At 42.2% G+C, this 72089-nt stretch overlaps 1 protein-coding gene across 1 annotated transcript; it reads left to right on the top strand.

The window, feature by feature from the left end:
• Positions 1-19215: 19215 nt before the first annotated feature.
• On the top strand, positions 19216-52063 carry LOC135888777 (protein associated with UVRAG as autophagy enhancer-like). Its single transcript, XM_065416563.1, has 15 exons — positions 19216-19313; positions 20938-21058; positions 28344-29033; positions 38429-38514; positions 41316-41523; positions 42537-42641; positions 44849-44891; positions 45141-45272; positions 45689-45835; positions 46644-46708; positions 47787-48025; positions 49004-49065; positions 50684-50837; positions 50959-51049; positions 51563-52063. Exons 1-15 carry the CDS (start codon positions 19242-19244, stop codon positions 51670-51672), a joined length of 2325 nt encoding a protein of 774 aa, XP_065272635.1. The 5' UTR covers positions 19216-19241; the 3' UTR covers positions 51673-52063.
• Positions 52064-72089: the final 20026 nt, after the last annotated feature.

Raw genomic sequence — 72089 nt, 5'->3', positions numbered from 1 at the left:
GCAAGGTTACAGACTGTGACACGAAGGGTTGAATTGTCACTGTAGCCTCAGGGTTGATGAGTTTGGGGTCCACTAGGGATTGGTGGATAGTTGACACTTGTGCCCCAGTGTCCCTCCAAGCGATAACCTTCTTTCCGCCCACTCTCAAGGTTTCCCTTCGCTCCGAGGGTATGAGAGAGGCATCTGGGTCTGGGGATCTTTGGTGTGATTGGGGTGTAATGAACTGTAATTGGTTGGGGTTCTTGGGGCAGTGAGCCTTTATATGCCCCAGTTCATTACATTTAAAACATCGCCCTGCTAAGGTATCACCGGGGCGATGTTGGTTGATGGAGACTGGTGTGGTGGGGTGAGAAGGCGTCTGGGGTTTCCCTTGGGATGTGGGTGGGGCCTTGGGTTGTCCCCGGTGATAAGGTTTTGTTTTGGCTTGCCCCTTCTGATATTCGCTCCAACTGCTACTAGCTTTTTTCTTTTCTGTCACCTCCACCCATTTGGCTCCAATCTCCCCCGCCTCGGTTACAGTTTTGGGCTTCCCATCTAGGATGTACCTTTCTATTTCCTCAGGAACACCCTCTAAAAACTGCTCCATTTGCAGTAGGAAGGGCAACTCTTCCGTAGATTTAACATTTGCTCCTGATATCCAGGCATCCCAATTTTTCCCAATGTGGTAGGCATGTCGGGTAAATGACACATCAGGTTTCCACCTTAGGGCTCTGAACCGCCGACGGGCATGCTCAGGTGTTAGCCCCATTCTGATTCTGGCCTTGTTTTTAAAAAGTTCATAACTGTTCATGTGTTCCTTAGGCATTTCAGCCGCCACCTCTGCTAAGGGTCCACTGAGCTGCGGCCTCAGCTCTACCATGTACTGGGTTGGAGGGATGTTGTATCCAAGGCAGGCCCTTTCAAAATTTTCTAAGAAGGCCTCAGTATCATCGCCTGCCTTGTAGGTAGGGAATTTCCTGGGATGGGAAGTGGTACCTGGAGAGGAGTTGTTAGGATGGTCTGATGCACCCTGCCTAGTCCTTGCTGCTTCCAGTTCCATCTCTTTTTCTTTCAGCTCCATCTCTCTTTTATGGGCCTCCTGTTTGGCTTTTTCTTCTCTTTCATGGGCCTCCTGTTTGGCTTTTTCCAGCTCCATTTCTCTCTTGTGGGCCTCCTCTTTGGCTTTCTCTTCTCTGTCTCTCAGCTCCATCTCTCTCTTGTGGGCCCCCTCTTTGGCTTTCTCTTCTCTGTCTCTCAGCTCTATCTCTTTTTATTTCAGCTCCATAGCTCTCTTGTGGGCCTCCTCTTTTTCTTCTTTGGTAGTCATTTTCCTGGTTTTCTTGTGCTGGGTCACACCCCTCTGCAGTTGACTGAAACTGGGATGTACTTAGCTCAGGCTCCTGCTGAGTGCTGCTGAGTTAACAGAGAATTTCTAACTAGCTACTTCTGAGGATGTAAAAAAGAAAAAAAACACAATTCAGCTTGTAAATTATCTTTACCAGTTCAAAGTTTGTTTGCTTATTTGAACACTTCTCTTAACAAAGCCCCTTGTTAAAAAAAACTTAACACCTCTGCCTTCAGGCAAGGAGAGAAAAGATATGCATCTACCTTCAGCTCTGCTTTCCAAGCAGCTAGAAGGGGAAAAATATCTCTTACTGGCTTTTGGGTTTAAAACGATCTCCACCGCTGTGCCACCATGTCAAGGCTGTATCCCCACTTTGAACTTTAGGGTACAAATGTAGGGGCCTGCATGAAAACTTCTAAGCTTATCTACCAGCTTAGCTCTGGTCCGCTGCCACCATCTCAAGAATTCCCTCCCTGGGAAGCCTTGAGAAACCTTTCACCAATTCCCTGGTGAATACAGATCCAAACTCCTTGGATCTTAAACAAGGAGAAATTGACCCTTCCCCCCTCCTTCCTTTCACCAACTCCTGGTGAATACAGATCCAAACCCCTTTTGGATCTTAAAACAAGGAGAAATCAATCAGGTTCTTAAAAAGAAGGCTTTTAATTAAAGAAAAAGGTAAAAATCATCTCTGTAAAATCAGTATGGAAAATAACTTTACAGGGTAATCAAACTTAAAGAGCTCAGAGGAACCCCCTCTGTCTTAGGTTCAAAGTATAGCAAACAAAGATAAGCACTCTAGTAAAAGGTACATTTACAAGTTGAGAAAACAAAGTAAATCTAAGACGCCTTGCCTGGCTTTTACTTACAATTTTGAAATAAGAGAGACTTGTTTAGAAAGATGGGGAGAACCTGGATTGATGTCTGGTCCCTCTCAGTCCCAAGAGCGAACCACCCCTTAAAACAAAGAGCACACACAAAAGCCTTCCCCCCCCCCCCCCCCAGATTTGAAAGTATCTTGTCCCCTTATTGGTCCTCTGGGTCAGGTGTCAGCCAGGTTACCCGAGCTTCTTAACCCTTTACAGGTAAAAGGATTTTGGAGTCTCTGACCAGGAGGGATTTTAGTACTGTACACAGGAGAGCTGTTACCCTTCCCTTTATAGTTATGACACACCTCTTCCCCAAAAGTTATGCCAACAGAAGTGTTCTTCTATCAGCACAGCTGTGCTGGCATAGCTAAATTGGCTAGGGGATGTAGTTTTTACATACCTCTGGCTGACATATCTATGGCAAAAACACTTTGTAGTGTAGACCTTGTCTGAGATGTTAAGGTTTTGATTGTCAGTTTTTCTATCCCGGTGTTGGTCATAAGAAGGAAGGAGGGAGGCAAACTCACCTTTCTCCACTTCATTCTGGGGCCAGTGCTGCTCCTCACAGCAGTTAGAGTGTTAGGCCTGCTTTACTATGGGCCATGGCCTCAAAGGAAATAAAATAGCAATCTGACCACACCCCCTCTCCTGGTCCCTCTCTGCCCCAATCCATCTGTATGCTCAGGGTTAGGATGTGTACACTGGTGGGGGTCCTGGGAGAGCACTCTGGAGTCTGTTTCCTGTTCATTTATATCACCAGAGCAGCATAAAAGGGCCTTAATTCTTGGCTCTTAAGAATCTGGATTTCTTGTACCTTTACCGTTATTATATGATCACCCTGCCCCTTCTTTCTACTTTATCCTCTCTCTCTCTCTCTTTCTCTCTCATAATTCTCCAACCCCCAAATAGCTATGCGAGTCTTGTTTTTAGGTGGTTGTATTTTTTAAAGCGTGCATACAGAATTTTTTATGTTCTGTAATAGGGCCGTTGATTAATCGCAGTTAACTCATGCGATTAACTCAAAAAAATTAACTGCAATTAATCGCATTGTTAAACAATAGAATACCCATGTAAATGTATCAAATATTTTTGGATGTTTTTCTACATTTTCAAATATATTGATTTCTATTACAACACAGAATGCAAAGTGTACAGTGCTCACTCTATATTATTATTTTTTATTACAAATATTTGCACTGTAAAAATGAATAACAAAATAAATAGTATATTTCAATTCACCTCATGCAAGTACTGTAGTGCAATCTCTTTATCGTGAAAGTGTAACTTACAAATGTAAATTTTTTTGTTACCTAACTGCACTCAAAAACAAAACAATGTAAAACTTTAGAGCATACAAGTCCACTCAGTCCTACTTCTTGTTCAGCCAATTGCTAAGACGAACAAGTTTGTTTACATTGACGGGAGATACTGCTGACTGCTTCTTATTTACAATGTCACCTGAAAGTGAGAACAGGCGTTCACATGGCACTTTCATAGCTGGCATTGCAAGATATTTACGTGCCAGATACGCTAAACATTCATATGCCCCTTCATGCTTCGGCCACCATTCCAGAGGACATGTTTCCATGCTGAAGATGCTCATTAAAAAAATAATGCATTAATTAAATTTGCGACTGATATCCTTGGGGGAGAATTGTATGTCTCCTGTTCTGTTTTACCCCCATTCTGCCATATATTTCATGTTATAGCAGTCTTGGATGATGGCCCAGAACATGTTCGTTTTAAGAACACTTTCACAGCAGATTTGACAAAACGCAAAGAAGGTACCAATGTGAGATTTCTAAGGATAGATACAGCACTCGACCCAAGGTTTAAGAATCTGGAGTGCCTTCCAAATTCTGAGAGGGACGAGGTGTGGAGCATGCTTTCAGATGTCTTAAAAGAGCAACACTCTGATGCTGAAACTACAGAACCTGAACCACCAAAAAAGAAAATCAACCGTCTGCTGGTGGCATCTGACTCAGATGATGAAAATGAACATGCCTCGGTCCGCTCTGCTTTGGATCGTTATCGAGCAGAACCCGTCATCAGCATGGACGCATGTATTCTGGAATGGTGGTTGAAGCATGAAGGGACATATGAATCTTTAGCGCATCTGGCACATAAATATCTTGCGACTCCAGCTACAACAGTGCCATGCGAATGCCTGTTCTCACTTTCAGGTGACATTGTAAACAAGATGTGGGCAGCATTATCTCCTGCAAATTGTAACCAAACTTGTTTGTCTGAGCAATTGGCTGAAGTAGGACTGAGTGGACTTGTAGGTTCTAAAGTTTTACAATTGTTTTATTTTTGAATGCAGTTATTTTTTGTACATGATTCTACATATGTAAGTTCAACTTTCATTATAAAGAGATTGCACTAGAGTACTTGTATTAGGTGAAGTGAAATATACTATTTCTTTTGTTTTTTACAGTGAAAATATTTGTAATAAATATAAAGTGAGCACTGTACGCTTTGTACTCTGTGTTGTAATTGAAAACAATATATCTGAAAATGTAGAAAACATCCAAAATATTTAAATAAATGGTATTCTATTATTGTTTCACAGTGCAATTAATCACAATTAATTTTTTTAATCACTTGACAGCCCTATTCTGTAGCAATGCAACAGGATAGAAACAAAAGTTGTTTACATTTACAGGTACACATGTGCATTACAGACTTTTCAAAGACCACTATGATCTCTGCCTCAGAAGCTGTATCTATGCAGATTGGACACTGGATGGGGTGGGCCAGTACTCTGAGGTGGCACTGAGCATTCTTTCTCTCAGGTGCTTGGCTGGCTGGTTTTTGCTCACATGCTAAGGGTCTGATTGCCAGGAATTTTCCCCCAGATGAGATTGGGAGGGGTGCTGACTTCCTCTGCAGCATGGAGTCCTGGGATTATCTGGGTGTATCTCACTTAATCAGTTTCCTGCCACTGTAGGGCCCTTGGACATGGGTGCACTTCATTCCCTTCTATTCTCTGCCTGTGGCACATAATAATTTAGTCTCCTATGGGCTGTAATATTTTGGTTGTTGAGTTTAGTGTGTGGGTGCTGGGTGGGGTTGGTGCCTGTGATCAGGAGGTCAGACTAAATGATCTGGTGGTCCCTTCTGGCCTTAAACTCAATGACTCTGAGAATTTACAATCATGTTTTCTCAGCTGCTTCTGATATTCAAATTGTGGCCTCAAGGCTTATTCTTCCTCCATTATGCCAAGTATTCCCATCATCCCTGTAATGGATCATACATGAAAACCTCAGCAACCACCACGAGTGAAAAGCAGTAAACTCTTCTAACCACTCTCCCCACATACTTCTAGTACCAGATGTTCACCCCTATTAGGCTCTACTCTGTCCTTCCTTTGCACTGTTAATTCCATTGGCTCGAAAACCACCTAGATACAAACTTAACCCTGCCTTGTAGTGACACCCCCCAACACTGTAATGTCTCTTTAAAATTAATTTAATCTAATCAGGGAATCACAGAAACTAATATGCATTAATCATCTTTCTATGTTCTTGCATGGTGTTACTACAGGGCAAAGTTAAAATTGTTTGGGTACTTTAACTGTGCATTCCCATATATTAACAGGTTTGGATTTCTTCAAAGGTCAACCTTGTCTCTGAATCTCCTGGACTTGCTTGGTTTGGGGGTAACTATAACATTCCTGTAATTCCTTTTTTTTTTTTTTAACCCTTACATTGACAATATGTACTTTCAATCTTCAACTCCATTTTCATGTAGTTTTTATCTGGGAATTGAGAAAGTGTGATAATATCGCCACAGTTAAAGTTGAGGATGCGTTTATTCTGGCCTCCACTTTCACTTCCTTCTAATTTAACAGCAGCAGCAGCAAAAAGCACCTTTTAGACAGTTTCTCCCGTAAACTTAGCCCAAGCATGTTATTTATAAAGTTAAAAAAAAATCCTATAAGCTCTTTTATTTTTTAAAGTTATGTGTTGAAAAAGCCTTATCTATTCCTCTTTTTAAAGAACAAAGTAGTTTCTCCACACACATGAGCACAGCTTGATATAATCGCTACACATTTAGCATATACCTAGTCTGCAGTGAGGGCCAGTGCCTTGAACACATTGGAAGAAATGTATTTAATAAATTAGAGATAAATGTCTGACTCCTGTTCCTGCCTACAAACCCTTCTCAGGCACACCTACACTGAGAAGCTCTGTCACCCTGACTCTTTCATTTGCTGAAGATGTCCAGATGCCGCAACTTGCTTGGTTATAGTTGAACTTCTACATTTCAAAAGACCCATTTCCCAGCTCCAGTTACAAGCCTTAACCTCTTCCTGGATAGCAGAACTTTCTATCCAAGGCATTTCTAATGCACCCATGTCCACTACACAACTCTTCCCCAAGCTTTCTTACACTTTTCTTGAAAAGGCTCCTGGAGCAGGTTTCCTCTGACACATTTTTGGAGCACAAGCCAGACAACTTGAACTTGTATGGCTGGGGGACTGATCTTGGTCATCCACTTCACAAACATGGGTTTATTTCCCTCTGTTGTTCAATGAAGAATGGGACTTACTTATTCTTCATTTGCCTAGTTGTCCACCACACCTATCAATGCCATCAGCAGAAAGGCCTTAACTGGGTCACTAGAGGATGGTTGTGAAAGGGGTGCTGCTGAAGGCACAGAAGGTTAGGGAAGGAGCATGAAATAGGAGATGGAAAGATTTTTGAAAAATGAAGCAAGATGAATCACAAATAGCTACAAATTTGTGATTTTATCAGTTGTGCAGTATGACTCAGACATGATTTGTTTTTCAAAGATGCTTTGTGACAAACATCCTACACTACTTAGAACACACTAACCTCTTTTTAAAAGAGAGTAGTGTAAGATGCACTGAAGTGCTCTGAAAGTCTTTAAAATGCCACTACCCTTCTTCAGCTCTGTTTTGCTCTTTGATATACTGATATTTTGCAATTATATAATCCAAAATATCAGAGGACTTTTCAAGAACGAATTGAGCCTCAGTATGCCTGTAAGGTAGGGCAATATGATTATTTTACAGGCATAAGTACTGAAGAACAGAAATATTAACTGACTTGCCCAAGGTCACACAGAAAGTCTGGCCGAACCAGAAATAGACCTATATGCCCTTCTGTCTTCGTTCATATTTATTTGCCACTCATAATCATGAATGGATTTTATCCTCACAACGCCCCTGTGAGGTAGGGAAATATTACCTCAGTTCTTCAGCCGGGGAACTGAAGCACAAGGTACATTAAATAACTTGGCCAACGGTCACACAGGAAGTCTGCAACCAAACTAGGGATTGAACCAAGGTCTCCAGAATTCCAGCCCACTTCATCTTCCTGAATGACTCCCAATGCTGAAAGCCCAAATTTTTAGCCACAGCTCAGCTTTGGCCTTCTGTTTACTGCTCCCAATTATTCCTCTATAATTTACACTGCCTTCTGTGTCCTCTCTGGTGCTTGAGTTGCTAGTAGTTTCCTTCCTTTTTTGTATATACATTATCACTTTACATACTATCAACAAGTTTTTAAAACCATGACTTCGGCTCTGTTTTTCTTGGCTTTATTTTTAGCACTGACTGAGACTATCAGAATTGCAGTTTGTTAATTTTAGTGCCACTTTAATAAAGCTGATTCTGAGAGCTGACTAGCAGATGTTTGCTCTTAGACTTATAGACTTTAAGGTCAGAAGGGACCATTATGATCTTCTAGTCTGACCTCCTGCACAACACAGGCCACAGAATCTCACCCACCCACTCCTGTAACAAACCCCTGACCTATGTCTGAGCTATTGAAGTCCTCAACTTATGGTTTAAAGACTTCAAGGTGCAGAGAATCCTTCAGCAAGTGGCCCGTGCCCCACGCTGCAGAGGAAGGTGAAAACCCCCCAGGGCCTCTTCCAATCTGCCCTGGAGGAAAATTCCTTCCCGACCTCAAATATGGTGATCAGCTAAATCCTGAGCATGTGGGCAAGACTCACCAGCCAGACACCTAGAAAAGAATTCTCTGTAGTAACTCAGATCCCACCCCATCTAACATCCCATCACAGGCCATTGGGCATATTTACCACTAATAGTCAAAGATCAATTAATTGCCAAAATTAGGCTATCCCATCATACCATCCCTTCCATAAACTTATCAAGCTTAGTCTTGAAGCCAGATATGTCTTTTGCCCCCACTGCTCCCCTTGGAAGGCTGTTACAGAACTTCACTCCTCTGATGGTTAGAAACCTTTGTCTAATTTCAAGTCTAAACTTCTTGATGGCCAGTTTATATCCATTTGTTCTTGGGTCCACATTGGTACTGAGCTTAAATAATTCCTCTCCCTCCCTGGTATTTATCCCTCTGATATATTTATAGAGAGCAATCATATCTCCCCCCTGCCTTCTTTTGGTTAGGCTAAACAAGCCGAGCTCTTTGAGTCTCCTTTCATAAGACAGGTTTTCCATTCCTCGGATCATCCTAGTAGCCCTTCTCTGTACCTGTTCCAGTTTGAATTCATCCTTCTTAAACATGGGAGACCAGAACTGCACACAATATTCCAGATGAGGTCTCACCAGTGCCTTGCACAACGGTACTAACACCTCCTTATCTCTACTGGAAATACCTCGCCTGATGCATCCCAAGACCGCATTAGCTTTTTTCACAGCCATATCACATTGGCGGTTCATAGTCGTCCTGTGATCAACCAATACTCCGAGGTCCTTCTTCTCCTCTGTTACTTCCAAGTGATGCGTCCCCAGTTTATAGCAAAAATTCTTGTTATTAATCCCTAAATGCATGACCTTGCACTTTTCACTATTAAATTTCATCCTATTACTATTATTCCAGTTTACAAGATCATTCAGATCTTCCTGTAGGTTATCCTGGTCCCTCTCTGTATTAGCAATACCTCCCAGCTTCGTGTCATCCGCAAACTTTATTAGCACATTTCCACTTTTTGTGCCGAGGTCAGTAATAAAAAGATTAAATAAGATTGGTCCCAAAACTGATCCCTGAGGAACTCCACTAGTAACCTCCTTCCAGCCTGACAGGGCACCTTTCAGTATGACCCGTTGTAGTCTCCCCCTTAACCAGTTCCGTATCCACCTTTCAATTTTCATATTGGTCCCCATCTTTTCCAGTTTAGCTAATAATTCCCTATGTGGAACCGTATTAAATGCCTTACTGAAATCAAGGTAAATTACTCTTTCCCAAAGCCTCCATGCAGTATTAATGGATCTTTATATATTAGCAGATGTCATAGGGTTCTTGGATACAGATCAACCAGTACACCGCTGCATGTATTTTAATAAGGTGATCTTTTGACTAGATGTTTGAGTAACCACACTTATTATGACAGGTTTCAGAGTAGCAGCCGTGTTAGTCTGTATCCGCAAAAATAACAGGAGTACATTAAAGGTGCCACAAGTACTCCTGTTATTTTCACACTTATTATGTAGCAGGCAAACGATCTTCAGAATAAATTCTTTTTTAAAAAATTTCACTTCAAAGGGATAACATTGGGCTATTACTATTATTTATATTGTGGAAACACCAAAAGACCCTTATTAAAATCAGGGCCCCATTGTACCAGCTACTGTACATACATACATTTGTGTATACAATAAAACCAATAATTGGAGAGTATAACATCATATGGCCATTACACAAAGAAAACTGAAATGTAGTATTAAAAACATGAAGGAGTCTGGTGGCACCTTAAAGGCTAACAGATTTATTTGGGCATAAGCTTTCGTGGGTAAAAACCTCACTTCTTTGGATGCATATATTGTCTCATACTATAGAATTAGAATTTATAATCTAGGTGAGGTTTTTACCCACGAAAGCTTATGCCCAAATAAATCTGTTAGTCTTTAAGGTGCCACCAGACTCCTTGTTGTTTTTGTAGATACAGACTAACATGGCTACCCACTGATATTAAAAACATGAATCTCTATAGGCTTAATTATTATTTATTTCCACTAATGGCTATGTGGTAAGCGCTAGCCAATGAGAAATGAGGCAAGATCCCCTGTTGGTCCTGTGTACTATACATTAGGAGACACCTAAAACCAGGGTGGATAAAAATCCATGATTTAAAAAAAATGGATTTTTTTGATAAAATGCTTTTTGAGGAAAAACCTATCTAAAGATAGTTTTAATTAAGATACATTATAGCTCAAAGATATCTCATCATGGAATAGGGATTATAAATTCTAATTCTATAGTATGAGACAATATATTCATGTAATGTTTAAGAAAAGTTTTGTAAATAAATTCCAATAGTTCATGGATTAGGGACCCAATCTTAAGGGGTTCCAAGGGCTTCTGTATAGGTTATTTAGGTTAATCGTTCTATCTACCCAATGGGACTCAGTGCTCAGTCTAGAAGATACCATCAGAGATGCTTAGTTTTGCAGTTCTCAAACTGTGGATTTGTGTCTCCAGAGATAACATGCTTGTTAACAGCAAAAATGTTTTCAAATAAATAAAAGTGAGAAATAACAGACCTCAACCCTATTGTCCCTCTGCAAATTTGTGTACAGAGTCAATCCCTTACGTCTCTCTAAAAGTGTAAAGTTTCAAAAAAGTTCAATGAATAGAAGATTGTTGGAGGCTGAATAGCTCTGGACAAGGAGAAGAAGTCTGGAGATAAATGTGAGATGGGAGGGACAGGCAGTAGAAACAAAAGTGAAACTGTTTGAGCAGCATAACCCAGAAGTCTTGAGGTCTTTCTTCATTGATTTGAGATCTACCATACCATTTTCTTACTAGAAGGGAAAACCTATAATGGCAGCAGGCCGTAAATGAGACCCAGTTTAGGAATAAGAACCATTCAAGAAATATATGTTTGTTTTAAAGAAAGTCACACCAGCGAACTGGTGGAAGTCACTTAAGCACTTGGATTCAGAGACTGTTGAAGTGATAATCTCACTTTTAACTACTGTTAAGAATATTTTCATAGAATCCTAGAATATCAGGGTTGGAAGGGACCTCAGGAGGTCATCTAGCCCAACCTGCTGCTCAAAGCAGGACCAATCCCCAACTAATTCATTCCAAATTGAGAAATCGTTTGGGACCTGAAAAAGCAGAAAAGCTTGTTTTTCTTTTCCAGATTATGAACAAACAGGAAAATGAAGGTGAAGACGACTGAGTTAGCTGCAGAAGCCAATATTTTAAGTTTCTCGTGTTGACCTGGCTGACACAGTCGGTTTAATTATTGTTTTTTAAATATTTCATTTAACTATTTTAGTTAAAAATAATTTTAACAAAAACAAACCTGATTTTAAAAAAACTTGAATGTTTAACTAAATTCAAAAATTCATATGCTTGTTTTGTTAAAATATTATCTGTTTTCTGTTGAAGAAAAAAATCCAGAATACATAACATTGTTTTAGTTAAATAAAACAATTTAAATGTCTGTCTGGTGATGTTCTCTTTCTAATACAGCATGGCAAGAAAATCCTCCAAATATTAATGATTAACCTGTTGAATTGGAGATAGTTTACCTCCCAATGACTTTATAAATATCTGCTTCAATTACCTTTGGTAAATGAAATAACCAAACAATCATTCATTTTCTGATATAGCTGTAAAACTAATCTGAAAAGTGTTCAAAATAAATCACTTAAAAAATGTACAGTGTGTACCTTCTAAAAATGAAACTTACATCTATCTCTGAGTTGTGAAGAATATGTATTAAGGTTATAACAACCAACAAGCATGCACTTTTATGTAGAAAACCATGATTAAATCGAGTCTTCCTGACTAGTGATTTAATCCACCCTGCCTAAAACTTTGAAGTATGTTTCAGGATTGATGACATAGTTGCCTGGCTGGGTTAGAACAGAAGGATAGGGTATGACAGGGTGCGTGTGTTATAACAGGACCGCTGGGGCCCCGCAGTCAGTGACATTGCAGCCATGCCCCCAGCCCACCCAGCCTGTGAGCGGGGACACAGAAGGCTCCCTGGGCGTGGGATTTCCTCTCACGCTGTTGGCTGGGCGTGCGCCCGCTCGTACGGGGACAGCCCCTGCCCTATTCCCACCCCCTCGGGAGCGGGAGGTCAGGGCAGGTGGTAGGAAGAAGACCGAGCTAGGGCTGGAAGCTGCAACCAGCGTCTTTCGCTTTCCCGCCCGGCGCCGCAGCTAGTAGCTGTAACTCCGCCGGGCAGCGACGTGAGCCCGCCCTTCCCCAGCCCGACAGCCGCCGCCACAGCCCGGGCAGAGCAGGGCGCTCGCCTCCTCCCGGGCAGGCGGCCCCCGGGGCGGCGCGAACAATCACCAGCCTGCGCGCGGGGCGGAACGCCCTGCGCTCCCCAGCCTCAGGGGTAAGGGCCGGCCCGGGCCGGGCGGCGGGCAGAGCGGGCTGGGAGCGCGGCAATGGGGTGCTGCTAATCCGACAGACAGACGGTGGGACCGGCGTTGTGGAGGGAGTGTGTGACTGGGGACATATAAGGGGGCGCTGGTTGCTGGAGGGGGGTGCTGGTTAATGGGGGGGGGCGGGGACAGGTGGAGGGGCGCTGGTTGCTGGGGAGGCAGGTGGAGGGGGCGCTGGTTGCTGGGGAGGGGGCGCTGATTATTACTGCGCTGTGGGGATGGAGATGCGGGTTGTGAGTGGGCACCATGTGGCCGCACAGAGGTGTGGCGAGCGCTGCATAGAGCCTGTGGCATGAGGACACCGGCCCTGCAGTTACAGTTCCCCGGGCTGCTGCTGGTGCGCACGGAGGGAGCCGGGAAGAGGCGGGCTGCTCCTAGGGTTAGGGTTTGAAATGATCCTGCCGCATCCCCTATTGCGAAGAGCGAAAACAGACTATTGGGGGGAGCGGCGCTGAATCGCTCCTTCGGCCCCATCCCGAGTAGTGCGGGCCATGGCTGGGACTGGGAACATCAAGGGCAGCTCCGGCTTCCAAGCCTCTTTCTGTCCTTGTCAGCCTAACCTGGTACTTTCCCCAAGCCCTCGATTTCCTATTGCCAGTACTGATCAAAGCCTGTTCTGACCTGAACCAGGGCCGGGGCTCTTTCTGCACTGGAGGGGCTGGATAACGGAGGGCTTAAGATAAACAGTCACAGCCAGATTGTCATTCAGATGTTGCACAGAGTGACTCCCCTGGTATACTTGTAAATAGATTGCATCAGCTAATAAGTAGTCAGGAGTGGATGCTGGGAGAATCGGTCATAAGAAACATGCAATACTTGTGTGAGACTAAACCTGTTCTTATTAAAAAACAAACAAACAAACAAAAATCCCACCAACCAGACTCCCAAAGGATATACCTGAGGTAGCTCTGACTGCAAACAGTATACGTGTTAACTGAATCAGAAGTGTTACAGGAACACTAAGGGTAAAATTTAAATTAGTTTTCTCTGTAATTATTTTTTACTTTAGCCTGTAAGTATTTTTATAACTTTCTTGCAGGAGACCACATGTTTTTGGCTGTTTAGAGTTTGAATATCTTTTGGCAGTAAGATACAGAGGAATTTATTTAATGCTTTTATGTGGCTTTCCCCCTAACTTACTCTGTTTTATGCAAAGTTAGTGGCTTTCTCTGGGGGCATAATAGGCCTACTCAATATTCCATATCTCTAGAATCAGTTAATGTTAACTCAGTGCTCGGGAGAAAAAAATACAAGTGGCAAGTAGGAAACTTTACCAGTCAAGTGCGTTTGTGGGCTTGAGCTGTCAATTTCTGAAGAATTTAAGCCCCCTGCCCCATTTTTTAAATTTTATTTTTGCCTTTTTGGTTGCAAAGAATGTGAATGGGTATGGGGCTGTCTTCCTAAGTCTGCGGACATTTCCAGTCCTACTGGTGGCTGTTGCTTTCCTAAGGGCAGCAAAGACAAACTGGCCTAATTTAGTCAGCTTTAAGTGCTGCTGCTCAGAATCTTTTGACAGTAGTGAAACCATCAAGAATCACATCAGTCTCACTCTGCTGCTGCTTGGGAAAATTATGAAGTGTAGCAGAGTCAAGCTCTGAGGGTGTATCCACACTACAAAAAAGGATGTGTTTAATACATGCTAGTAGCTAACACGTGTTTAAAAAGTCCTAGTGTAGACAAGGCAGTTGTAGTTTTAAAATGTATTAGCTGGTTGAGAGAACCACATTTTCCCTAGCATAGACAAAGCCTGCATTTATTCACAGTAAAATGAGGGTGAGGTACGAGCAGTTGGAACTACACTCTCTAAAGCCCTGTTTGGACAGGCAAAAAGGTGCATTTTCACTCAAGTTTGCTTAACATAATTGAGAAGCCCTCTTTGTTACTAGTTAAGCTGCACCACTAACATGCTTGATGCCCTCTTAGCTGCCCTGTTGTTGCCAAAAGGTGTGTGTGTGGTGGGGGGGAGGGAAGGTCTAGGCTAGAATATAGACGCTAACACTGCTTCCACACGTTAGCTTGCATCTTAACCAGGGTTAAGAGGGCTTCCAATTGAGTTAAACTAACAGGATTGAAAAAAACACACCCTCCTTTTTCTCTGAGACACAAGGTGGGTGAGGTAATATCTTTTATTGGACCAACTTCTGATCAGGTCTGGGAAAGGTACTGAGTGTCACAGCTAAACACAAAGTTTATTTAGCATAAATAGTTAACGCATATCCTAAGGGACCATTCAAGGTGAAATGGCCCATTAACATCCTGGCAGTCATAGGACAAAAAAGAGGGGCTGGTGGTTTACAGAACGTTGTAATGAGACACAAATCTAGTATCTTTATTAAAACTGATTTTTAGTGTGTAGCAGAGTTATGAATTTAATTTCCCAGGCTCGTTTTTGAAGGTACGCTGCTACCTCAATATAACGCGACCCGATATAACACGAATTCGGATATAACGCGGTAAAGCAGTACTCCGGGGGGGCGGGGCTGCGCACTCCGGTGGATCGAAGCAAGTTCAATATAACGCGGTTTCACCTATAAGGTGGTAAGATTTTTTGGCTCCCGAGGACAGCGTTATATCGAGGTAGAGGTGTATTGTGCAGGTTTCCTTTGAGGATGTGGACTGGCAGATCAGATATGGAGTGGTCGTTTTGTGAAAAGTGTTTTTCCACGGGTAATATGGTGTTTTTGTCTTTTATCATTTTTTCTGTGTGAATTCATTCAACAGGATAGTGATTGTCTGGCTTCATCCAATAGTAGTTATTGGGGCATTTAGAGCACTGGAGGAAGTATACCACATATTGTGATAGGCATGTGTAGGACCCTTGGATCTTGAAAGATGTATTGTGTGTGGTAATGATCATTATAGCAGTGGAGATATGGCTGCAGGTTTTGCATCTGTTGTTATGCCAGGGTATGGTGCCACTTTGAGTTGGTGGGTCTGTGTCTGTAGAGAGCTTGCTCTTGATGATGAAACTGGGGGGTTGTTTGAAGGCAAAAAGAGGGGGTTCGGGAAAGATTTCTTTCAGGATGTAGTTCCCGTCGAGTATGGGTTGTAATTGTTTAATGATACCTCATATGGATCCCAGTGTGGTAGGTGACAACTAGGGGAAAAAAGCCTCCGATCCCACACCCCTTGTATTGAAGAAGGTTCTCTCTGGGGTATTGGATGGCCTGTTCCACGATGTGATCTACTTCTCTAGTAGAGTGTCCTTATTTGGTGAATGCAGTTTTAAGTGTGTTTAGGTTTGTGTCCCAGAGGTTCTCCTCAAAACATATTCTGTGGTATCCGAGTGCCTGTCTGTAGATAAGATTTCTTGGTGTGTTTGGGTGGTTACTGGATCTGTGAAGATAAGTGTGGTTATCTGTGAGTTTCTTGTATATAGTTGTCTGTAGGGTTCTATTGCTGAAGCTGATTGTGGTGTCCAGGAAGTTGATGATGGTTCGGGAGTGTTCTAGAGAGAGTTTGATAGATGGGTGGTGGATGTTGACGTTGTAGTGGAAATCTGAGTGAGTTTAGGTCATCTGTACAGAGGATGAACATATCATTGATATATCTCAGCTATATCACTGGTTTTCTGGTATACTTGTCCAGAAATTCTTCCTCAAGATGGCCCTGTCAGATGGGACCCTGTGGGAAGTAGAGGATGAGAAACCTGTTTACTTCCAAGAGCTGGGATTTCAAGCTTCATTCATCTGTTAGCTAAAGGTGGATACAAAAAATGGGGTCCTCTTCCTGAGAGAATCTCAGAACCACCAAGGCAAATATTGGGTAGGGTTTCTCCAGGGCATTGCTTCTGCTCCTTGTACGTGGGGTTCCCTCATCTTTCATATCAGCCTCTGCCTAGTATGTGTTTCTGGTAAATTTGATATGCTGGTTAAATCAGTTGTGAGTAGTGTTTCAGCAATTACTTTGATCAATATGTTATAACTAAAATGTTTAACAGAAGAAAAAAATAAGCCTCTTCCAAAATTATGCTTAAAGAGCTGCTGTCTCCTCCTCATTTTAGGTGCTCAGATTCCATGGGATGAGTGCAGCATAAATGGCAAGGTTCATGGGAAAACCTGGAAAAAAAATCCCAAATATTACATTTACAAACAGATATGCAGAAAACTTCTTTAGATAACTGAAAGTGTAAGAAAAAATATTCACTTTATTTTTAGCCAGTTTCTCCACCCTCCCTCCCCATGAAATTCAGTAAAATGGCTATTTGCACATTGAAAGCATGTCCACTGCAAAGCTGCCTTCACTTCAAAATGGATCTTATTCTACGTGATAATATATATATTTATTTAATGTGGAGGTCAGTTTTTAGTGAAAGGAATTCACAAAAAAAGTAAGGGCCCAATTCTGCTACTCTTATTCATGAATAGTACCTTCCTTTGACAAGTAGTCCTGTTGACTTAATTTGACTACTCATAGAAGTAAAGTATTCAGCATGAGACACATGGTGGAATTGGGCCCCGAGTAAATTTTCACATACATAATGATATTTAAGAATTCCTTATTTGAGTATTTTTCCATTTTATTATAAATGTTTCATACACATCTATAGTAGGCTCATTATTTGCATGAACAAACATTGGACTATACATGCTGCTGTGTAAGCAGGTCTGACTACTGAAGTAGCACCTGCTTTATACCAGGGCTGAATCTGGCCTAATCTGCTTTATAAAGATGAACAGTGATCCTTATCAGAAGATACTTACGCATATATCAGAGGATATGTCTGCAACAGCATTTTCTTAAGTTAGCTTTTTTAGGGCCCTGATCCTGCAAATACTTATGAACATTTAATTATATGTATTTGAATAGTTATTTGAAGCCGGTGGGTAAAGTTATGCATTTATATAAGCATCATGGTCCTAGATTTGTAATCTCAAGTCTTGAAACTGTTTGAATTTAATTGTAAAAGACAGCACACATCTGTGGTACTGTACAAATATTAATAAATACTGGAGCATAGCAGTTGATCTGGTTTAATTCAATCTTCATCAGTGTTTCTAAGACTTCCAATATTCTTACTTTCTATTCTATTGTATGTAAAGTAAAGATTATATTATCCTGTTTAACTATAAAATAAAAAAGCTTTTGAACTTACACAAAGCTCTTCTTCAGGTCTTCTTTCCCAGACCTGAAGAAGACTTCTGTAAGCCCGAAAGTTCGTGTCTCTCTCCAACAGATATTGATACAATAAAAGATACTACCTCACCTACTTTGTCTCTCTAATAATTTATTTAAAACATTTTTATTGGAACATGATCTATCATCTAATGGCTTCTTGTAAGGTTGGTCAGGTTCACTTAAAGGGCTACGTAGTACTGTGGAATACATATGTGGGTGGCAGAATTGGATTTTTATTTTTTAGATGGATAATATTGATGTTTACTTTTAAGCATTTGTTTTTATTGATTTTACATTTTCACAGTTGTGGGAAATCGGTGAGGAGTCAGACAATAATTATTTCCTGAGAGTAGACATTGAGATTCAAAAAGTTAAAGCTTTGTAACCGTTAAAACACAAATTGTGGACATCTTGTCAAGATATACAAAGTAAATATTCTTAAATAAAACTCTAATAAATTCTCAAGCAGCATTTTTCTTATTTTGCCTATCTGTAAATTTTGATTATCATCGATGGAAATAATTTTGTCAGTTTGTGTGTACACGGTAAAATCGACATTTACTAACAAAAATCTAATCCTTCCAAGCCATATATATTTATATATAATATAAAGGGTTTTTTTTTTTTTTAAAAAAATCGTTATCATGCCACAGACTTATTTTTTTAAACAGACCCTCATTGGATGTACTAGGGTGTTCCGAGTTCAATAGATATGACACAATAGTGCCCTAAGGCTTTGTCCACAATAGATTTTTTTTTTCCTAAAAATTTTCCACTGTTGTAACATGGATGCTGTCCACATGTGATAGCAAACGAGGCTGAATTAAGGCAATCTAGCGCCTTGGGCACATTCCACATGGGTATGGAAGTAGGTTTCAGAATTAAGATGAGGGGGGCTATTCAGACCACTTGGAGCTATTGTTTTAGCTGTTTGCAGGCATTAATTACACCAGGTCACATTTTCAAGCTTTTCTTTGCTATCAGGAGGACTAGAAACATTTTTCTAATGTGAAAATGGGGACTGATCTCTTCATGTGACTCTAGGAGACAGGGCCCTGTAATGCCTATTCCTTAATCCAGTCCTGGTACTAGCTGGGAGTGCTACTGTAGTTTGGTGGACAGTATATTAACAATTGCATGGTATATCTGTTCTGAACTGCAGTTTATATTATGTATGAATACTGTGAGTGCAGATGGGGAAAAGATAGCTAAAACTGCTAAATCTTAAAGAAGCACAAAATCTTATTTACAGATATCCTGGGCAAAAAAGCAAGAGTTGAAATACACAACAAACAGTTGTTTCTAGAATAATAGATATTAGAGGGAAAGAGACTGGCTGTTCCAATACGTTTTTTTCTATCTCTTAGCCCAGGCAGGTTCTAAATTGTGCTTGGTAGTAAATGGGAAGGTTAGAAACTGCACAACAGTTAAGCATTAACAGTACATAAAGATTTGTCTGAATTAAAGACTGCAAAACAAAATGAAAGCATGATTAATTTAGTAATTGTTATCACCTTTTCTCAATTGCTTCCAGGTAATTTAAAAAAATGAAGATTTTCCCATCATGTCTCTCCACACAGGATCACTAACGAGCTACGTTAGAACACAGGCCTTCAGACAGTTAAGTGCTCAAGAGGTAAAGCAAGATGTTCTTGGTTCCTTTTTTTTATTAACTGGAAATCATCTTATGTTATCGCTTTTCGTTTAATTTAGGTGCAGTAGATGCTATATCCTTAAACTGCTGTTGGTTTCATGATGAACTTGGACTTTAAGCCCAACACAAATTGAAAACCAAATGTATTATTTATTTTATGAAAAACTAAAATTGGTTGTGACTAGTTAGTTTTGATTACAACTGTGCATTGTATACCTCTGTTAGGTTTGGACATTGACTTCAGATAACTCATTTATGACTTTACAGTAAAATTGTATCTAACTAAAATATTTGTTTGATAATTAAACATATTTAAGAGAGTTTCCCTTTTCAAGCTTTTTCCAAAACCTGAAATATTATCTCATTTAATATGGAGTTGTTTTGAAAGTAATTAAAATCTCTTATCTACGTTCTGAGACTAGTAACTGCTTCTGATAAGATCTAACAGGCAGCATCTTAGAGTAAAAATATATTCAGTGTAAATGTTATAGTTGTAGAATACTTGTGGTAAGGTGTGGTGTTGACTTGTGTGATAATTAGGGCATTAGTGTCCTAAAAGGCAGCACTTCTTTATTGCATAACTGATTAATAATGAGTACTCAAAAATAAGTTTTAATCAAATAAACTGGTTGCTAAATATTTATGTTCCTATAAGAAATGTTGGTCTCGATAGTGCTAGTTTATAGTGTGTGTGTATGTATGTATTAAATATGACAAGTTTGGAAATGTCAGGTTTTTAAAAATGTATCTTGTGAAAAAGGGTCTAAAGCAAATCTGATGTTTAACAGAATATTTTCCTAACCTTTTAGGTTATTGAATTCTAAATGTGTCAAGCATAAAATAATATATGGTTGTCCCCAGTAACTATTCTCCAGCTAAAATGGAAATACTTCAGTTTTGATTTGGATACCTATTCCTTCCCAGATTCCAAAGGAGCTTTGCTCTGATCTTTAAACTAACGGGACTGTTGTCTGCTGTCAGGCTCTTGTGCAGCTTGTTTAGTTTAAAAACAGTACGTATCTAAGCAGCTTCTCCCTTCCAACTATTAGTTTACAAGAATTACAGTTCCTTTTTCTTTTCTTAACACTTTCAGTGTTATGCCAGTGTGTTTAAACATCTTAATTCAACACAAACTAAGGACCTATTCCTGTAAATGGCACATGCTTAACTTTACCATGAGTAGTTACATTGAAATAAATAATATTCATGGCAGCAGAATTAGGATGTGCATAAGTGTCAGCAGGATTGGGGCCTAAGGAAACAGGATTTCTTCCTCTTCCCCTTAGATATTTTGCTCCCCCTCCCCCCCAAGGTATTTTAGTAACTTTGTTTTCTCAAAAATAACTAAAAATAAAATAGTTGTATTGGCCATTACATTTGTGAAGCATATCACTTTTTGTTGCCAGTACTGAACTGTTATGTTGTTGTGACCTAAACAATGGAAATGCAACAATATTACAGTGAGAGATTAGAGCATTTTTGTAATACAGGTTTGACTAAACTCTGTCTTTCTCTGCAGTGCTTAATAAAACATTGTGCAGTGTTCTCCTGAGAGAACTCCATAATCCGATTGTCTTTTTTTATTTGTTTTGGTTTTTTGTCTTAGTTGACCAAGCAAAGCAATAAGGTAACTGTCTCCGAGTCAGTGTATTCATCGAATGCTACAGTGTTTGCTCCAGCAAGGGTTAGCTGTCTTGCTCAGACACCTCAAATTTCAGATCTCTCAGGTATGACTTTTATAATCGATTTTCTAATTTATAATCTTAATTGTTGATTGCATGGCATGATAGTCAGCCTGTTAATAGAAATGGTAGAGATTTGTATAGTCCTTTAATTACCAAGAGCTAACTGACTGAAATTGAAAATTTATTTGTTGGCTGTTGAGATGAGTCAGTACAAAAGTGCCTCCTTCACTCTGCCTCACTTCCTTGCCTTGAGAAGAACTGCCATCCTTTCTGGTCAGAACAGCAATCTGAGTGCTCAAAAGCTAAAATGAATACTTCTTCCCATTAATAATCTGAATGGTATTTGAAAATAAAGACTTTGCCCTTACTCATGCAAATAATAATGTTGTTGACTTCAACAGGCTACTAGCTTGAATACAATTTGCAAGATGAAGCCATTAGTAGGAATATATTAGTTGTAATTTCAAAATTTGAGCTTAAAGTAACACTTCTGATGTTGGCAACATAGGAGCCCAGAGTAAAGATGAAAGTTTATGATGGTGGGTTAGCCAGTCTAGGATTTTAGCCAGTGCTGACCCAGAATAAAACCCAACCATTGGAAACACTCAATTTTGAGGCAACAATCACATTACTTCTACTTGGACAGTCCCTTCCATTGTTCACTTAAGCTTTGCTTTAAATGATGTGGATAGAAAGCTGGAGAAATCAATAGAGAACATTGAAAGCCTCAGAAGGCAAAATAATCTTTGTCATTATTACTTTAGTACCTAGGAGTCCTACTTATGGGCAGGACTCCATTGTACCAGGCACTGTAAAAACACAGAATGAGAAGACAGTCCTTACCCAAAGAGTTTACAATCTAAGTATAAGACAAGAAACATCTGGGAGTAGAAAGAAACAATGAGACAACATTGGTCAGTGTAATAGGTAGTGGTACCAGTGGCCTAACTGTTTTTTTGTAGGCATCCTGGCTAAGAGCTTTAAGGTGGTAGCTTTGCACATGTTTATGGGGAGCTCCTCCCGAGCATGAGCAGCAGCATGGGGGAAAGCACAAAAGTTCTTGTTTGAAACTTTAACAAGTGGATTATAGAAGCTGATATTACGGGCCGATTGGATGCAGGAATCAATATGGTTGGAAAACCGTCCCCAGAGAATAGTTATCAGTGGTTCACAGTCATGCTGGAGGGGCATAACAAGTGGGGCCCCGCAGGGATCAGTTCTGGGTCTGGTTCTGTTCAATATCTTCATCAGTGATTTAGATAATGGCATAGAGAGTACACTTATAAAGTTTGCAGATGATACCAAGCTGGAAGGGGTTGCAAGTGCTTTGGAGGATAGGATTAAAAATCAAAATGATCTGGACAAACTGGAAAAACGGTCTGAAGTAAATAGGATGAAATTCAATAAGGACAAATGCAAAGTACTCCATTTAGGAAGGAACACTCAGTTGCACACATGCAAAATGCGAAATGACTGCCTAAAAAGGAGTACTGCAGAAAGGGATCTGGGGGTCTTAGTGGATCACAAGGTAAATATGAGTCAACAGTGTAACACTGTTGCAAAAAAAGCTAACATCATTCTGGGACGTATTAGCAGGAGTGTTATAAGCAAGACATGAGAAATAATTCTGTTCTACTCCACGCTGATTAGGACTCAACTGTAGTATTGTGTCCAATTCTGGGTGTCACATTTCAGGAAAGATGTGGACAAATTGGAGAAAGTCCAGAGAAGAGCAACAAAAATGATTAAAGGTCTATGAAAATTTGACCTACATATGAGGGAACATTGAAAAAATTGTGTTTGTTTAGTTTGGAAAAGAGAAGACTGAGAGGGGACATAACAGTTTTCAAGTACATAAAAGGTTGTTACCAGGAGGGAGAAAAAATGTTCTTCTTAACCTTTAAGGATAGGACAAGAAGCAATGGGCTTAAATTGCAGCAAGGGAGGTTTAGATTGGACATTAGGAAAAACTTCCTAACTGTCAGGGTGGTTAAGCACTGGAATAAATTGTCAAGGGAGGTTGTGGAATCTCCATCATTGGAGATTTTTAAGAGCAGGTTGGACAAACACCTGTCAGGGATGGTCTAGCTAATATTTAGTCCTGCCATGGGTGCAGGGGACTGGACTAGATGACTTCTCGAGGTCCCTTCCAGTTCTATGATTTTATGTCAATAGTAAATGAGAGATGATAGGTAGGAGGAAGTGTAGACCGCGAAGGGCCTTGAAAGTGAAGACAAGCAGTTCATGCCTGCAGGGGAGAAGGAGGTGCCAGTGGAGGGATAATATGGTCAAAGCGACCGTTTAGGAGAATGATCTTTGTGGCAGCATTCTGAATAGATATGAGTGGGGCAAGGTTGCATTTCTCAAGGACAGAGAGAAGAATGTTGCAGTAATTGAGGCGTGAGATGATAAGAGCTGGGATGAAAATTTTAGCTGTTTGCATGGATAGGAAAAACCTTATTTTAAGAGATATTACACAGAAAAAATCTGAACGATTTAGACATAGCCTGGATATGAGGACCTGGAGAGAAGTCCAAGTCACAGATGATAACCAGGCCTAAATGACAGGTGGAATGATGGTGTTGTCCATAGCAATCAAGAAAGTGCGAGAGGATGGTTGGGGGTGGGTGTGAGATGATTAAGAACTCTCTTTTAGCCATGTTGAGCTTCAGCTGACTGTTAGACATCCATGAGGAGATGTCAGAGACAGCCTGAGATTTTAGTTTGGATAGAAGGAGGCAGGTGTGGATTGAGGTTGAGCTGTGAGTCATTAACATCAAGATGATAGTTGAATTCATGTTGGCAGATGAGATGACCCAGAGATAAAGGAGAACAGAAAGGGACTCAGGACAGGACCCTGTGGAACTCCAGTGGAAAGTTGGAAGGGAGGATGAGGCAGATCCTCCAAAGGGCACATTGAATGAGTGATTAGAGAAGTAAAAGGAAAAGATGGAGTCATGGAAGCCAAATGAGGAAAATGTTTCAAGAACAACATGGCTGGCTATCTTGAAGGCTACTGACCAGGAGCGGATTTACCATGAAACAAACCGTGCAGTGGCATGGGGCCCCCAAAATGCAGGACAAATATCTGACAACCTGCCCCCGAGTCTCGGCCGGCGATGCAGCAGGGCTCAGGCAGGCAGGCTGCCTGCATGCTGTGCCCGGTGGCCCCACGCCGCCCCTGGAAGCGGCTGGCTGCTGGCACATCTCTGCGCACCCCTGGTGGGGGGCGGAGGCGGCTCCATGCGCTGCCCCTGTCCCGGGCAGAGCACGGAGACGCGCTGTCCCCTTTCCCCCAAGGGGCGCACAGAGACATGCCAGCAGCAGAGCTAAGGCGGCTCCCTGCCTGCTCTGCCTCCCTCCCTCCACGCCGCTTCACTCCCAGAAGCAGCCAGCATGTCCCTGTAGCCCTTGGGGTGTGTGTGTGTGTGTGTCTCCGCGCGCTGTCCCCACCCCGAACGCTGACTACAGAGCAGCCGGGAACTGCGGCCAATGGGAGCTGCGGGGGCGGCGCCTGTGGTTAAGAGCCGGTGCCAGAGGGGTGTGTGTGCCAGTCGCTTTGGGAGCCGTGCCGCCTGAGGTAAGCACTGTCCCTCAGCCAAGAGCCTGCACCCAAACTTCCTCCCAGTGCCTGCCCCTCCTCCTGCACCCCAACCCCCTGCCCCAATGAGGAGGAGGATGAAGAAAAAAAGAATGAAAAAGGTCATGGGCGGGGGGGGAGAGAAGAGAGAATCTTATTTTTCTTGGGTGGGCCCCGAAAATGAAGCTGCAGACAGGGTTCCACTAATTCTAAATCTGCCACTGCTACTGACAGGCCAAGGAGAATGAGGATGGAATTAGTTAGTTCTGAGATTTGTCTAAGAAGAGGCCATTAGAGACTTTGAGAGAGGTTTCAGTGGAGTGCAAGGAGCAAAAGCCAAATTTGAAAAGATCTTGAGATGGAATTGGGGGAGAAGAGCTCCAGACAGCAATTGTACAGACAGCAGGTTCAATGAGTATAGAGATGAATGGGGGAAGGGAGATGGGGCAGTAGTTGGAGAGAAAAATGGGGCGAAGGGTGGGAGAGACTAAAGCATGTTTGTATTGTGAGTGGAAAGAACCAGTGAAAGTGAGAGGTTAAGGAGAAGAGTAAGGAAGGAGATGAGTGGGGGTAAGGGCTACCAGAAGATGGGATAGGGTGGGGTTACTCATGGAAGTGGAGAGAGTGGGGGAGGTGAGTAGGCAAAAACCTACGTCTGTTACAGAGGAGAAGGTGGAGAGAGCTGTAGGAGGGGAAAGGGTAAGGCCATGTCATATGTAGTTAATTTTCTCTACATTGGTGAGATCTTGTATGGGGCAAGAAGTAGAGGGAGGAGGAGAAGGTTTGAGGAGTGAGTCAAAGATGACAAAAAGGCAGCTAGGATTGGGGTGTGGGATTCAATTAAATTGGATAAGTACAGCTGTTTACTTAGGATGATGGCAGAACTGAAGGAGGAGAGAACGAATTTATAGTGCAGGAAGTCAGCCTGGTCATTGGGATTTTCACCCGAGATGCTCCACAGCGCAAAAGCAGGATTGGAGGAAGAGGATGTGGGGGGGGGGAGGGGTGAGCCAGGGCTGGGGGTTGGCAGGCAGAACTTGCGATTGGAAAGACTGGCAAAAGAGTCAAAGGTAGAGGAGAGGCTGTGTTTTGAATGTTTTGTCTTATATGAAGGATGATGTGCATTTGGGGAGGGAGACATGCAAGTGCAACCTATTAAAGTTATCAAACTACTTTCCCCTCTTCCCCCCGGAAAACAAATCAGTAGAACCTCAGCGTTCTGAACATCTCGGGAATGGAGGCTGTTCATAACTCTGAAATGTTTGCAACTCTGAACAAAATGCTATGGTTGTTCTTTCAAAAGTTTACAAGTGAACATTGACTTAATACAGTTTTAAAACTTTACTATGCAGAGGAAAAATGCTGCTTTCCCTTTATTTTTTTAGTAGTTTACGTTTAACACAGTACTGTACTGTATTTGCTTTTTGTGTGTGTGTGTGTCTCTCTGCCGCTGCCAGATTGTGTACTTCCAGTTCCAAATGAGGTGGGTGGTTAACTGGTCAGTTCGTAACTCTGGTGTTTGTAACTCTGAGGTTCTACTGTACTGCCCCTTTTATTTGTTTCTGAAAGTCTTTTAGCTTTGAGTCTATGCTGCTTAAGTAACAAATCACTAGCAACGTGATTTCCACAAGCTGTGGGATCAGTTCATTAATGTTTAGCAGTTTTTCAGATGCACCTTAGATTTCTCTTTTTGAGACATGTTTTTACAATATTGAGGCTGCTAGGCTGAGCAAAGTGGCTGGGGTTTTTCTTTGAGTCCCTAAATTAGTGAACTCTCTTATCTAACAAACAATTCCAGCACATACTGGCTCCCAGTTGAGTGGGCCTTAGTGAGATTTGTTGCCAGTTGTTTTTAGTTGAGATTCATTTCCTGACAATGTCCAAGGAGACAACTCCTGGACAAAGGTCTCCCAGACTTGCCACTTTGTTCCGCTTGTGGTTCTTGGCATTCCCTCTGGTCCTAATAAATCGCCCTTTGCTCTGGATATGAATCTTGTTGTTTGCACCTATTCTCAGACTTTCACAATCAACTTATCTGCCGTCAATGATACACATGCCCATTTCTTTGTCATGTGAGGTCTGATAACTTATCTTGTAACATCAACCACATGACAAAGCCCTTCATTTCATGACTGATGGTAAGTTTTTCCTAAATTTCTTGATGAAGAAATGTCTGGTTCTACAATTCCATAATTTGAAGTTACTGATTGCAGTGCATACTAGTACATCATATTCATGATGTCAGACCTGCTTTTAAAAATCTTAACCAAATTCTTACCTGTTCTGTTGATCTCCAACTTTGCAGTAATTCACTTAAAATTGTGAAATTGTAGAATATAGAGCTTTTGATTCCTTCCAAGGAACTCTGTGTGTTACAGTTGTTTGTTGAGGGTCCAGACAAAATGCTGCTGCCATTCTGAATAATGGATTCATGGTCATTTTGGCCTTGTCTTGTCTGGGATTGAAAGGTACACATAACTTAGTGTAGGCCGAGCAGTGTATTCTTTAACCTGTGCTAAGCTGGCTGAGCCAGTATTGGGCCCATACTTTCAGCTGGTATCTCCTCTGGATCCAGCAGGAGTATGAGTGAGTGCGAAGGCTGCCTGCAGTGAAAGCGCCATATGCCCTTGCTTTCTGTCCCCACCAGCTAGGGTCTTGTCTGGATCCAGCAGGAGTATCAGTGAGTGGGGAAATGCTTCAAGAATGGTAATTTTTTCTATGAAAGAAAGCAAATCAAAAATGTGAAGGTTCTTGTAAAAGCATTCTGTAGGTATCCATTGCTGCTTTTTTTTTTTAAGTGGCTTCTGTCATATTTTATGCTTCAAAAATAATTCCTTATAAAGATCTCAACTTGGTGCTTGTTTCCATCTATTTGCAGACTCAATAAGAGTCTTTGTAAAAATGACGTTTGCAACTGTAAAGGATATAAATGAAAGTTTAAATTATAAATATTACACCTTTCATTACCCTCTTTGTTTAGTGGGAATCTTTCTTGCCTGCTTGTCTACACTTATAGTGCTGCAGTGGCTGTAGTGGGAGAACTTCTCCCATCAGCATAGGTACTCCACCTCCCCAGGAGACAGTAGCTATGTCGATGGGAGAAGCCCTCCTGTCGACATAGAGCTGTCTGCACTGGGGATTAGATTAATATAACTGCATTGCCAAGGGATGGATATTCCATACCCCTGAGCAACATAGTTATATCGACATAAGTCTGTAGTGTAGACCAAGCCTAAATCCTGCCGGTGAAGACTCTAGCACTTCTTTTTTGACACAAAGTATATGACTCCTTTGCCTTTTGTAGTAATCTGTATTCCTCTGCCTTGCTAAACTGTTATGTTCCATTCTTGCCTTAATGCAGGAGATAGTGTAAAGACTGGAGCAGTGTGAGTGGGTTTTTGTTGTTTGTTTTTCCCTGTTCAGAATTTCCTGAAGGCTCTTTCTTTTGAGCTCACATGTAGTTTCCAACAATGACACATGGGAACATACTGGGACAACCAACCACAGTTTAAATGTTTACTAAGTATACATGCTTGGCTAGGAATGTCTTACTTTACTATTGATCGATCAACAATAGAAACATTTCCAGGTTGCAGGAGACAAGATCCCTAACCTTCCAGTGGAGGTAGTGTTGGGGGGTTTGTTTGGATTTTTTTCCCCATTGAATGTATTCTCTACTCATGCTGTAACTAGGAACCTTTTTTTGATGACTTCCTAACCTCTTGATCCCTTACTTTTCCTAAACAGATGAGTACTCAAGGCCAGCAGTGATTGGGCATGCAGGAAATTTTAGATCATTCCTGGACAGTATTGCAGCCATCAAAGAAATTCTTGCATCTGTTCTAAATGCATCTGGTATTAAACCATCTTCACTACCAGAGAAAACGGTATTGCAGACAACTGAAGGTCCAGACAGCGATATGGAACACTGGGAGGAGAGTACTGATGGTGATTCTAATGATGACAGTGACCCAGATTATACACATCACAATGTTGCTTCTACACAAATGGACATTAGATTTATGAGGCATAAGGCATCTTGGGATAATACTCCGTGTAGTTCTTCTAAATCTTCACTGGATTCCTCATCATGCCCACTTTATCCTGGCAGAAGCCCCATCACTTCGGCTTTAAATAGCTCATCCCGTTTGGAAGTGTCTCCTCTGAAATGTGATTACTTTACCCAAGTGACTTTAACTGGAGGCACTATCACATCATTGGCGAACTCTGCTATTACGTGTTCAGAAAAAGATCTTAAAAACTCTTCAAGTTCACCAGACCAGCCTTTGGCTTTTAAAGGAATCTCTCCAGATTCAATAGCTAATGAGTTGTCAGCAGCATTTAGAAATTCTGAGACTTCAGAACCCATGCCACTCAGAGATGAGGGCAGCAATGCTTTCCACCCGCGTTCACAGTCAGTGCCCTCTGATCAGCAAGGTAACTTTCATTTAATCACTTCCAAACCTTTTCCTGTTACTGCTTTTGTAGTACTAGGGGATAGACCCAAATGAAACTGGTCTCATTGTGGTGATAACTGACCACGCAAACACTGCCACTTGAGACTTGTCTACACTTGAAATGCTACAGTGTAGACCAGAGGTGGGCAAACTCCGGCCCGCGGGACCCTCCTGCCCGGCCCCTGAGCTCCTGCCCCGGGAGGCTAGCCTCCGGCCCCTCCCCTGCTGTTCCCCCTCCCCGCAGCCTCAGCTTGCCCTGCTGCCGGTGCAATGCTCTGGGCAGCGGGGCTGCAAGCTCCTGGGGCAGCGCAGCTGCAGAGCCAGGGCCTGACCCGCTCTGTGCTGCGCAGTGGCGTGGCTGGCTCCAGCCAGGCGGCGCGGCTGCCTGTCCTGGTGGTCTGGGCGGCGCGGCTATAGCGCCGCCAGCCACTGGTGCTCCAGGCAGCGCAGGCAGGGAGCAGGGAGGGTTGGATAGAGGGCAGGGGAGTTCGGGTCAGGGGGTGGGGATGTGGATAGGTGTCGGGGTGGTCAGAGGGTGAGGAACAGGGGTGTTGAATGGGGGCAGTCAGGAAGGAGAGGGGGGGTTGGATGGGGAGCAGTCAGGGGCAGGGGTTCCAGGGGCAGACAGGGAACGGGGGGGTTGGATGGAGTGGCGGGGGGTCCAGGGCTGTCAGGGGACAGGGAACGGGGGGGTTGGATGGGGCAGGAGTCCCGGAGGGGCTGTCAGGGGGCGAGAAGCAGGAGGGGTCGGATGGGGGTGGGGACGGGCCACGCCTGGCTGTTTGGGGAGGCACAGCCTCCCCTAACTGGCCCTCCATACAATTTTGGAAACCGGATGCAGCCCTCAGGCCAAAAGGTTTGCCTGCCCCTGGTGTAGACACTACCTACTCTGATGGGAGGGGTTCTCCTGTTGCCATAGATAATCCACCTCCCCAACAGGTAGCTATATCAATGGAAGAATTCTTCTGTCAGCCTAGCACTGTCTACACCAAGAGTTAGATTGGCTTAACTACACCACTTGGGTGTGGATTTTGCCCACCCTTGAGCGACGTAGCTTTGGGTCAACCTAAATTTATAGTGTAATCCAGGCCTTGGAATGGGACAGAGTAAAGATGGAGGAATAACAAATTAAGAACAGCTGTTCTCTGGGGACAAACTAATCAGTGAGACTCTGAACACATGCTAGTGGGTGTGTCTGCTATTTTCTTGTTATAAGAATGCTAAATGATTCTAATTTAGTATTGAATCTCTAATAGAACATAAGTCATTTAACTCTAATAATGCAGATAATGTAATTTAAGAGACTACTACCTGACTTTATCTTATCTCAGAATTTCCCTTATGCTAAAAGCAAATAAAGTAAATCTTGGCATTTTTTGCTTTAGCTAATGATTGAATGATGTGCTGGGGAGGCTGCCTGGGAGACCCTTATGATGTTTGACACCAAATTGCACGCAAGAAAGACTGGTGATTTCCCTGAATCTGATGGGAATTAATCTCCTTTGTGGGTACTGCTATATCATCCTATGCCACAGTTGACTTATACCTTCTGCAGAATATATATATCTTTTGCTTTTGGAATAGACCAGATTTCACCAAAAGGCATGTATCCTCAAAGGGATGTTCTCTTCAGACTTACACCAAAAGCTCTTCATTTGTCATCCACCTCCTTCAAATGATACAAATCTTAACACTGTGCTGTATTTGCAATATACTCATAATTTGTTCCTAAAAAAAAAAACCCCACACCATATTTATTCCTAAGAAAGTGCATATAGTAAGTTTGCTTGTTCTGGAGCATCGCCTCCTGGAATTGTTATGATAAAGAACTTCTGTTTTATAGGAATCTATTTTCTCATCAGTTACTCCCCACTGTTCTTTGTGAGCACATAAACAGGATCAGGGAGAAGAGTTTTGCAGGAGCCCCTTGTTCTAAATACAGTGTGAGCAACATTGCTGCTGATAAGCTTCAGTTTTTGTTTGTTTAGTCATATGAATGGTACAGTCCCAAATTGTCATCAATGGAAAATAAAGGTCTCTATTATGAAGGTGCAGGACAAGTAGTGACATTAGGGGAGATGGCATGGTCTAGTCTAGTGGACAGGGCACTGAACTAGGAGTCAGACCTGGGTCTCTTTCTGTCTCTGCCACTGGCCTCCTGTGTGTGTTTGGGCAAGTTGCTTCATGCCCGTTTCCCCTCCCATCATTTGTCTGTATTGTCCTTTAGATAGTAAGCTGCTATTTGCAGCAAGGACTGTCTCTTCTCATGTGTTTGTACAGTGCCTAGCACAATGGGGCCCAATCTCAGTTAAGACATCTGTCTGCTACTCTAATACAGGTAACTAAAATGGTAACTGATTTGATTTCTACTTAAAGGAGACCTGAAGGTGGAGAGAATGGGGGTTTGTGCTCTCTTCCCCTTCTTTGTGATTAGAAAAAAGGCTTGAAATGTCAGGCTTTTCTCTTCAGAATTTGATTTTTTTCTGTTTTTACCTTAGAAATCTCAGGAATGTCAAATCTTTTGTACCCTGTTTTGCTGAAGGTCTCCGAGGAGCCAGAAACATGGATTGGGCATTCCCTCAAGGCATGCTCCAAAACCCATTGGAGTTAATGAAGACTCCAATTAATTTCAGTGGGCTTTGGATCAGGTCTTCGGTTATTAAATGAAATGGTGGAGGTGCTGAATCTTCACCAAAAATACTTTCAGTTCCATAGTTTGTCAGGCATTTTGGATTAAACAAAAGGTAACAATGTGAGTAAAAGTCATCCCCAGCCCTCAGTGAATTGGGTTTCCTTTCATTGGTATCTGATATCATAATCGTATTAGCTCCTCAGTCATCCAGGAAACATAAGGTTGACAAGGTGTGAATTTCTGGTGTAAGGGTGGGAAAATCAGGCTGCCTTGGTATCATAAATAACTGCTCCCCCACCCCCTGAAAAAACCCCTCAGACACATTTGTTTCTGTTTTTGTTACTCTAAAATCAACATTGCACATGTGACAGACTCTGTGGCTCCACCCTCAAGTACTGTAGTCTCTCTCATCTGTAAATGGCTAATGTCATGTTAATTCAAAACATGTCTTGATCCTGCAGTGAGCTCCTTAATGGGCAGACCCCATTGCAGGATCAGGGACTTGAACAATAATTAGTTATTTGGGACATATAGTTTCATAAACACTGTGAGCAGTTGATTAATGTGGCCGTGACGATTGTGGTTTGCTCCAGTTAGGCGCTTTGTTCACTGAACCAGGCACAATGTATTTGGATCCTGTCTGGACAGCGGTGGCACCAGCGCTCCAAGCGCGTGCCTGGGGCGGCAAGCTGCGGGGGGCGCCCTGCCGGTCCCTGTGAGGGCGGCAGTCAGGGAGCCTTCGGCGGCATGCCTGCGGGAGGTCCGCCGGTCCCGCGGATTCGGCAGCAATTTGGCGGCAGGTATGCCAAAGCCGCGGGACCGGCGGACCTCCCGCGGGCATGCCGCTGAATCCGCGGGACCAGCGACCTCCCGCAGGCAAGCCACCGAAGGCAGCCTGTGTGCCGTGCTTGGGGCGGCAAAAAAGCTAGAGCTGCCCCTGTGTCTGGAATAGACAAGGGAAGAAACAAACTCACCCATGTTTGTAACCAAGTACAGCTAGTCATGCAGGTTTGGATAGTTCAATCCTGGCCAAGTCTCCAAACTGTTGCCAGGGATTGTTATGCATTAAAGTTGCATGGAACTATCTGTCTTATTGCAAACAATGTAGGCTTTTGGCATGTCTCATGAGTCTGATGATGTTGGCTAGTGTAGTGGTCATCTGGAAAACAAATGCCAGAATGGGTTGAGGGGTGCTAAAGATGAAGTAAACACTCTAAAAATGTCCTTGCCTGTGTTAATACTGAGGGGTGAAAACATTATTTACTGTAGATCCTAATTCCTTCTCCTCCCCCCCATCAGTTAGTCCTCAGAGGTGCTAGGGTCCTACCATTTGAGCCCTGCAAATCCATGGATATCCATATCTGTGGATGTAGATGTGTGTGTATATATGCGGACCATTTTTGCAGATTGCGGATCGGATGCAAATACAAATTTTGTATCTATGCAGGGCTCTACCTATCAGGCATAGTGGAATAGGTCTTTGTCAAATTATGACTTCTGTTTTTGCAATCTCTTCCATTCTGTGTGCTGACTAGAGTTTTGCATTCTGTGCTGGAAAAATGTTGTCAAGGGCAGTCTGTTGCGCTGCATTCCAGACTGGTGCCCAGCCCAGGAAAGATGCTTGACACCTTGTTGAGTGACTATAATTTAAAAGCCCCCAGATCATCAATTTTGACTGTCTTGCAACTGCACCCAATCCCATGGAATAATGAACTCTCTACTCAGAAGTCTGACTGGGGGAAGGGGCTGGAATGTCTCAGTTTGGACACCTGGAAAAAAAGCATAGACTGTATTTAAGAAGGGGTGTTTCTCAGTGGAGCAGGGCCGTTCACTACCACTTCCAAGAATATCTGGAGGGAGGGGGAGAGAGAGGGACTCTCTGCCTAGCCTGAATGCTGAGCATACCTTTGATTCTCAGAAGGATGAGATAAGATTGGAGGACTGGTATGTATCTCTCTCTCTCTCACTCACTCACTCACTCACTCTCACACACACACACACACGACATTTGTTGTTTTGCAAAGATATGTAATTTTCTAGTGCTTGTTAAAGTAAAGTGACTGTGCTTAAAAAACTTCCTTTGCTGAACCTGTGCTCCTTGCCTTTCTGCCATGTTGTCCCCAAAGGGATTAAACTAAAAGCCAAGAATGACCAGAGAGTAGGTGCAATTCTGAGGGAATGTGTCAGCGACTTAAGGGCTCTGGAGGCTGAGGTACTGGTTCCAAGGTCTGGGGGAGGCAGTCCCACCTCCAAAGGAAGGGCTCAGACATGGGCGGCGGGTGAACCGGGGGGCTTGGGGAAGCTAGCCCTCGGCTGGCCGGTTACTTCTACCTGGGGCCCTGCCCCTCCGCACCCCTCCCACCCCCCACCGCCCAGAGTCGCCCCTTCACCAGCCCCAGGCTACCTGAGCATCCCCCACCAGGCGGGCAGGCAGCACGAGCACTGGCTCCAGCCGCCCAGAGTCCCTGGCTGCAGGCCGGCTCCCACTAGCCCCAGCCTCCGCCCAGGGCAAGGGCGCCGGAGTACTCCCAAATGTGGGGAGGCCAGGGCCCCCCGCCCCTCCCCCACTGCCTGAGATGGAGGCAAAGGCAGCCCCTTGCCTGTGTCTCAGGCCCCCTGCCCAGTTCAGGTGGAGGGTCTCAGGCTCCCCACAGCTGCCCGCACAGTTCTCCCTGATCCGGCTCTGGACGGGGCCCTCAGAGCCACAGCCCAGCCATGATAAGAGCTGGGCAGGCAGCTGTGGTGGACCCTACACCTGCCCGCAGTGTGGGGGGCACAAGCAGACCCGGCCCGTGTCTCTGCCTCCCAGGTCCCCCACCCAGGGCAGGTGGGGCCTTGGGGGGAAGGGAAGGGGAAGGGGGTGGGGTCTGCCCCAGTGAAAAGTGGATGGGCCAGGCCCCCCCCCTTTCAAAAAGTGAGAGGGCCCTGGCCTCCTAGCCCCTCTGGTTCCGGCACCCCTGGCCTGGGGCCTCAGCCACAGGGGAAGGAAGAGCCACAGCAGAGCACGGTGGGAAGATGGAGAGTCTAGGGGTGGAGTGTGGGCGGGGCCACGCAGGCAGTTTGGGGTGGCTCCGCCTTCTCCTGCCTTTGATGCCTGCCGCCCAGGGGTATCAAAACAAGGCAAGATCTGGGCCTGGGAGCGTGCTAGGAACAGTAACCAGGTTTTCCCGAGACCCAGGTGGCTTAGAAGCACATGCGATTCAGTAGTTAGGTTCCTTCACAACCAGCTGGTGTCCGTCAGAATGTGGACTGGGCCAAGTTTGAAAAAAGATCATTGCAGGATTAGGGACTTTATTTTGTTAAACCTGAGAGATTTTTTTGGGGTGGGGGAGGGAAGCACCTCATTCAGCTCTGGCAAAGAAAATAGATTCATAGATTCCAAAGCCAGAAGGAACCACTGTGATCATCTAGTCTGACCTCCTGTGTGACACAGGCCAAAGAACTTCCCCAAAATAATTCCTAAAGCATCTTTAAAAAAACAAAACAAAACAAAAACCTCTTGATTTTAAAATTTGCCATTTGCTTTGATTCTTTATACTATGCTTAGAGCTTTAAACTTACTGTGCCATCTCAGAGATCATGCAACTTCCAAAATCCTCAACTTCAGGCCTTTGTTCCTCTCTTCAGTCAGTTAAACCACTGGCTAGTGGCCTAGGGCAGAGAGTGGTATGAGAGAGCTTCTTCCCTCACTGGAACTGTGACTGTGAAATTGCACTGAGGCAGGAGAAAGGGGACAGTAGAAGAGAGCAGGAAGCCGAAAGACCAGAAATTAACTGCTTAATTTTAGAGTGGGAATTATACCAGAGTGTTTTCTGGTTGGCATTCCATTAATTGTCAGCTAGATTCCTACCTGAAAGCAAGTTTCATCCCTCTCTCAAATCCACCCCCACTATTTAAATGTTGGTGTGATTCCTGCTGCCCTGTCTCCCATTGCTAAGGAAAAAAACCAGGAAAATGAAAGGCTTGATGTTTAAATCCAGACAAACTGGTTTTTAATGGAATTTGCTTTTTAACTATGAAGCTGTTTCTACTTATCCTGTGAAACTTCCTCTAAGGACCCCTCCAATAATCTCTGATTTAAAAGGGCCACACTAAGGTCCGTCTCCCCCCCCCCCCCCCCCCCACTCCCAGGACTTCAGTACAGTTTAATTTTAAATGCAAATCTCTACCTTTGCTAGGTAACTATTTAAATGAATTGCTTTTCCTGGTCTTTGAGGTGATAGGTGTGTGGCAAGCAAAATGGCTGTTACTTCCCTTTAGCTTTAATTTTTTGCCTAGGCTACTCAAAGTAACCAGTTTCCTAATGTGACTGTCTGAAATGTCCTTTCCCAGACCCCACCAGGGTTAGAGCAGCGATGCACAGTGCCTAGCAAGCAAACTGACAATTTTGTCCAAGTGGGTGAGGTAATTTCTTGTATTGTACCACCTTCTCTCTCTCTCTCTTTCACTAACAGAAGTTGGTCCAATAAAAGATATTATCTTACCCACCTTCTCTCTCTAATATCCTGGGAGCCACATGGCTACAACACTGCATACAGTTTTATCTGTCACAGTTTGCAACATGTTGCTGTCAGGCCCCACCTAGCTTCCTCCTACAGACTGTGTGTGCATCCCTGCTGTTATAGCCAGCTGGCACAGTTCTCTCCTTCCACACCTTTACCTGACTAGGCAGGTGGACGTTTATCCTACTTGGTAGCTACAAAGTATGGCTAGCTCTCATACTGCAATGGTGCATACAGTGATCTGTTGCAGATGTAAGTTGAGGCTGCAAAGATGTTAAAATCTGAAAAGGAAGGAAAATTTTTAGATTGTTATAAGTTTAATCAAAAGTTTTGGTGAAACTTGGCTGAGTTAAAACTTGAATGAGAAGGCAGACTTCTAAAGAGGAAAATACTCACTCTTACTTAGTGTGATCCTGTGTTAGGTCTTTTTGTCTTCCCCCGCCTTATCCTAACTAAGTTCCTTCAGCGAGAAATGGAACCCTTTTGTAGTAAGATGGGGAGGACAGGATTACTTTATCTTCAATGTATGCAGTGTTGTTGTAGCCGTGTGAGTTCCAGATAGACAAGGTGGGTGAGTTAATATCTTTATTGGACCAACTTGTGTTGATGAGAGAGACAAGCTTTGGAACTTAAACAGAGCTCTTCTTCAGGTCTGTGTTACAGCTAAATACAAGATCAAACAGTTTAGCATAAGTAATTAGCACATATTATAGTTAACACATTCTAAAGGACCATTCAAGGTGAAGTGTCCAATTATAGCCAAATAAAAACACTTAACGAATTGAGAAATGTTCAGTGCTAATTAGTTGGAAGGGATGACTTGCATAAACTATTCTTATGTGTTTTCGGGAGTCTCTCTCTGTTCATGATAGTTTATCATTTTAAGCAGAAAGTCTGTGGTGGAGATGGTCTAGTTTGAAAAAGACAGACTGTTTGCTTGTCATCTGGATGTTCTAAATCATTTTATATTGTGGTATACCCAGAATGTGCCAGATGCTGTGTGAGTACATAAGAAGCCAGGCCCTGGCCCAAAGTCTTTTTAACTGAAACAAGTCAATACATGCAAGGTAGGGAAGAGAGAAACAATATACAAGCAAAGTGGTCAAGGTGGTGGTAAGCACAGGTCTTATTATCATATGCTCCTTTAAAATAAATAAATTAATTAAATATATAATATATTTGTTATGACTGTATAAACTATCCCCTTACCCCTCTATCTTGTCAATATTAGTTGGCTAATTTCTTGTAGTAGTGGTTCTTAAGGATTTGAATATAAAATACATATTAGAATATGAGCCAACTCATTTTAATGAAGGTGAGGCTTTAATTTCAACAAGAATTAAGACCCATTCCAGCACATCATGTTGATGTGATTGAATGTAGGTACTCAAGAGCTATAGAGAAACAAAAGTATGCTCTGCTCTGTCATAAAAAGGTGCTGAAAGGGATGAGATAGTGCTTTTGTTTTCTATATTAATCAAAATCACCAGTAAGCACTGTAAAAATGAAAACAGCAGCTGCTACGTTGTAAAACGAGAAATGCTGCATCTCTACGTATGGTGGTCCTACATATGCTATCATGCAGTAGGGATTCAGGAAATATGGAAATATACAGCAAACTTTTCTGAACTTCTTGCATTCATATGAAACCAACACCCACACTGTCTGCAGCTGGCCCCTGTATGATTAGACCCCCACTGAAACATGTATTGTGCTAGTGTGAGTCTTATCTTCCAGCCAGTGGCTAACAGTTCTGAGCACCATTAACTTTTCATGTGCTTACTGTAATAACACATGAAGTTTTCCAAGGGTAGCATATGGAGTGCCCTGGCTTTGCCATGTGGCTTTTCTTAACTGCTCGGGTCCACACTCCTCTGTTTGTAGTTCAGTGTGGTGGTATTTTATGTGTTTGGTAGTGTACTAAATGAACAGCTTTGGGTTTTGCTTAGAATTCTGAGGCAGGTTTACAATGAAGTTATGTGTTGCAGTGTATTTAAGCTTTGTTTCCCCTAAACTTGACATACTTTCTCCAGGTTGCCTGGATAACTTAAGTACTGTCTGTATTTTCAAAAGACAAAGGCCTCTCAAACTGTCTCTACCTTTGATAATTCTTCCCCCTCCCACATCCGATGACAGTTTTGGAAAACAAGGGCAAGTTTTTCTCTTGGAAAGCACTTAACACATTGTGGCTAGTGCAAAGAAACAAATAACTAATAATAATGCTTATTGTTATGCCTACAGGTGCTACTTCATCTTTAAGCATAGGAGCTATTTCCTTGAACCGTTCCTTGCAGGATATCTTCATGCTTCCTGTAGATGTGGAGAAGGTGAGAGCATCGCTGTCCTGGATCTATTGCACCAATATTCTAGTACAGAATAAGCACTTATGAATAATTACACTTGATTGTTTGCTAGTCAGTCTACATAGAACTGATTCCTTCTGATCGGCTTTAGAAAAACAAACTTTAGTGATGCCAAAATTAGTCTTTTACAACTTGCTGTTTTTTCTTTTTTATTCTGTTTTAGGATGAGCATTCTTACAAATGAAAATTCAGCCCAAGCTTTTCAATATTGCCCCATCTACACACCCTCCTTTCGCTCACTCCAGGGAATGTAATACTTTAAAGATACTCCCTTTTCATTCCAAACATTTTCCAAACAACGTTTTCCCCTTTCCTAAACCTCCATTTTATCTGCATTATTTCATGCTATTCTGTGAAAGTATAGCACAGGATTTGTTTTGTGCTTGTGTTATGTGAAGGAGTAAATAACACTTCCTTATTCACTTTCTCCACACCAGTCAAGATTTTATAGACCTCTATCATATCCCCTCCTAGTCATCTCTTTTCCAAGCTGAAAGGTCCAAGTTTTTTTAATCTCTCCTCATATGGAAGCTGTTCCATACACCGAATCAGTTTGGTTGTCTTTCTCAGTACTTTTTCCCATTCTAATATATCTTTTTAGATGGGGTGACCAGAACTGCATGCAGTATTCAAGGTGTAGGCATGCCATGGATTTATATAGAGACATTATGATATATTCTGTTTTATTATCTAGCCCTTTCCTAATGGTTCCTAACATTCTGATAGCTTTTTTGACTGCTGCTGCATTTTTAGCAGATGTTTTCAGAGAACTATCCACCATGACTCCAAGAGCTCTTTCCTGATTGGTAGCAGCTAATTTAGACCCCATCATTTTGTCATCCTGCCTATCAGTGGCAAAGCAGGGAATAGAACCCAGGTCTCTTGAATTCCAATCCAGTGCTCTGTCCACTAGGCAGCACTGCCCCCTCTATACAAATGATCAGGAGTCTGTCATCTTAGAGGAAAGATCAAAGTGCTCAGTCATTATGAAAGGGAGAGGGGACAATATAACAAATAGTAAAGGGTTCAGACACCAGGGATGGTACAAGGGGTTTAACTAGAAGTAATGGGATAAAACTAAGAGGGGGGAAATAAGATGAATATCAGGAGAAAACTTCCTGACAGTTGACCTCTATTAGACGACGGAGTAGTCTCCCAGGGGAACTGGTAGAAGATTGGACAAAGCACTAATCTATGTATTGAAGGTTACAATCCTGCCCTAGGAGGGAGAGGGAATAGATGACCTAATAGGTCTTCTCCACCTTTCTTCTATGACCCTGAGCTGTTTCCTAAAGGGAAGGAGCTCAGTGTATAAAAGGAAGGTGGCGAAAAAGGGGTGAGAGCAGAGTTCATGTAAATGCAGTCTGATTGCTTATGTAAGTTCCTCAATATGCAAGTACCCACTTGGCAACGCAAAGTCTTGCAGGAAAGTTCTTAACCATTGGACATGGCAGTATTCTGAGATCTGCCAGTGACCAGGTATTAACCCCCATTCAGCATCTATCAAACTTTCTCTGAACCACCTTGCTATCAGTATTTCCCCTCCAGGAAAAAATGACTGTTTAATTCTCTTTCCTTTTTTAATGGTATGTCCTAAATCTTGTTGAAAGGTTTCTGTGGCAAACTGTTAACCAAAGAAGTAGTGATAATCGAACAACATGTAGTTTAAGATACAGTTTCTTCAGGCACCCATGTGAACTTCTTGAGACGTTATATGAGGGCCTGTACTGTGGAGAAAATGCCATTTTATTGGAATTGTTTAGAAATAAAATCTGGTGTTCACCTCTTTGTCCTAAAGACGGTTAAAAAGTTGAAGAATGTCTACTGAAGTTTTCATTTTTAATTGTTCTTAAGTGATGATAATTTAATAGAGCTTATTACTACAGCTTTCCAGTACACTGTTGTGAAGAATGTTGCAGTTACAACTGGTGCCATTTTTAGAGCAGTAACTCAATTTTTTAGTGGATTATTTGATATCTGCATTCACAAGTTGCAACACTAGATCCTGAGGGTATTTTTAAGCAATGAGCTTTCCTATCAGACCTTGAAGTTGCATGTAAGCAAGCAAGCAAGCAACTGCACCGTGGGAGCCAGGGGATCTGGGTTCCGTCCCCGGCTTTATCAACAATTTCCTGCGTGACCTTTTAAGCTAGTCACGCAAGTTTCCATTTTTCCACCTGTAAAATGGGGTTAATTATACTTTGCAAACATTAAAGAATTAAGTCAGTGAGATAGGCAAGTGCTTTTGCACTTCTGTTATCATCCCTCATCTGAGAATCTCAAAGTAGTATTAAAGCCTGCCACACCTTGCCACTTCAAAATTAATATGCACACTAATGTGTCTATATATACCTCACTCCTTTAATTAAATCCTAGTAAATATGCTACATGGTTTAAAATATGCTTACTAAAATTTATGTTGTAATCTTGGGAATAAGCCCTTAAAAATGCCTAAATATACACACACCTGCCAAGAGAGTACTCAATTAAGCATTTTAGGTTTCTTCCTTTTGATTTAAAAGAGGGAAAGAAAATAAATGCAACAAATATGCTTTAAAAAAATTAAGACAGACATAAATTGAGTTTCTTGGATACTGTACCTTTTACCCGCATTGTTTTATTTTAATTTCCTGCAGCTTCTTAAATTAAAGGCCAGGTATGCTTTAAGTATGCATTTCTTGGCTTGTTAATGTTGGGAAGAGAAGCTGACACTAATTACACTAAGAAGTAAATTAGTAATAAACATTCCTCTTTTCTGTGTCCAGGAGAATGCACACTTCTTTGTTGCAGATATGATCATAGCATCTTTGGAAAAAATGAAGTGCAGTATCCTAAGTCAACATGCAGAGCCCTGGAATACAGAGGAAACCAGTGGATCACTAGGCAGCTATCAGACTGATTCAGAAATATCCTCTTATACCAGAGTAAAGACACAATCCGCTTCTTCTGCTTCTTCAGACAGTGGCTATGAAGGCAAGTTATTTAATTTTAACCCATAATGCAGTGCTTCTTGCCTGCCTTTGTGTGATTACCCTACAGAAAGAGTTGGGATGGGTGTTTCTCATAAGTGAATTCCTAGTCCTGTCTAATCTTCACTGACTCCCCAGACAGGCTGTCAAAAATAAAAGGTCGCTTGTCCTATGAGATGTATCCCTGATAAATTTGATTCTCCAAATGATTCCCATGCTTGCCAGTTTTTCTTTAATATTCACATCTGTGTATCTTTTTTATGGTTTGTATCTCTCTTTGGAGTGTGCCCGGGGATATATGTAGTTCTTTGTGCTGGACTGTGATTCACTAGAAATTATAGTTCATGTTCCTTGTTAGTGAAACTGTCAAGTTAGGATTTAAAAAAAAACACAAAACCCCACCTTCAAGTGCAACATTTGTAATGTGTGGTTTCTTCATCTTCCTTTTTTGTATTACGGGATATGGAGTCTGACTATCATCATTTGCTTTATAACTTACTTCATTAGTTCATGGATCAGTCACTAGACATTTGAGTAGGATGAAATCTCAAGCAGTATTTGTGCACATGTAGTATGAGTCAGGGTAACAAAGGCTTATGATATTGTAACACTGTACAGTACATGAATTTGTAAAATGGACATGTCCCAAAAGGGATTTTAATACATAGGATAACATGAATCTAAATGATGTAACTTCTTGGGGGGGAAATCACTGAAGTAGAAGTGTGTGGAGTGGGGGAAGCACATTACTATTAAATATTTATAATTGCAATAGCTAATACAGGCTTCAATCAGCTTAGGCCCCATTGTGTCAGGCACTTTACAAATACAAAAGAAATGACAGTCCCTCCCCCAAAGAACATACAACCTAAAAGTTCATTCTACATTTAGTGTGTGGCTTTTGTTTGATGGAGAGGGAGGAGAAGACAGTGACAGAATGTTTAAAATAGTGCACAGATCTAAATATATTAATCCCTCCATGAAACTCTTATTAATGGATCATTTACTTTGTTAAAGGTTGTGCTGTGCTGCAGGTCAGCTCATCAGTAAATCCACCGTCACATCATGAGGCCGGTAGATTTCACTGCGATAGTGACTCAGACGATGAATTTGTAATTATTGGTAAGACTTTCAAACTATGCAGCTGCAACTTACAATGAGTCTGGATAGATTTACTAACTACTTCAATGCCACTTTTCCAGAGCTACATGTTGCCATAGTATGTATTTTATAGTACAAACTCACAGGTGTATGATAAAATTTCTCTCTTGGTAATCATGCACTACTAATAGGAAAAGTTGAAATAGCTTTTCATAAGTGCTAAAACTCTATCATACATAATAATAATAATACAGGAGTTCATTTCTACAGCAAGAATACTTTCCAGTGGTTGACGTGTATATTAACGTGCACATGCAATGTATGTGGTAGTGCCCAAAGTGCACACACCACAGATTCCCCATATAGCCGCTGAGACACCGGAGTTCAATTCCCTGCTTTGCCACAGGTTTCGTGTGTGATCTTGGGCAAGTCATTTAGCATCTCTGTGCTTCCATTACCCATCTGTAAAAAATCTGAAAAGCTAACGCAATTCAAGACAAAGAAGGGAACAGTCTTACAGAAGAAAGGGACATCATCAATAGGTGGACAAATTACTGCTCTGATCTATAAAACCACCAGACAAATGGAGATCCTAGTGTAGACAGCCCAGATTCAACAGGGGAGGATTACTTTCCAATACTGCGTGAAGAAGTGGAGACAGCTGTGAAATCACTCAAGAATGGAAAGGCTACAAGTATTGACAATATCCCAGCCGAACTGATGAAATTCGGAGGAGAAATAGTAATAGATGTACTCACCAAGATCTGCAACAAGATCTGGCAGACCGATGAGTGGCCTTCCACGTGGACATAGTCACTAATCATCACTCTGCCAAAGAAAGGCAATTGTATCAAAATTACTGGACCATAAGCTTATTTAGCCATCCCAGCAAAGTGATGTTGAAAGTCATATTGAACAGACTGAAGTGGAGAATATCATCGCTGAAGAACAGGCTGGCTTTCGTGCTGGAAGAAGTACCACAGAACAGATTTTCAATCTTTGTGTTCTATGTGAGAAGTACTTACAACACCAGCAGGACATCTACCATGTCTTTGCTGACTTCAAGAAAGCATTGAGTACGGCACGAAGCGCTCTGGGCAACCATGAAGAAATACAATGTTGGTTGTAAGCTTATTCTTACCATTAAACAACTGTATGCCAAGGCCAGCAGTGCAGTTCTCGTCAATGGCACAATAGGAGAGTGGTTTCGCACCACTGTTGGAGTCCGGCAAGGTTGCCTTCTTTTGCCCACACTGTTCAATATCTACTTGGAGCGCATAATGACTGATGCCCTAGAAGATCACATATGCACAGTCAGCACTGGGGGGGCGAACAATCTCAAATCTTCGGTTTGCTGATGACATTGGGATCAGCTCACATATCACTGTCAGTGGACAAGAGCTGGAGACAGTGAAACAGTTTAAGTATTTGGGGGCAATCATCACTGATGAAGGATCAAAGGCAGAAATTCTGGCAAGAACTGCGCAAACAACAGCAACAGTGGCAAAGCTAAAGCCAATTTGGAGGAATAAGAACATCTCCCTGGAAAACAAACTGAAACTGCTGCACGCACTGGTCATCTCCATTTTTCTGTATGCATGCGAGACATGGGCCCTTATGGCAGAACTTGAACGGAAAATACAGGTGGTAGAGATGAGATACTTCCCTAAAATCCTGGGCATCTCCTACTTCAACCACGTCACTAATGAAGAGGTCCACAACATCATCACCCAATGCACTGGGTCATATGAAGACCTCCTGACAACCGTGAAGAAGCACAAGCTGAAGTGGTACGGCCATGTAACAAGATCATCTGGCCTATCCAAGATCATCCTCCAAGGGACAGTACAGGGGAGGAGGAGAAGAGGTAGACAGAAGAAGACATGGACTGACAACATAAAAGAGTGGACAGGAATGGACTTTGGGGAGACTCAAGCACTGACACACAATCATCAGGGGTGGAGACAACTGGTTGATTGCTCATCAGTGATGGTGCCCCAACGACCAATGCGGTTATGGGAGTGATGATGATGATTGATGAAAATGGGATAATAGCACTTTCTTACCTGACAGCGCTCTTGTGAAGATAAATATATTAAGGATTGTCAGGTGCTCAGATACTACGGTAATGGGAGCCATATAAGAACCTAAAGTAGATAGAATACAATGGTAGGAGGTGGAGGTTTTTGCTTTTGTAGGGCTAACAAATTTTTCCTCCTTTTCTGCAGAACTTGAAGACTTGGAAAATATTGCAGCATCTCTAGATAAAAGGTAACTTTTTGTATTTCTCATAACTTAGTAAATAGCCGGGTGGCAATACTCTTCCCTGCCATATTGTGATTCTCCTAAGAGAGGCAGGAAGGGAACATAGTTTGTTTGATGGCTGTGGCACAAGGGTCCTAAAGGGCGTAGGTGAATCAAAGTGGGGGGGAGGAGGGAAGAAGTGTGAGGAATCTTCAGGGATGTGGAGGACACATATCTACTTATGAAATGCTGCCATTTGGCTTGCTTAATTTTCAGGTTATCTTTTGATCTGGGCTACAATTCTGCTGAAGTAACAGCACAGAAGCTTTACCGAGAGTTCAGGAAACATTGGTTACAGACAGAAACTAACGTTCAGCTGTCTAGGTGCCTGAACAAAACTAAGGCGAAAGTAAGTCTTTGAACAGAAAACAATGTGCTTATTATTCAGAGTGTTCAGTGCAGCTGCCTCATTGGCATGGGGAGAAGGAGGATGCTTAGAATGATATAAATGTGTGTTCAGGGTTTGGTTATTTTTAAGCAATTTGAGGCGGGGGAAGTGGGGGAGTCTGTCTTGGTTAGAAAACTGTAATGCATTTAATGCAATGTAGGACAATCATGTAAACGGGATCTCTGTGAACACAAGAAGTCCTTCAAGAGTTGCTACTAAACATGACTTTGGGTATCAAAACTGTGATTGTACTGACAGCTGTTGGAGTGTTGAAGGTGACATTTCATTGCATAGTCTGCAAAGCATGTTAGCTTCTGTTCAACTACTAGGTTGCAGGTTAAATTCCACACTTAAGTCTATCTTTCTGTCTTCAATCGTATGCAAATAAAGAAAAGATTCCAAAGGAACTTGAGTCTAGTGGGAATCTGGCAGAAGAAATAAAGGTCAAAGCAAGATTAAGAGGAACCGCAGACTGGGCCCCACCTAGGTTTCAAATAATATTTAGTATTCACCCATCACTCAAGTAAGTCTCAAGTACTTGTCTGTCTGTGGGACTAGTCATTTTGTTTCTGTTATACACTAAGCCCAGTCCAAAGCCTGTTGAGATCAGTGAAAAGATTTCTGTTGATTTCATTGGGCTTTGGATCAGGCCTATTGTTCAGTACCTTGTTCTCCAGTGTTTCATTGGAAGTTATGTAGTAATGCCTACTTTTGCTGAGTCATTATGTCCTGACTAACACTGTCTTATACTGTTACTCAGTATGGTGAGTTACTTTTTTTGAGGGTTGTGGGGTTTTGGTTTTTTGCTTTCCTGCTGGCTCAAGACTTTTTTTCAGCAAGCAAAAGACTACGCAGAAGAATTATGAATCTCGCTCTACTTAAAGTGCTGTCAAATGCACAAAGTAAACAAACTAATAACTTTTTTTTTCTGCCAACTTCTGTTAAAACAATCTTGGGTGTTACTTGTAATTAATAACGGGTACAAAATGTTCAGACAAATGTGACTTTTTTCCGGGTCGACAGTATCCCTTTAAGCTTTCTTAAAGAAAGAATAGAGAAGTATCATACTTCTGGCATACCATGATCTCTGGTACCAGTGTCTGCATATTCTACAAAGATTAGCTTAGAGTTCCACTGTAAAATAGCATACAGAACTTCTCTTTTACAACTGACTTCTCTTCCTACATTGTGGGGTTTTTTTGAGTAACATGATCAGACTTCCAAGTTGAAAATATTCATAAGTATTAGTGCAGCTGTCTGTCATTCTGGGAGAATGTAACTGATCAGATATGCTTTTGGATAGTCTGATTTAATTTTGTCTGTCTGTACAGGAGAGATGCCGTTGTAGCTGCACAAAACTTTACTTGTGCTGGTTGTGGAACCCCAGTAGAACTCAGTAAGTATTGAAACACAAACACAACCCTCCAGACATACCACACCAAGCAACCCCCAGTTGTTGACAGGATATATTTTGCAGTTCTGGCAATACCTTAACTAGAAGAAAACACTCCAGGTTGGGGATGCACGTAGCACAATGCACAATAGGATCATATCACCACCTGAAATGTTATTACAGCCTGAACACAACGCCCTTCTCCATCAGCTGTAGGCTACTTCATAGCACTCCTACTTATCCACAGTTAGAAGTGGTGACTTTCAACAATAAAACTGGAAGCATTATTTATGATGTTGTAAAATAGCTTGATTTTTTTAAAGTAGGCTAATAGTAAAATATAAGTAAAATATAAGTCTCTAAGCTGCAAATCATAAATCTTAATTAGAAAATTCTTTTGAAATTGAATTCGTAATCCTTACCAATTGATACTGTCAACTGGTCTTAAAAAGAAAGGGGGTGTATAAGTAGTTTTCTTATTTTTAAAGGCTTGACCACAAAACCCTGTTGAAGTTATAAGAATCTTTGGGATACTTTTTTCACAAACTGCTTAATGCATTGTAATGTTCAGATGTATCCACTTCATCGGGTCTCATTGCATGGGAAATCTCTGAAATGAGTGTAAAGCCCTATACTGGGTCCATTATACAAAGAGAGGCATTCGCTCATGCCTCGCAGAACAAAATTAATATTTGAGTTGACATCAGGGACTCAGAGAATCATTAACAATAACTATGCAAAGGAATTAGTGAGGTTACACCTGTAACCAGAAGACCCAGTCCTGAACTTGTTTTGCGGGAAGCAGCCAAAAGTGTTTCCAGTAAGGATCTGTGTAAATTTTGATGGTGATAACTATGATCAGTCTTGCATAGGCAAAAGAGAGGTTTCCATATTTAATTCAGAATACTAAATCTGACCATGAGTCTACCTCTTAAAAAAACAACTCCCCCCCCCTCCCCCCAGCCTGTTTTTCTGTAGATCTGAATTATTTATTACTGGATTGACGCAGTTAAAAGGCAATACCGTAATTCTTTAAAGAACCATTCTTCTAAAAACTATCTTCATTGTTGACCTTCCACAGAATACATCAGGAGACTCCGCTATTGTGATTACCTGGGGAAGTACTTCTGCGACTGTTGCCATAGTTATGCGCAAACTTCCATCCCTGCCCGAATATTGATGAAATGGGACTTCAGAAAGTACTATGTCTGTAACTTCTCCAAACACCTCCTGCTCAGCATATGGCAAAACCCCATCTTCAATGTGTCGTGTATCAACAAAACCCTCTATACAAAAGCAAAGGAACTGAACAGAGTCAGGGTAAGTGCAGCTTCTTTGTAATTGAAGTGTGTGGCATTGTCCTGCACACTGCCAGAAGAATGACTAGACCCCAGGAATCTGGTTTAATTAGGTTGCCACTTTATTAAGTAACATATCTGGGAACTATCTGGCAATAACTCATCCAGTGCAGGCCATTCTTCATTTGTTAGCTGTACCACCTGCGGGGCAGGAGGACTGCTCCCAGCCTCCCTTTTCTCCCGCTGTTCCAATCCACCTGGTACTAGCACCGTCCACTCCTATGAGGGTTAAAGGGATGGGGAAGAGGGGGTTTTCTCCTTTCTGTACCAGACATTAGGAGCCCCAAACCTATTTCCCATCTTGTTTAAGAGATGCCCTCTCCTAATCCACTTCCAATTTCAGTTTATCAGGGAATTGGATGCCCTGTTGAACAAGTACCTGCCACCAGGAGACACCAGCAGTTTGATTGGCTGCCGCTCTCTGCCCACGAAGCAGCTGTGTCTGGCCAGCTGGGGAAAGAAAACAGTTGGCTCCTCTAAGGATTTCACACTCCCCCCTGCCCTTCTTGTGGGCACACTGACCTCCCTGTGGGTTGGGGAGAGGAGGGTGTCTCTGTGGCTGACTGGTTGGACAGAAGGGTGCAGCACAAGTCTATTGGCTCTTGTGTACCCAAGGGAAGGGCTTATAAACCCTTCCCTGGGGCATAGCAATTGGTTCTAGATAGTCTTTGATCCTGCAGGAACAACTTGCAGCTTCGGGTTGTATATTTTGGCCATGCATACTCACTTGTGGGGCAGGCCTTTGGGTGCATTATATAGCTGATCTGTCTAACCCTCTGCTGTATTTTTCCTAATTTTAAACTAAACCTGCTGTATTGGTGAAATGCTAGTTTTTAAATATCACTGTCTAAATTAGTGCTCTTAAACACTTCTGAATGTTTAAGTATGCTGCTCTGCTTTTCATTTTAAATACTACATTTTCCTACCCTTCATCCTTTAGGAGATACAGGAACAGCTTTTGCATATTAAAAAACTACTGAAAACCTGCAGGTTTGCTGAAAGGTATGGAGCATGATTAAGCGTAGTAAATACTTGGTAAAAGTACAATAGTTGTTCATGGAGCTTCCCCCTCCAGAAAAAATTTTAATCACGCACTTTTTAAGGACGTTAGTTCCATATGATCATCAAATATTCTGATATCATCTTCCTTTCTCCCGCAAATGTATCTATTGCAAATGTCAAGTGATAGTGTATTTTATAAGGCAGCTTGTTTTTTTCCCCCAGTGCCTTTGTAGAAACCCCTATGAGACTTGATTAATGATTAGATGTGTGTAATTATTTTTGGCAGAATTTTTTTTCATCCTTCTGATACTATTCCTCTTGGAGGAACAATGTGAGTGTCCTTGCTCAGCAATGTAATTTCTGTTCAACGTTTTTCTAAGGTGACTAGAGTGGTTATTCCATATGTTGCTCAAATGATGGCTCTTTAGTAGACTGTATTCATTCCATCTTCATTTAACTAATGACACAAACCAAGCTGTAGAAAATGTGCATATTCTGCCTGAGTTAGGCAGCTCTGACTACTTTCTCTCATTGCACAATCAGCCTAACTTCTCTGTGGTTTTAGGGAACATTGGTGCGTTTAAAGAAAAGTAAGATGTTCTTCCAGCAAATTTTATTATTTTTTGTCTAAATCAAACGCTTGCCTGCAATGCTTAATGTAATAACTATAAAATGGAAAAACAATGGACCTCTGTTTTGCACCTGCAATTAGTTGTGGGTGCATATGATAGCACTTGGACATTGAGCTGAGTTCTAGGCAAGACATCTAAATGCTATTGCTTACACCCACAGAATTAGAGGTCTTTTATAAACCAGGCAAGTAAATATTTTTTTTTTTAAAGTAAACTTTTAGTCTCTCTCTCTCTACTATAGGGCTAGGGACAATAATGATTCGATGACTGATGAAAATATTATTGTCAAAACTAAGCATTTTTGATGCACTCCTTCTCCATCCAGTTATGGTTAGCAAATGAAAGTTAAAATGTACAATAGTGGTCATCTTGCGCTTGTTGCAATGGCTGTATAGTCTAAAAGGCTTTTTAATACACCCCCACCCCCAAAACCCCCCAAAACAAATCAAAACCAACAACAACCTACTGCTTTTTTATGCATTAAACTAGCAAGTTATCTATGCTGTTTCTGTGTGAGCATTCTATGGATGATCAGTGAATTGGTGGGATTATTGCATATGACAAGATTGATGCCTAAACAATTGAGAACAGATTTTTTTTTTAGTTTAAATACTTATTGAACTCAAACTTTGGGAGAAAAAGCTATGTTAAATAATGACCCCCATACACCCTCGCCCACAAGTCAAGAAAGTTCTCACTGTAGCCTTCCAACGAACACTCCAGCAGAAACTGGGTAGGCAAAACTTAATATTCTTTCTTCTAAGGTTAGTTAAGAAGCAGGGGGGGGAAATTATAACTTTCAGGCTTTTGCAAAATTCACAAGTTTAACTCCGTTAAACTAAGTTCTGCTGTGTATAGAGATATCAATTTTATGTTCTTCCTGGTTGATTAGACTTAGCTGTCTCCACTTACTTACATGTTTTGCTAAACATGCTCTCAATAAACATGTCACTTCATAATTTAACATTTTTTTTTTAAATCTGTAGTGTATTGAAAGAATTTGAACAGGTCTCCAGCCACCTGACGACAGAGCTGCATCTGTTCTCAATGGATGACTTGGTGAAGATTAAACGAGGGTTGTTAGTGCCTCTTCTCAGGGATATTCTAAAAAGCTCCATATCTCATGTAGAAAACTGTGAGGTAAGGAAATCTCTGTGTCTGGTGTATAGCCTGAAGAATAGCCACAACTGACCATATATTTTTATAAATATGAACTTTTAATAAACATCAAAAAAGTAATGAACTCTTTCAATTCTTCTAGCTTTGTCAAGCCAAGGGATTTATTTGTGAATTTTGCCAGAGCTCAGATGTACTCTTCCCATTTCAGATTGCCACATGTAAAAGATGTACAGGTATGTTCCAGCCCAAATCTATTGCTTTCTTGTGAGCGTGTGCACGCATGCATGTATAATGTTTCAGGCCCTGATTCCGCAAGATGCTTAAGCACGTGCCTAATTGTAAGCACGTGACTAGTCCCACTGATTTCAAACTGTCTTGTCGCAGTGAGTTTATTGTATATTTGAAAACTTGGCTGTGTCGTCTGAATGTAAGTTAAAACAAAATTCAAGTGTGTTCTTGGTATGGGTTTACATATCTCAGTTTGAGTTTGAAATAGCAAATGTATTACTGTTACATCGGATTTTTCTGGACCTAATCCAGTGCCCATTGAAGTCAATGGAAAGACTCCAATTGACTTCAAGGTTCATTGGCTTGCGATCAAAATATGGAATTAACCTTGTTACTTTGTGCTTCATTGTCCTGGTCATGAGTTGTCTTCAGTTACTTTCATATCTGGATAAACTACCATCCTACAAGGAATACAATTACTGATGCAATTTTTCCCACCTGCTTGTGTGTGTAAACAGTTTGCAAAGCGTGCTTCCACAATCAGTGTTTCAAGTCTGGAGAGTGCCCCAAATGTCTGAGAATAGCTGCTCGGAGGATGTTTTCGGAAGCTCCATCTGTGGCGATGTGAGACTGGATTACTATGAAGAGGCACGCAGGTTTCTGTGTATACCTCTGAAGAAACTAGATACAGATACATATGGTGTCTGTCTACAGGTTGGATAATGTTGTTTTAAACATTGGTATTTTTAAATCATCCTGCCATGTTAACATTTTTTAATGTGACTTTTTAAAAAAAGAATAAGGTTTGAATATTATGCTTGAATACCTATCCTGACAGAAAATAGTTTTTAATGTGATCAGTTTAAGTGTATGTTAATGCCATCATTAATATTTTGCTGCTACTGGTTTTTTACTCTTGTTTCTGAACTTAAGTTTTTATTATTATTATTATTATTATTGTTATTTTATATTTGACAAGTTGACAATTCCCATATGTAACTTTGCATGCAATGTAGAGACAATAAACAAGATTGAAAAACTCTTTTAACCTTGTCAGATTTTTATTACAAGGAAGAAGTGATAAAATGTGAGGAATTTTCTCTCCTCTGTTGAAACTATACTACAGAAATGCCTTGACTTGCGAGTTTGATTTAAAAAACAACAACAAAACCTGAAAATGTTATCCTGGTAAGCATCCTAACTCAAAATGGTGGATTAGTTTTGTTTTAAAAAGAGACCCGCGCTAATCTCTACAGCAGCACTTTCCAACCTGAGAGATGCCAGGCTACTTGGGGAGGGTGTGTAGAGAGAGGGGGAGAGAGGTCCATGACCCTGAATCCACTCTGTCCATCACTGCAGGCTTGCTGACTCCTACAGGCCAAGTACTGGGTATCTCTTTGAAAACTGACTGCTTTCCTTACCTGCTCCTGCAGATGCTTCTAATGAAGCCAGCCATGGAAGCAGCTCATGCACATAGAAGTGTTGAGCTATTGCCTGAACCTGTATCGCTCCTACTCCTGTGGTACTTGTCTCAGCAGTGACAGCACACATGGTCCAAGCTTCACTGCAACACCAATGGACACCCACTGACAGAGATCCCCAAAACTTACAGGAAGGATTATTGTGAGTTATTGTAGACATTGATCTGGATAGCATGTCCCAAAGGTACTTTCTCCCTAGCTAAATGACTTAAGACACTGGATCTGCGTCTGTCATTCAATGTCTAATTTCCTATGGGACTTTCAAACACCCTTCCTCTTAAATATCCATTCAAACACTATCGCTATACTAAAAGAGAATGGGACTCTGAAACTATCTGTTGCGATTCACTTCCAAGCTGAAAATCTTTCACAATACACATTACAAGTGGGGACACTTCATATACAGTTCTTATCTTCCTGTGTCTATAAACAAAATGTAACTGCTTATTGCAAAGACGTAAGATTATCATCTATTACTGTTATCTAAGATCTGCAAACAGACATGAAACTCTGCTGAGAAGTGAGTGATGTCAAATGGTGAGATTTGGTGATGGGACACACCTACAGAGTTGGCTGCATTTAATGTGATGCAAGTGTTCGTTGCTTCATCTATACACAAAACTGAATAAGCCACATTAATGGATTTGCTATAGGAATTTACATTTTATGAAAGAAGTTGCCTTAATCCCTATATAGAACAATTTGCAGGACTACTGGGTTTGTTTGAATAAGGGGGAAATGTTCACTTAAACTTTATTTGGTTGTGTGTGCTTTCCGTGAATAATCTAATGAATGAGTTTTCTTGCACAAATGTTTGCAGAAAGAGGAATGTTAACATGAGTTTGTTTTGTGCACGTGCACACACATAACCTATGCTAATTTTAATCGGGCTACTTGAATACCACTTGAATCACCTGACCAATCATTGCTAAGCATCACCACTTGAATTCAAACTTTATCAAAAGTTGAGTTTAAAAACAATAAAAAAGGCATTTGAATAAATTTGAAAATCACAAGCTACTTGTGGACAGCTTGTGAAAAGGCAGAGGGTAAACGTGTTTAAAAAAATCATTACCAGTTTTTTCACTTAGCCTATTTATTATATAACCACAGAACATTCATATCCTACAGTGCTCTTCCCTTCATCTTTCTTGTTCTTTTGGAGCTGCTGAAATTCTGTAGTGGACTAGCGCATACCTCAATCCCCTGTAGTATCCTGGCTCGCGTGCTTGGTGGAAGCGCAGATCCAAATAAATGATATGTTTCTTTAAATTAGAAGTGTGTATGTCTGGGGATACAGCATGAGTCTTTCACTCTTTGTTAATTTGGTCATTCATAGGCCCTGTAAAGTTCTCCAGTGGTCAAGGGTATCTTTGGCACCCTACAGTGTTTATAATCTGTCTTGTTTGGAATTGGCTGTGTATGGGGCTGTTTTTAACAGTATCAAACCCTACTGAAATATTTGTGTCTGTTCACAGCCCTACTTCATGCTAGTGTTGAAGAGTTGCTGGAACAAGTAGCCCTTACATTATGCCCTAAGACCTTCACAAGAGTTTAGTAAATAGTCATTTGTCTCTTGGCCATGGCTGGAATGAGGCTTTGGGGGAAGCTAAACTTCCCCCACAGTTTGTTTAGTGATACCCGGTTGATAAGATGCGTTTTCTGAGGGGGCTGCTCAAATAAACCCAGTATACTTTTTTGCTATTGGTATTTTGAACCCAAAGAAACAAAGCCGTGAAACGGAGAACACTAGCATAGTAAACCCCAAACGTTGCTGTCATGTTAGAGAGACAAGACAAAATAAGAAAAGGAGTTAGCTGTAGGTGATGTGAATTAACATGGAAAGAGGGACTGAAAATGCTCAGTCAGCTGTCTGTGGAGCATGTGAGCTGAAAGTATTTCATTTTAACCTGTCTTGAGTGTAATTAACTTATCCCATTACAAACTGTAAACCATAGACTTGTATGACGAGGAGTAACTTGTTATATTCCCCGCTATGTACCACAGAAGGTGCCAAGAAGTTTGTCACAGTTCTACACAAGGTTATAGAGGCTGTTGTTACATAAGTGTTTGTAATGGAAAAGCTCTCTTGCAGAAGCTGCCACCAAGAGATCAAGACTCCAATGATGAGGCGCATGTAAATTGTGCTTGGCACAATGCAGAGGAAGTTGGGAGGGATGTTCAAAAGTGGTCAATTGCCACCTGTATGGGCCCTGGATTCTGGCAGCACTGGGGCCTGTTCTGGGCCCTATCATAGCAGTCCACTCTGGCAGCTGAGAATAACCTGAACACAAGAGGCCACTTGTCCCCCTTTCCCAGGCTCCATCCCCAAACTAGGGGACAAGGTAAATCCTCTGTGCCAGCACGGGATTCCTCTTGCAGCAGAAGAGTTCCCAGATAGCTATGGGCATATAGCAGCTAGAACAAGTCTGAAAATGGTCCTCTGTGTATCTTATTTGGGGATAACTTTGGAAAATGCTTGGCTTGGACAGAATGGGTCCAAGGCATTAACATGTATCTGTGGGCATTAGGACCAGGTGTCTCCATTTTCCCCCATCACGTGGGCTTTGGAGGAAAGCAGCTACAAAGAGCCAGCCAGAGACTCCAGCTGGCAGAGGCAGAAGCAGCCAAAGTTCCTTTGGGGAACTTTCTACGGTTTTGATGGACTTCCTCTTCTGGGAGTTTTGCCATTGACTTCAATAGGGGCAGGACTTCACCCCAGTTGATCTGGCTGTTTTAAGAGGTGCCTGGCCAATATAGTGTGGTGAATGTCAAACATGTATTATCATTCTCATTCTTAGCCACTTCTGCGCTAACTGTCGCTTACATTCATTTGTCATGTCTGCTTAATTAAGATTATAAACTCTTGGAGCAGGGGCTGTTTTGCTAGGTGCTTTGGGGCCTGGCTCCTGATTAGGGCCTGCTACCATAATGTAAATAATAAGGGAGTTAACCTTTGATGGCCAAGCATAGCATGTGAGCACAAGTACAGGTTTCACTGCAAGAGTAAGAAGATACTTTGGATAATTTAACAGCTTCACTGAGCTCTATAATTCCAGCAGTAGATCATGCACCATTCAAATTTATGAATGAAAATATTTACATTATTAGGAATCATTGTTGTGAACATGTATTTCTATATGCAGAGCCTAAGTTAATTGTTTCAGTAGATGGAATCTCAACTCTATGTATTTTCCACGTATGTCTGAATTAGTTAACCTATACATTTCCAATGAAAGTCATCCCCAGGTCTGCACTTTTAATGTGGATGGTGATATTTGAAAGCCAGATGTAGCTGTATTTTAGTTCCATCAGCCAGTGATCTGAACACTGTAAAACAGCTCAAAGCTTCTCACAAAGATTGTATCTGTACTTATTTTTATTTTGCACGTGTTGTAATAATTGTAGTACTGTTCACAGGTGAGTCTTTGACCACTCATTTCACTCTGGAGAATCTATGTTACATTCCTGTCAAACACTGAAATGCTAATTAGGTGGAAGGCATCCTATAGAGCTTGTGTAAAAGAAGGTTTCACCAGTAAGAAGCCTGTTTGACTGGTCTGATGAAGGTGTAACCACAGACAGATAATGGGCTTCCAGAGATTTCAGTGAAGCAAGAAAAAAAGCCATTAAAAGATAATTCCTAAGAGCTCAACAGATGGGTAAAAAAAGGACCGGGGTGATTAATGTGACCTGGGACGTGAAATACTTGGTTTGTAAGTAGATATGCTATTATAAATATACACACTTCAAAGAAGGGCTGGGCATTTCTCTGGATCACAAGAACATCCAGTTATTATAGTCAATGCTAACAATTTTTTTGAAGGGATATTGACCCTCCTACTTCAGGATTTAAGCCCATCTAGAATGAGACTTTCATGGACAGCAAGTTCTCCTATATCTGCCCACTGTGGCGTTCCTTGCAGCTTCCCTCTGAAGCATCTAGTGTTTGCCTGTCAAAGACAGGATACTGGACTAGAGGGACCATGGGTCTGATCCAGTATGGCAATACTTGTGCACCTTTGTAAACCCACAAAAGAATATGGGCATTGGGAATGAGGTGGGTATGTTGGAAGATTCATTAAGCACTTTCTGTAAAACTTTGCAGAAGTTCTTCAGCACTTGAGATGAGTGTCTTTTAGGTAGAGACATTTAAAGTTAGGTGGCAAGAGATTGAAGGTAAATATGGGAGAAGGAAGCAGTTAAGAAAGACAATCTGAGACCAAAGAGAGACTATTTGGCAAAGATAGCGACAGGGTGAGAGGGTCAGAAGTGACCACTCATTCACAAGGGAAATACCTGGCTGTGAAGTGTTGCATAACGTTTTATTTAATACATTTCTATAATTCAATGTTTCCCAATTGCCTAGTCTTTCCAGAAATGGTGAAGTGGTTACTGATTAAAACTGACCTCTAAAGAGAGAAGAAAATAGCATCTCTCTTTTTGCTTCTTTATGAGGTATATGCATGACCTGGAAAGTTTTTTTGTGCATGTTCTTTGCTTAGAAAAACCAGGAATGTCAAATCATATCCATTTTTTTTTTTAAACTGGATGACTCAAATTTCATTTGGAAGCTTTCTCTGCACTGTTGTAAAACCTTTAATCAGGTTTTACTCCTACACATGCAGTGGGGATTGAATTAAGTCACCAATTTTCATCTTGATTTAAATCAACAAGCAGGAACCCTAGATTAAATACTTGATTTTAATCTTATGTATATTTTTATTTTCCCAAAGACAGGCTAATTTTCATTGGTTGGTATAACCATTAAAACATGTTGATTTGCAACCAGATATAATAAATAAATAAATTAATTAATAAATAATAAATATAAACTTTACACTAAATGTGGTACTTCTTTTTACTAACCATGAGGATACACTATATTGATTAATCTCTCTTTAACCAATTATATAGTTTAAAAAATAATTTGGATTCTTTTTTTATATTGTTTTTATGTTAGAAAATGGTGAGTGATGCATTTCTTATTTGCTAGCTGTATTTGATTACAAATTGGAATTCAATGGAAAATGCACAAAACCAGCATTTTAAAATTGTTTTTTTATTAGTTAAAATTACCTTAAATGTATTGGATACATAACAACAAAAGTCTATTTATCAAAACATGTTTTGCATTTAATATTAACTTTTATTAACCAAAGGAAGTAGTAACTGTGGTTAGCCAAGTGACAGATTGTTTCTGGTCAACATGGGCCAGATTTTTAAAGGCATTTAGACTCCTAAAAATGCAGAGGGGACTAGTGAGTTTTTCAAAACCACCTAAGCAGGTTTGGTACCTAACCCCCAATGAAACCAATGGGTATTAGACAGCTACTTTGGAAAATCCCACTAGCTCCTATCTGCATCTTTAGGTGCCTAAATACCTTTAAAATCTGGCTCTATAGCTTTCAAATTTTTAGAATTAGTAGAGCTCATACTCTCCCATCTGGTTTTGATTGATGAATTGGAAGAGGAAATCAAACAGTATGAATAAAAATAGCTTCCTATCTCAGTCGGGGTTTGCTTGCATGTTTTCTCTGATATTATAACCTTAAGCTAGCCTTAACTTTTTGGGATCCACAAGGCAGCTTCTCTGCCCAGCTCTAGTTTTCAGTCTGAAAACAATAGCTTTGCAGACCCCTCAGTTGCAACAACTGTGATTGATGCTGATGGTTAACATCCTGTTACACGTTTCAGTTCTCTTTTCATAGTGCCAGTACCGATTAACCGGAACTGCGGTAGTGCAGTGACTGACACCTTTGCATTGGATATTATTACTAAATCACAGCATGAGAGTTGCTCTGAAGCATGCAATATGGCAGCTGAATGCACTGGAGCAGAACACCACCCCTTCACCTCTGCTCATAAAAGGAGCTGTAATGGGGGGTACTGGTCCTTTATACCTAAAGGGGGGCAGAAGATGCCATCCCAGGGGTATGTTAGTGTTAGCCCAGGCTCAGGAAGCAGCCAAAACTGGAAGAAAGGCAGCACTCCTGGGGAATTAACAGTGGGATGGGAAGATCCCAGGACACTGTTATTTTAAGGGCCTTGAATCAGAAGCCCTGTAGTGTGTGGGGGGCGGGGGAAGGGGGCAGGACTCCCCTCTCTTTCAGCCAATCGGGAGGGATGCTTAGCAGGAGGGTAGGATATATGCCACCCTTTCTTTCAGAGAAGGGCATGTGCTGACAGAGGAAGAAAGGCAGAGCTGGAAGAATAAAGGCTCTGTGGTAAGCAGGAGCATTAGACATGGGTTGGAACTATGGGGTTACTGTGGTGGACTTTGTGTTTGGGACACTGAGGACTATTTTGGGCTACTGACCCAGTTTCAGGGGAGGTCTGGTGATAGCCTTGAGAGACAAGACATTTAAAAATAAAAAAGCAGCACTGGTCCTTTGATAGGGGAAAAAGTCCCCAAACACACTGCCCACAAAAAATTGAAAGCTCTAGTGCCATTCATCTTTTACTCCTTCCTAACCTGTAAAGGCAGCCCTTACAGAAGTCACATCTATCACCCTTAAGAGGCATACAGCAAAAAAGCATGAGTTTTCTGTGACTTAGTAAACCCCTTTCAACTCAACAATCACTAAGAAACAGAGAGGTAAATTAATGCTGCTGCATGTGAGGCTTCCTGCCTAGAGTTAGAAGAGAGAACACAGCAAGTAGATGACAGCAGCTGCCACGTCAGGAAGCAGAGACTGGCTGTGGTGGCAGGACCCTGTGTGACACACTCGGGTGTGCAAATCCGACTCCAGCTGAACTGCCACATGCCCGCAGCAGCAGCAGGTCCGCACCACACACTGTCTGTACAGTTTTCAGAGTAGCAGCCGTGTTAGTCTGTATCTGCAAAAAGAACAGGAGTAATTGTGGCACCTCAGGGCTGGTCTACACTGGGGCGGGGGGGAGATCGATCCAAGATACGCAACTTCAGCTACGCGAATAGTCGAAGTATCTTGGATCGAATTACCTGGGGTCCACACGGCGCGGGATCGATGGCCGCGGCTCCCCCGTCGACTGCGCTACCGCCGCTCGCGCTGGTGGAGTTCCGGAGTCGACGGTGAGCGTGTTCGGGGATCGATATATCGCGTCTTAATGAGACGCGATATTTCGATCCCAGATAAATCGATTGCTACCCACCGATACGGCGGGTAGTGAAGATGTACCCTTAGAGACTAACAAATGTATTTGAGCATAAGCTTTCGTGGGCTACAGCCCACTTCATCGGATGCATAGAATGGAACATATAGAGAGGAGATACATATACATACATACAGAGAATATGAAAAGGTGGGAGTTAGCCCATTTTTACTCCTACAAAAGTTTTTTTTCCCTCTTGCTGACAATAGCTCATCTTAATTAATTGGCCTCTTAGAGTTGGTAGGGTAACTCCCACCTTTTCATGTTCTCTGTATGTATATGTATCTCCTCACTATATGTGCCATTCTATGCATCTGATGAAGTGGGCCGTAGCCCACAAAAGCTTATGCTCACATAAATGTGTTAGTCTCTAAGGTGCCACAAGTATTCCTGTTCTTTTTGTCTGTGCAGTGGTTGTGACTTGGGGCCACCTGACCCAGTCCGGATCCACCCTGGCTCCAGTCCCCGAGGCCAGCCGCGGCGCACGGCGGTGCGTGCCCGGTCCCCATGCCCGGCCATGCCCACCCGCGGCTGGCCTGGCAGCAGCGGGGGGAGCGGGCAATGCTGCGGGCTACCGTGGCTCATGCCCACACGCTGCAGACCGTGACCCTTGTCCCGGCCACACCCTGCCCAGCCCGTGCACTGAGCAGCGGCTCAGGGACACGCCCAGGCCTGGCCTGTCACGGGGCCTTCACCCCTCCGCCGCGCCCCGCGCCCACCTGGCGCCCGCAGTCCCTCACAGGGCCGCCTGGGAAGAGGGCACCGGGCAGCGCCCTGGGGCCTGACCCCCCGAGCTCCCTGCGGGCCCGGCCCGGCGGCGGCAGCTGGCATGAGACGTCCCCGGACCCCCGTATTCACATGGCGGCGGCAGGTGAGAGGCTCTCCGCGGAGGGCAGCGCAGGACGAAATTGGGCGACTGGCCCTAAACCACAAACCGCCACGACTCCCGCAGTCGGCTGCCCAGCTGTAACGGACCAGGGGTGGGGATTGGCCAGGCCCCGCCCACAACGCCTGTTCCCGCGTGTTGCGCACCCGCTTGAGTAACGGCGTGCGCGCTTCTGCCGGCCCCCTGGTGCATGGGGGAGGCTCTATGTGTGTTGGGGGCGGGGCTTAGGGGCCTGGTTTCCTCTTGGGTCTCCATGGTGGGGGGTGGGGCAGGTTCCTGTGTATCTCTGAGGAGGGGGGCAGGTTCCTAGGCATCCCTATGTATCCCTAGGGAGGGGAGCATGTGGGGGGGCAGGTTCCTGGCTGTCCCTGGGGAAGGTGGAGGGGCAGGTTGCTGAGTCTCCATGGGAGGGGAGGCAGGTTCCTGTGTGTCCCTAGGGAGCGGAGCAGGAAGGGGGGCACATTGGAGGGGGGTGCCTATGCCTCCCTGGAGACAGGGTGCAGCAGGTTTCCAGGGCAGGTGACTGTGTATTTTTGTGGCACGGTGGGTTTCTGCATGTCCCTGTGAGAAAACCGTCCCCCTCTGGTGCTCGGAAAATAAATCCATACTGAGTTAGCTCCAAAGTGCCCAGTCGCACCTATTGCCTCCTCTCAGCAATCTGTGGGTGCTTTGTCTAGGGCTATAAAAATTACCCTGGATGGCACTGGGGGGACTGAGAGCCACACCAGGGCAACCTGAATCTCTCCATACCTGCTTCCGGAGGCCAAGGCATCCTCCATCCAGCTGCTCCAGGTCATTTCTCAGGAGTGGCTACCAGGAAGTGCCAACAGATGGAGCGAGGCCTCATGGGCATAGATGGGGGGACAGAGTTAGGCTACAGTGATGTTGGTCTTTGCACGGCTATGCAGCTGAACCTTACATCATGCTGATGCCAAACCATTCTCTTACCTCTCTTATATCCAGCATTCAGGCCCCGACTCCATCCTCTCCCAGCATGGCAGCTGCTGGTGGACGTGCATCTAAAGAAAGCACCAGCAACAACTGTTAATTTCCTGACAAGATTCACAATAGCGACATTTTCTCTCCTGGCCTGACCCTTCTCAAAACAGCAAATGAAGAGATTGTTCATGACACTAGTGCTGTAAGTAGGCATCTGTCTTCATTCCAGGCTATTGGCTGAAGCTTTCCCATTGTGTTAATTCATCATATGAATTATTCTTTGCCAACTGACTAATTCAGCGCTAACTCTTCTCTTGATCTACCGTATCTATTTATTTAGTCATTCGAACTGATTGGATGTGCCTATAAAAGCTAGGCTAGCCTACTGGACTAAGATTCATCCCAGTTTATGTAACTGAGTAATCACTCACCTTACAAGAAAAGGCTGCTGACAGGACTTCAATCCTGGTTGCAGAAAGAAGACTTTTATATTCTAAGAGAACAGAAGTACTTGTGGCACTTTAGAGGCTAACAAATTTATTTAAGCATAAGCTTTCGTAGGCTACAGCCCGCTTCATCGGATGCATAGAATGGAACATATAGGAGGAAGATATACATACAGAGAACATGAAAAGGTGGAAGTTGCCATACCCATTCTAAGAGGCTATTTAATTAAGATGATCTATTAGCAGCAGGAGAAAAAAAAACTTTTGTAGTGATAATCAAGATGGCCCATATCAGACAGTTGACAAGAAGGTGTGAGGATACTTAACATGGGGAAATAGGTAGCCTCTTAGAATGGGTATGGCAACTTCTACCTTTTCATGTTCTCTGTATGTGTATATATATATCTTCCTCCTATATGTTCCATTCTATGCATCCGATGAAGTGGGCTGTAGCCTACAAAAGCTTATGCTTAAATAAATCTGTTAGTCTCTAAGGTGCCACAAGTACTCCTGTTCTTTTTGCGGATACAGACTAACACGGCTGCTACTCTGAAACCTGACATATTCTAAGAGCACATCCTATCCTATATTCACCACTACAAAATGGGGAATAACTGTCTAGGTCATAGTACTGCTGAAAAGGATTTGGTGGTTATAGTGGGCCACAAACTGTATATGTGGTCAATGTGATCCAGCTGCAAAAAAGGCTAATATGCTTCTGGTTTGTATTAACAGTAATGTTGCATGTAAGACACAGGAGGTAATTTTCCTGCTCTAGTCAGCACTGCTGAGGACCCAGTTGGAGTACTGTGTCCAGTTCTGGGCACTATAGTTTAGGAAAGATGTGGACAAAACTGGAAGGCATCCAGAGGGCAGCATCAAAAATTATATGAAAACCTCCCCTATTAGAAAAGGATTAAAAAAATCCCTGGGCACGTTGAGTCTTGAGAAAAACAAGACTGAAGGGGGAAACCTGGTAATAGGCTTTCAGTATGTTAAGGCATGCTATAAAGAGAACAGTAATCAACTGGTCTCTAGGTCCACTGGAGGTAGAACAAAAAGAAATGGGCTTAGTCTGCAGCAAAGGCGATTTAGATAAGATGTTAGGAAAAACTTTGACTATTAGGGTAGTTAAGCTCTGGAAACACCTGTCAGGGATGGTCTAGAATATTTACTTGGTCCTGCCACAGTGCAGGGGACTGGACTTGATTATGTCTCGAGGTCTCTTCCAGTCCTACATTTCTAGGATTCTGTGATCCCTGAAACACAGAACTTCAGGATTTTCCATGCTCTTTTATCAATTCTTTTTGCATTCTATCATGATTTTGCCTTCACTGTAAGCTTTTCATTACTAGATTATTTAAAAGAGATACTAAAGCAAGGTTGGTGCTTTTCTGTTGTTGTCTATTTGAGCTGGTTTGTTCAGTCATTTTTTTAGAAAGAGTAAGGGATAACTGTGGGATACTGGCCCCTAATTCATCACTCAAGAAAGCTAATATTCCAGGTGTTATATGAGGCTGTGAGTGTTGGCTGAGCACAGAATCAGCACCCACTAGTGTACTAGGCACCTCCTAATTCACTCAAAAGAGTGAATTAACATTAAATCTAAGTATGAGCTAAAGACAAAACATCATCCTTAGATTTAATGTTCTTGATTGCTGTCTGTGTCCCCACAACTTTGACACTGTTTAGGCATATTCTTTATATTATCATGCAGTACATTATAAAAATAACCGACTACCTGTACAAACATACACTTTTCTATCTTCCTTCCCCCCCTCCCCTCCAACGGGGCTATTGACTATGTGGGAAATTCAAAAAGTATTAACGTTAGCATCTTCTTTTAAGTTATTTTCCAAATGCTGTGGAATACAAGCTTGTGAAGCACATGCGGCCTGTGAATGATGTAATTGTGCACTCTGCAGCATCTTTCTAAAATGAACACACCATTGTTTTGTATTTCATACCTGGGAAACTCAGGAATGGTATGTTCTTTATGTTTAAGCAACAATCAGCACTACAGTTCCAAAATTTGTACAAGCCTATAAACCTTGTAACTAGAACAGGACTCATTTGACCAAGAAAGGTGTTGCATATTTCTGAACAGGATCTGTACTAGTGCAACTATTGAATGCTACAGTAATCAACTTGTATTAGCATGCATATTCCAGTTAAACAGGTATGCACCAGTACAGATGTTGCATGTCCTAGGTTGAAGTTGGTAGCAAAACATGTCTTTCATTTTTCCAGCAAAAGTGTGCTTTTTTAGTGTAGAACTTGCATGTTGAAGTGCTAAACACAGAGACAGCATGCATCAGTAAGAGTCACAGCTTACCAGTTGTGCATGTTCTCACCGAGACCTATAGTGATAACAGGTGAATTTTATATTACAGTAAGAGGTGTAACTGAATAATGCACAAGTTGCACTACCTGTCCTGCATCGTAGGTGATATCTTGTGCATATGTGTGATTAGTCTCAACATTAAATGTGCACTAGTGGACGAATTACTAAGGTGGAGTACAAAAGAATAGCATATATGTGTAAGGACAAAATCAGAAAGGGTAGAAAGGCACAAAATAAGTTATGCATAGCAAGGGACAAATGTAATTGGAATTCTTTTTCCATATGGTTTACTGCAAAGAGTGTCATCACTCTGAATGCTTTAAAGGCAACATAACTTCCAAAATCAAGTGTTGGCTCTACATATGGCCATACATATGACACCACACTGTATTAAACACAATAAAAATTAATGTTGTTGATTTGTTTGGCAGGACATGGAAATGAAGTATAAATTTCAATTCATTGTAAAACAATATAAAAATCAATATTTGTAATACAGTTCAATAAGGTTTCATCTGGCTTTTTGATCAACCAAATTAAAAAGCAAAGGAAACCAACCAACCAACCAACCAACCACACTCAAGTGTCACTGTGCATTCTCCAAGGCAGTTTCTTCTCTTTCTTTAGTGCTTTTATTTTATATAAATTCAACCAGGAGCAGATTTTCAGATTAAACCGACATTGGAAAGTGTGGCAAACTGAGAGAGGGACTGAACCAAAATTCAAAATGACATAGAGAGAATGAGAAATTCGACACTGGAGCAAATTTAGCCACCTATTGGACTGCTTACATGTATGGGCCCAGATATTGAAATATATTAAGGTTCCTAACATCTACTGATTTCAGTGCGAGTTAGGAGCCTAAATAACTTTGAGGATCTTGACCATGTAATTACATCACATACCTGGTCAGCAGCAGCTTATGAGGTGTGCCACAGTCACATGGATGTCATAATAGTGCTTGCATAATCTTAACTGGTTATCCTGGACACGACTGACAGAGAGGCCAGCTGCCTATCAGTACGGGAGCTCTTTGGAGGTTGGACTGGAGGAAGTATTAAACATGAATAAATTTGTGAGTGAGCAGGAGGTAACCGACAGAGGTAAGGGTCAGCATTGTATTCTCTATATCCATTCTATATTCACACACACATTTAGAAAGCATAGGCATACAGATAGATTAGCTGTAATGTTCTCCATTTATATGACCAGAACCTCAGCTGCTGTAAACCAGTGTCGCTCTGTTGACTTCCTTGTAGCTGTGTTGATTTACACCAGTTGAGGAGTTGGCCTACAGCCTCTGGACCTGGAAACTTTCCTGAGAATCTGAGTTTCTATTGAATGCTATGGGGGAGATCTTCCTTCTTTTCTCCCAGTTGTTTTATGTTTATTATGGGTCCTCATTTTGTGTCTTCTGCATCCATGGAGCCAACATCTAGCTGTGGAATCCATCAGAGATGGGGGAAATTAGAACAAAAAATGCAGAAGGACTTCTCCTCTAGCTGTCTAAATGAAGCTCTGCTAATATCTTAAATGCAGGATAAGAAAGTATGGGGTCACATTTCTTAGCAATACTAGTGCTCTTAATCCGACATTATCATTACTGCAGCTAGATGGGCAATGTAGGATAGTTATGATTCAGTTTCCATCTGGGTGTTAGAAGTGAAGGATGCAATTTGCATAAAGGATGGGCAATCACCTAACCTCAAGCAGTCTTTCCTGGGAAGGGGAAATCTTGTTAGTTCCTCCTTCATGCTTTGGAATGCTGTTACAATGGAGACAGATAAATATGGCATTTCAGAGTTCTTGTTAAATAGTAAGTCTCCTGGAGAATTTCTGCCCACAGCTAAGAGATACTTGGGAGATAAAATCCAGATTTTTTTAATATATCAGCTATTTCATAGTTTCATAGAGTTTAAGGCCAGCAGGGACCATTAGATCATCTAGCCTGACTTCCTGTATTTCACAGGCCATTAAAATTTCACCTAGCAACCCTACACTGAACCCAAAAACTTGTCTTGGACTAAAACATTTCAGTCTTTAGGAGACTAAACTGTTGTGTGCCATAGGCAGAGAACAGGAGAGACTGCGATTCCACCAATGCCTGAGGCCCTTGCAATGGTAGAGAATTGATTAGGTCAGATATACCCAGATGATCCTAGCAGGTGATCAGTGCCCCATCCTCCCACCCAAAGGTCCTTGCCAATCTGAGCAGGGGGAAATTCCTTCCCACCCACAACTCTGGAGATCAGTTAGACCCTGAGCATGTGAGCAGGACATCTAAGGAAACAGATTCTCTGAACCATCTTGGAGCACTGGTCTACCTTACCAGGTGTCCCTTCTCCTGCTATGGTCAATCCCTGATGCTTCAGATGAAGGTTGGAGGGAACCACCTGACCCCACTCACAGCGTACACCTAGTCAATTGTACATGGGGGGAAAAGTCCTTTATGACCTCTACAGGCAACCGGATGAACTCTGTTCCATGAGTCTTCTCTGCAAGTATTTACACGACCATAAAATAAGATTAAAGGCTTTCTTCAAAACAGGGGGCCTAAAGTTAGGCTTCTAAATTCATACCGATGTCTAAAAAGTGGCCTGATTTTCAAGAGATACTGAGCCCCAAAAAGTTCCCAGCATAGCCAATAGGTACATGTGGGTGCTTAGGATTTTTGAAAATGAGGCCCCGACTAAGCAAAACTCTTAAACATGTGCTTAACTTTAGGTCTCTTTGTTGGCTTAGAGTTAAGCATGTGATTAGGATGCTGACTCAGGGAATAGGTGCCTTAATATGGATTTAGGAGCTTAAGTTTAGGCACCCAGTTTTGAAAATTTTGACCATAAATTATTATTCTGTATGCGATCAAAACTCTTGAATTGATAGTAAAGAGGAAAAGGAAGATTATTTTACGTGGGGATCTACTTGAAAGGAGCAAATTTTCTTCATTATGATTTCCCCACAAACACATTGGGTAGTTCAGCAAACAAACCTGGTCATCAGGCGCAAGGAAGAGGATTTACATGATTCCCAGGTCTACTTCTCACAGTGTTTGGGCTCCTGCAGAATCTTTACTGGACAGTGAATTAAAGAGGCCGGCATCAATTTCTACTATCAGTGGTAACCAGCCGAATCCTTTTATTTAATTTCAGGTGTTTATAATGAGGTTGTTTCCCTCCTGGCAAATATGGATGAGCAAGATAAGGGCAAAATTGCCCTCAGCATTGCCTGTATAGCTGAGACCAAGCTGGCTAGCGTTATGACAGTTCTGCTAGAGAAACTGGAACAGGATGAGGTAGGGCAATTTCATGAAATTACATCCGCTTTCCATGTGTCCACACCAAATTCTGCCTGACTTCAGGGGGGTATAGGGGAATGCATGGGGGTAATTCAGAATAGAACTTGGCCTGGCGCACCATCAGTATAATCAGTATTCATCCTTCTGTCCTCAGGCATAAACTCAGAATGCAAAATGCTGTTATTACAGATCAGGATGATATAATGCTCTATAAAGAAAGCGTTGTCCTTTTACACACAGTGGAGTACATGGGCTGGATATAGTAAAAGTACACTATAGGACTTGCAGTAATCTCTTCCAATAATACTTTGCCCTTCTTTAGCATCTTCATCCAAAAATCTTAAAGCACTTACCTAATACTAATGAATTAAGACTCACAGCACCCTTGTGAGAATGGTAAGCATTATCCCCATTTATGGATGATTTGTGTCACAGGGAATTAAGTTACTTGCTCAACACCACTTAGCAAGTTAGTAAAAGAATGTGAATAAAACCCAAGTGAACTGACTCCCTGCTCTAAATCCTAGGCTCATTAATTATGCACGTGCACAGTAGTGCAGAATTCCCCCAGGAGTAATATTCAGACCCCTTTTTCCATTTATGAATACTTGCATCCAACAAAGTTCATTTCTCTATTAAGGGCCAACACAGAAGGCATTTTAGTTTCAATTAAAGTACTAGGAGGCCAAGATAAGCAGTTCAGTTCAGAACTGTACTTGGCCTCCTACTACTTTAATTATTTGAATTACTCAATTAATTATGTTAATTAATTTGATTAATTACTTGAATTACATAGTGCCTATGTATTCATAAGTTATCAGAGACAATTTTCAATTAAACAAATCCTCCTTACATTTAAAAATGAATGGAAGGAGCTTCTCCCCAGTGGAGCTGTCTGGTCTGATTGCAGTTTGCAGAAACAGTCCTTTTCAAGCAGAACCACTGGACTGTTTAGCCAGTCAAGACATCTGATTGGCTTTGAACATTCCAAAGTGCTTTATGACCTTGGCATGCAGGTCACATAGATTTAGAGACTCACAGGAGACAGAGATGGAAAAGACCCATTGGATCATCCAGTCCATTTCCCTGCTAATGCAGGAGAATTCCCAGCAGTCATTTTTCACTGTTTGGGCCAAACTAATTTTAAAATCCCCTAATGACTGAGCTTCCCCCACTTTCCTAGGAAGACTATGTCATAGCCTAATAGACCTGTCTCACAGTTGGGGCATTTTTCCTGTTATTAAATTGTGTGTCTTTTTTTAGTTTAATCCCATTACTCCTACTTTTATCTAAATGTATTATACTAAAAAATTCCTTTCCCTCCTTGGTGTTCACACCCTTCAGATAGGTGTATGGTATTATCATGTCTCCCGCATAGTCATCCCTTGGCCGCATCTGCCATAGGCAGCTCTTTCAGGCTGTCTTCAGAAGTAGAGGTCTGCTTGGGCCCAATTTTTAAGCCCAACCTGAACGGGCCCCAAGCCCACTCACCTCACCCTGAGAGGGTTGAATCATTTTCCATCCTGATCCCAACCCTTCCCCCCAAACCGGATTCTGCCATCACATCCTGCTCATGGGGCCGACGCAGCGGCAACAATGTGCAGCAATGGCTTCATCCTCTGACACTGCCCCCTGCTGTGCTGGGTATGTGCTGCAGAGAGAGAGAGAGATGCTGTGACTCCTTGGCATCCTCACTCCACAGCGCAGAAAGGAGGTGGTGGCTGGCAGGAACATGCGGTCAAGGTTGTGCCGATCCCATGGGCTAAAGGAGGAGAGCCGACCTGACCCGAGTCCAAGAGGGGTTTTCTCATCCAACCTGACCCTGACGCCTGTAGTCAGGTCCCGTAGGATTTGGGTCAGGTTGCAGGGCTCTATTCAGAAGTCAATTCCGCCACCCCCCTGCATTCTTTTTTTGCTCTCCCATGAATTACTTCCAATTTGTTGAGCTCTCTGGGAATGTGGTGCTAGAAAATGCAACAATCCAGATGCAGTCACACCTCAGCTGAACAGAGAGGAACTGGTGTCTTCCTGCTTTGTGCCATGATCCCTGTGTGTAAAAGACCCAACCCACATGGCTCTTTGTGGGAGCCATCACACCTTGCATATACAAGTTGACTTTGTTTTTCACTGTCACCCCCAGGGCACTTGTTGCTTCCCACTTTTCTCCCTCCCATTATGTCAGTTACTTCTACCTCCTTTCCAGATGTGCTAGTTGGCAGTTTTCTGAAATGAATCTTGTTCTCTGCTCAGGTTTTTAATTTCTCTGTGTCCCTCTTTAGTTTTTCTCTGTCCCAACTGATACCACAACTCCTCCATATTTAGTATCATCTGTGAATTTCTACACTGATGGGCCTCATAAAAGACACCTTCAAGTGTGCGACTGTCAATGTAGATCTAACTGCTGAGCTAATTTCCCCTAGGAACTGTTGAGGACTTACTGCGGCAGTTGGGTATTTTGTAATTACAAATTTACAAATTCTGTCTGGAGTGGATAGAGCAAGGGCAAGGTGCTCATTTTTATTGTTTGTTTTAAATAAATGAAACTAGATAAGGGGGCAGTGAAGGGCGCTTATTCTGGCTCTTTTCTCTCCAGGAAGATTAAAATATGTAAATTGCTCAGCTGCTTCTGAAGTGCTGCTAAATGCGGTGATTGTGGAGGGCATGGCATGTTTTACACCAATTAAACCAATGGATTACTTGTGTGAGCATGCAGGCTGAGGAGTCAGTGTGGCCTCATGGATAGGATTCTGGATAATGACTCAGGAGACATGGATTCCCTTCCTGGCCACGGACCTGCTCTGTTATGATAAGACTTGGGCTAGTCATTTCATGTGTGGATTGTAAACTCTTTAGGGCAGTGGCTTATTAGCCAAATTACTGTGTGGACATCAAGAAAACCTTTTTCCAATTGTTTATTCTCTTTTATGTTTTGTCCGCAGCAAGACAGAGTTGACATTTACTGTGTCCTGGAGAAAGTATTACAGCAGGACACCGGGGCCCTAGAGAGTAGTCTACTGAACGAAATAATAACCCTGGCCTCAGACGACATAAGAGAGACTCAGGTAAGTTAGTTCTCCCGAGATACTAATCAAAGGATCCAAAGCTTTAACTAATTAAAACTCTCTTTTTTGGGGGGTAAACTATATACTGAAACGAAAATGTATTCTCCTGTTAGAGGCCCACACCTTCCTCCAGACCAAAGCCCAGGTCCTAGACAGCACTTGTGCACATGCATAGGATGGGAGAACTCACATGCGAAAGTTACACATGTGCTTAAGTGCTTTGCAGGATCAGGACCCGAGATACATGATATCAGACACAGAGAGAGGCCTATGGTTTCTTAACGAGCAAGTCTTTCCCGAAGTCTACTAGGGATTTCATTATTGATCCTGATGTTATGTGGAAGGCGCTCTGATACTATAGCGATAAGTGGCAGTATAAAGCCCCAAGACAGACAGAATCTGAGCTATCTCCAAAAGAAGCAGCATTGGATTTAGAATATAGTTTGCCAGCAGGAAAACTCATGGAAAAATCCCTCTCTTGTTCCAAAGGAAGTCAGCCTCCTTTTGGGGGACAGTTTATTCCAGGAAAGCTCTCTGAATATCTTGAAGCCGCCCAGTCTGTGTCTCACTACCTCCACAGGGAAGAGCAGGGGAAAATATCATATGACATCCACCACAAGTAGCTAATAGTAAATAGTCTAACTAAGCAGCTTGCAAGGAACTCAAAGGCTGAAAATTGTTTAGCCAAATGACTCGATGAATATTTATGACTAATGACTCTATCCACAGAAAGTTGGGAGGGTTCATTCACAACTTATGCACAGAAATAAGGACTTGACTCATATAAACAACTCTGGCTAGTGCAACCGGCTTCAGTCACCTCAGTCTCTCTCTCTCTCTCTCTGTTTTTTTTTTTTAGGAAGCAACAAATGAACTAAAAGTGGCAGCTAGCAACACCTTAGTGACCCTGGCACGCTGCTATTTCTATGAGGTGATGTCTGAGCTGCAGTGTCATCTGAAACTACTGGAGAAGCCTGAAGAGTATATTTTCATTACGCTGGGCAACCTGTCATCAGCTTATGGTATGGTAACTTCCATCTTTTGTTTCAAAGTTATTGTCTTTCATTTAAGGACAGGGGATTACACTCTCTACCTAAAAATGTTACAGCTAAACAGAGCTCTGTTTGCGTGTGTGCATGCGTGTGTGTCTGGGGAGAGACACAAGATTAACTGCTGTTGCTAGTTCTTGGCTTCCAGATCATGAGCTATCCAGACGGAGGTGCAAGCTCTAACTTATGCCCCTGACTGAAGTTCCTTGAGGATGGGAATGAGTGGAAGATCAGGTCTAGTGGACCTCTTCTCCACCCCACTTCCCATCCTGCCCCAGTGCTCTCTCCCCTTACTCTGGGAGTGAGTTGGGCATCGGGCACAGCTGTACCCTGGTAGAGGATTCCCCTCTTCAGGGTGAATCCCCCACTGGCTTTCAATGGCTGCTTTAAAGCCATTCTGCTCTGCTTA

This window comes from Emys orbicularis, chromosome 1, assembly GCF_028017835.1.
Source record: "Emys orbicularis isolate rEmyOrb1 chromosome 1, rEmyOrb1.hap1, whole genome shotgun sequence".
In the NCBI taxonomy this organism is placed as follows: Eukaryota; Metazoa; Chordata; order Testudines; family Emydidae; genus Emys; species Emys orbicularis.
This window is presented reverse-complemented; position numbering and strand designations above follow the sequence as displayed.

Bases quoted from the DNA above. Each gene is read 5' to 3' on its own strand.
- LOC135888777 (XM_065416563.1), top strand. From the start codon at position 19,242: ATGTCTCTCCACACAGGATCACTAACGAGCTACGTTAGAACACAGGCC. The intron at 42,642-44,848 runs GTAAGACTTTCA...CCTTTTCTGCAG, and splicing joins CGATGAATTTGTAATTATTG to AACTTGAAGACTTGGAAAAT. The intron at 50,838-50,958 runs GTAAGGAAATCT...CAATTCTTCTAG, and splicing joins CTCATGTAGAAAACTGTGAG to CTTTGTCAAGCCAAGGGATT.